The 72,089-nt window shown below is 41.9% G+C and overlaps 1 pseudogene; it reads right to left on the bottom strand.

Annotated features, from left to right (window-relative positions):
- Positions 1 to 25,974: 25,974 nt before the first annotated feature.
- Positions 25,975 to 55,064, bottom strand: LOC142498088 (nicotinamide N-methyltransferase-like; annotated as a pseudogene).
- Between the last annotated feature and the right edge of the window lie 17,025 nt (positions 55,065 to 72,089).

The following is a 72,089-nucleotide window of genomic DNA, read 5'->3' as shown; positions in this document are numbered from 1 at the left end:
CGCACGCACTTCAGGCTTGGCTGCACTAACTGTTTGCGCATGCGCAAAACAAAGCGTACGTTGTGCGTTCAATACAGGTTGAAAATATGATTAAACATACAATCTTTATTTCAAATACAATGAATACGAAACTACATTCGTTCTAAACGAGTACATCTGTATTCTTTTTAAACAGACGTGTTTGGACAGAAAGGACGGCCGATAACACAATGCGCAAATGCAATACGTGTGACGTCATGTTAAACCAGCGTGAAACGCACGCTAACACTCCTCCCACTCAATTAACATTCGGCTAACGCCCAGTTGACGCCCCCACTGTATGACACACTGCAGTTACCGTTACTATAACAAAACATGACAGCCAATAGGCTTTGAGGCGCGCACGTCGCTTGGGGGCGGGACTTACATCCGTAATCCTTTTTAAGGACGCCTTGGGCCATGACAAGGGTCCCACGTCATACGTGGTGGACCCGCTTTTAAATGTTGTAGATGTAGCATGATAACAAAACAGGTATGTGTTAGAGTTATGGTAAAATTTTGCTAATATGTTTAAAGTGATAGGAAAGTACGTATATTTATTCCGTCAGCAATGTGTACTACTCTTTCAGGTTCTACTATATTGTATTCGGAAACAATTTATTTGTGATCGCTACATGTTATGCAGTCTGCTATGTTACGCTGTATCCACGCATTGAAAGGGAAAATGGTGGTTAGACAAAAAAAAAAAATGTAAACGCAGAGTTAACGCATAACGATTGTTATATTTACCATTCTTCTAGAATTAACTCTTCGTCTGCCTGCAACTGGTCACTCCAGAAATGCAAGGCATTTTCATCCACGCTTGACCCAAACGCTGAATCCAGTATGAAACACATCTCCTCCATGAAGCGCTCATAGGAATCGCCACTGCTTTCTTCAAACAATTGGTCGGGAGGTAGGTTCATTTCTTCGGGTACCCATTCCAATGCATTTTCAGCTGAAAGGCTTGGTACAGAATCATAGTAGTTATGTTCATGTACAATGTGGGTTTCAGGAATGGAGGGTGCAGATATTGCAGCAGCTATCGATTCACACGGAACAGTAGTAGTGGATCCATTGCTATTGGCATTAGGAATAAATATGCCTTTAACCACAATATATGTGCCTTCTTTCACGGTGAAATGTTTTTCTTTGGCAATCTTCCAGAAACCATAGTTGTGTTCTAGCTTATCCTGCACACGTTCAAAAAAGTCATTTGTTGATAAAGTGAATCTTATTGATGAATTAAAATTGCGCGCATGCCGACGGTTTTGGTAATAAGGATATTTTGCTCGAATCAAATCATAGATTTGGCGTGTGCTTGCTTGATGTCCGCAAGTTAATAAAATAGCTTCTGAAATCATGTATTTATAACCTAAATTCGGATTCATAATTGTCACCAATTCATCAGCCATTGCAGAGTAGCACAAAAGATGTGTGCAGGTATCTGTTCTTTGCTCATCAAAATGAAACTGCTCAGTGGCTAACAAATTGCTGTGTTTCCTTTTCAAGGTCAACAAAAGTATAAACTGTAACTCCTTATTTCAAACGCCAATTGGATTTCTAGTTATAATTGCTTGAACATTTGTGGTTAGTGATAGCCGCATGTGGGACAAACATGTATCCTTTTTTTATCTCGTTTTTGAAAACATTAGTACACTTTTCATTCAGTAACATTGAGTTTTCTTGCAAAATAACAATGAGCACTGTGTGAAAATAGTGCTTAGACAGCCATATCAGTAAATACACACACCTGCAAAATGAAATGTTTTTTTCCCACATTTCTGTGTGTATTTGAAAGTCTGGTTAAGTCCCTGTCTGCATGAGTTTAAATACGTGTGTATCTATATATATATATAAATATATCTATCTCATAAATATATATATATATATAAAGTGTATATTGTACTATATGTATATTGTGTGTATGTGTATGTGTATGTGTATGTGTATATGTATATATATATATATATTATATATAAAAAAAAATATTATTATTTTTTTTTATATATATATATATATTATATATATATATAAAAAGTAATATTTTTTTTTTTTTTAAATATTGCTGGAGTACACACAACATATTGATGGCAGTAAGTAGGCCTTGTATGAAACCTATTTAAATGGTGATAAACATGAGTGAATTAAGTAATAAACATTTGTTTGCGCCCAATAATGTTAGAGGCTCACACTTAGTATACTTTTCAAACATTAGGCCTGTATTATTAAAATACTGTGTTTTCACAAGGAAGCATGAAGTGTATGTTTCTTGTAAATACATCTATACCAGTTTATATAGCACTATATATACACACACACACACACACACACACACAGTGTGTGTCTGTGTGTGTGTGTGTGTGTGTGTGTGTGTGTGCATATATCAATACATACTACATATATATTAGTATCAATTCAGAGATGTTCTTGAAACAAGAACACATAAATGATTAAAGGACAACATTACAATGGGCAGCAAAGGTAAGTAATATGTAACACAAAATCCTGCTGTACACGTACAAGAAAGATGTTTGCAGTTAAATAGGTGCTTTTATAATTGCATGAAAATAATATGCACATGCAATGATTACATCAATTAACACACCCAAATGCAATGTTTTGCTGCAAAGTCAATAGCAGCTTCTCTAAACTTAGCAACTGGCTCCTGGTGGACCATTACTGAACAGACGATTAAAACATAAATATTTAGAACACTATTCATTAATTAGGAGTGTAAACATTTCCAAAACTTCACGTGTACAAGAACATACTTGAAAGTTTGGAAACAACACAGTCTTCAGCATACATACAATAGTAATTAGATAATGTGAAGTCAACAAAACAAGGCCAAAGACATATTTTCTGAATTATAACATTTATTTTTTTTGTTCCTTTTGCGAGCGAGTAACAGGCCTGCTTGTTGTCTCTTGAATTTTCCTTTTTCTTTTGCCACCAACTTTAGGCACAGCAGAGCCACTTTGAGTGGCCTCTGGCACTTCACGGGCAGGGCTTGTGGGCAGTGACTCACCTACAGGGCTTTTGGGCAGTGACTGTTCACCTACGGGGCTTGTGGCCAGTGACTCACCTACAGGGCTTGTGGCCAGTGATTCACCTACAGGGCTTTTGGGCAGTGATTCACCTACAGGGCTTTTGGGCAGTGATTCACCTACAGGGCTTTTGGGTAGTGACTGTGAGCAAGTTGGTAGACACTGCACAAGTGATGGTTGGTCTGTTTCATGTGTGTCTTTTGTTGTTTTTGACCAAAAACTGGTCAGTAGTAACTGCTTGTATTTTGTTTTTGTGGGCTCCTTTGTAGGTGTCAGCTGCTGATTTTGTACAGATGGCAGTGGTAGTATGTCGTCAGGAACCTGCACAGCAATCTCTGCTACTTGACCGGTAACATTTGGGCCTGGTGAATGAATATCAGATGAATGTGGTGAAAACTGACCTGCATGAACAGATCCTGGCTGGGAGGTGTTGAATTGTGGTACATTAGTCATTCTCCAGTAATTAGCTTGTGTTTGCTGAACAACTAATGCTTCGAATGAGGTGTTGATTTTTTGCAACTGTTTCGGCACTTCAATGAAGACTCTGTGGAGATGTGCCAATTGTGAAACTGTTTCTTCCTGCAGTGCAATCATCCTTTCCAGCACTGTCATGAAGTCAGAATGGCGACGATTTTCTGCTTCCACAATTTTTCCCTCAGAAGCTACAATTGCATCGTATGTCGTATTTGCTGGACGATTTGCCGGTAAAACAGTTTCAATTGGAACGTCTTCATGGTCACTTGCTTCTATTTGTGTGTGTATGGCGGTGGCGTCATCATCATCATCATCATAATCCTCTTCATCATGTTCTACAAATAAATGTACAAATTATTAAATGTCATGTTAATCTCTGCTGTGTTACTATGTAATTGTACTGTGTCATAAGTAACAACTAACATGTTTCCATACGTTTTATAACCTCACATTAAAAACTACCTTGACTTAAGAATAATGTTTGGACTCAGAATGAAATATGAGTGAATGAAAACTTGCTGTAAACTCACAACTCCTACATGATAGTTAAAATCACTAACACAATACAAGTTGCCTTACAGAAGAACAATGTTCAAATATAGTGCTCAAGTGACATGCTCTGTAATTAACAATGATTTCTTGATTGAAGGAAATAGGCTGGGTATAAGGTATATGATTGAGTGAGGTATATATGGGTGCGTGTGTAGTCTGTGACCTGAATAAATGTCCTGGTGAGTGTGGGTGATGGAGATATATGAGCCCCACCCCCTCACTGCCAATGTGGACTGGTACTGACACTTATATAAACACACCAATAAAATACCTCTATGTACTGTTTGAAGGTACAACTCACGTGACCTTGCCCATTGTGCCTTCTGGAAAGCGTGCTCCTGCTTGTAGAAATTATTCGGGTAGCCACAGATGTAGAGGTGCAGCGCACAGCGATAAACTGGATCCACGGGACAGCAGCAGTATAATGAAAATAAAAGTTCTTTATTGAGAAGTCATGGTGCAGACAGGTATGGGTGCAGGAAAAAACCTCTGTCTCTAACGCGTTTCACGCCTTGCTGGCGCTTCGTCGGAGAGTACAGTGTAGTGTGCTGTGGTTGCCCTCTTATAGAGATCCCAATTATCATAATTTGAGACCTCCGTGTAAAATTTGTAAACCGGAAGTGACGCGACTCACTTGGTATACCGGAAGTGACGTATCGCGATATGCGAGTCACTGTTATTTGCCGGCTGGGTATGGTATTAAATAGCGCGTCTTCTAGCCTCATGGGGAGGGGTTATCTGGGAGTGTGGAGGTAAAGCAAAGCCAAATCTATCCGTATTTAGGTGTATACTAAACCGGAAATGACGTGTCGCTATGGCACATACTTTTAAACCGGAAATGACATATCGCTATGATGCCCATGACAATGATTTGTTTACATAATAAATATGTGGTCATGGCAACCCGTGGATTAACCCTGGGGTGAAGACTTTATGCAAATGAGGGAAAGCACAGCACAGATATCTTTGCTGAATAGTTAATAACTCATTTCAAGCAAGATATATTAAAAACAATAGTCAACATTTACAATCCTATCAGAGGACATCAATAGATATTAATGAGAATAAAATGCAGTAATTATGATACTTGGTATGACACAGAACTAGATTAGAGAGGGAACGATATATAGTACATTCTATTGGTCAAGTTCAGAGAGATACAAAGAGATAACCATATAACTTGTGATACACAGAGTTATAAAAATATGTATAATATAATATATACATGACCTGATATTAATAATAACAATAATTTTATTGCAAAAAATGTTTCAATTCCCAATCGGTATTTATACCCCCGGGTGCAAGAGACCCGAGGGTATAAATCCAAAACATTTCTCTCTGATTCAGAGTCAATTCTCTATTGCCTCCCCTAATGTGTTTGGGGATATGTTCCAATGCATGGAATGTGAAAGTTTCTAACGAGCCTTGTGGGCATTCATGAAAATGTTTTGCTACCGGTAATTCTATATGATTCTTTTTAATAGAGCGTATGTGCTCAGAAATTCTAATCTTTAACGGACGAATTGTCCTTCCGATGTACACTTTACCACATTGACAATTTATTTTATACACCACATAATTTGTATTACATGTCATGAAATGATTAATTTTATATTTCTGTCCTGTATGTTTATTGGTAATTTCTGACAAAGGGGTGACATACTTACAGTATACACAATTCCCACATTTATGGAAACCTTTGGGTAATTTTGTGTCTCTGGATTCTAGGGCAAATAAACTCGGTGATAGGTGATAACCTATAGTTTTCGCCTTTTTATAGACAAATCTTGGTGTACTAGACACATATTTATTAAGGTCTTTGTCTAATTGTAGAACCTTCCAATGTTTGTCTACAATTTGCTTAATACATTTTGCCTGATTACTGTATGTTGTGATAAAGAGTGGTGTTCCTGAATCTCGTTCCTGTGGTCTATTGTGTTTGTGTTTGTCTGGAAATTTCTTTAGTAGATGTTCTCGCTCTGTGTTAAGCGCTCTGTTGAACGCAGATTGAATATGTTCCTCAGGGTAGCCTCGGTTTCTAAATCTCTCACTCAATATCTCAGATTCTTCCAAGAAGGTTTCCTCAGTAGAGCAAATCCTTCTTAGTCTGAGATATTGTCCGATTGGTATACCGCGTAAAAGTGGTTTCGGATGACTGCTATTGGCCCTGAGGAGAGAATTGCGGGCATTGGTTTTGCGAAACAGGTTTGTCTGTACCGTGCAATCAGTATCAACATATAAATTGATGTCTAAATAATTGATATGATTGATATGAATTGATGATGTAAATTTTAAATTATATGTATTGTTATTCAGATAAAGAATAAATTCCTGTAGTGTAGAGTAGTCTCCCCTCCATATCAAAATAAGGTCGTCAATGTACCGACGATAGAAAATAATATTGTTACGAAACGGGTTGGTGACACCAAAAATGTGAATGTTTTCCCAAAATCCCATGTATAAGTTCGCGTAGGAAGGTGCAAAGGAGGTCCCCATAGCCGTGCCTTGTTTTTGAAGAAAAAAGTGGTGATTGAACAAAAAATAATTGTGTTGTAGAAGGAAGATAATACAATCTAATAAAAATGTGATTTGGGGCGTGTGTAAATTGGAAGTGTTAAGAAAGTGAGTGACTGCTTGGATACCTAATTCGTGTCTAATAATTGTGTATAAAGATGTCACGTCTAATGTGACCCAAAAATAATTGTGACACCACGTGATTTCATTTAACATTGTGATCAGGTGAGTGGAATCTCTGAGATAGGAGGGGAGTGCTCTCACTAGAGGTTGTAAAAAAAAAACATCAACATATCTCGATATACCATCTCCCAAAGATCCAATGCTGGAGATAATTGGTCTCCCTGGTGGATTATCCAGAGATTTGTGGATCTTTGGGAGATGGTGAAATATCGGTATGGTTGGAGAGCGATTGCACAAATACTGACATTCCTGAGTCGTTAATACCCGCAATTCTTTGCCTAGATCAATAAGGGTATTCAATTCAGATAGATACATAGTGGTGGGATCCTTCTCCAACTTAAGGTAACAGACCCTATCATTGAGTTGCCTCATGGCTTCTTTCAAGTATTGGTCTTTGGACATCACTACAATAGCTCCGCCTTTATCGGCGTTTTTTATAATAATCTCATTATTGGTTTTTAGTTTTTGTAGTGTGTTTCGTTCATTTTTAGTGAGGTTGTCAGGTCTTATGTTTGAGAAGGTGTATCCCTTAGCTAATACTTGTAAGTCACGTTCTACTAGTTTTTGAAAAGTTTCCAAAAATGGTCCTTTGTTATATGTTGGGCAGAAAAGTGATTTGTTTCTTAACCCTGAATGTTTACTATGTGTTAAGAATGTGGTAATGTCTTCTTCTTGTTCCTCCTCATGTTCTGCAAGCAGATCTGTTAGGTCTTGTATACTGGTGTATTCTTTGAAAGACAATTGATCTTGCAACATTGTGTCCATCAGGGGCTCTCTATTGGATGTTGGAGCCTCTGGTGGAGACAAGGTGTCAAGATTAGCATTTTTATTGTTAAACCATTTCTTTAAAGACAATTTTCTAATAAATCTCTGCACATCAATAACCGTAGAAAAAAGGTCGAAGTTGTCATTTAGGGCAAAATTCAAGCCTTTGTTAAGTAATTGCATTTCTTCATTGTTTAAAGGTATACCAGAAATATTAATGACGTTGTTATTGTCAACATTTAATTGTCCATCTTTCTCTTTTTGTCTCTTTTTTCTTTTGGCCGAGCGCCTTGTTTTTCTGAACCGTTTTTTGGGGCTTTGGATTCATATGATGAAGAAGACTCATATCTCCGTGTGTATGATGTTGATGCTCTGTTATCTTGTTCCCCCTGGTCACGGGAGTGTCTTTCTGCGTCTGGGCCTCTTGAAAAGGAGACTGATGGTGTACGTGTTTCAATGTCTGATGTGTCTGATATACTAGAAAGTTCTGATCTATTCTTTAGAATGGATTTGTTTGGTGTAGATTTTGTTTGATTCTCTCTCTCTCTGTGTTGATTTCTCTTCTGATTCTTATTTTTATTAGCATTTCTATGTGATATTGGTTTTTGCCACATATACACCTGATTAAAAACATAATCCATCTTGTCTCTCTCATACTTCTTTTGTTTCTGTGTCATAAGTTCTTGTTCCATAGTTTTAATATGTTTACTTAGTTTGTCATCACAGTCATCAAATTCATCCATATCAATTAAGTTTTTCAAATTCAATTGTAGGTCTTTCACTGTATTTGATGTGAGTTTTTTCTCTTCTATCTTATGTTCTATTATTATATCGATCAATCTAAAGGAACATTCATCTAATAGTTTGATCCATTTGGATTCAAATTCTTTCGATGGGAATCCAAAAGATGGCGTTTTTGTTATTCTTAAGCCTCTTGGTATTCGCTTCATCATTCTATAGTTCTCTAGTGTGGTGATGTCCCACCACAACCGTATGTCGGTAGCTAGGGCTTTTTCAAATTTGTTAAAGAACATAGGAAGATCTATATCATCATCATCAATTAACAGCGTGGACCCCTCAAACACCTGAGCTGCTTGTTTGCTTCGTTTGGTGTTATCAGTGCATTTGTGTGCATAGGATGTGGATTTATTTTGGCTGGTATCTGAGTCCTCTGATAAGCACTCCATCCTGTCTGTCTCTCACCATGTATTTGTAATATATATTGATAAACAGCTTTCAAAAGAACTGTACTACTTTCCTCGTGTCCCAAGTGGTGGATTATATCTTCAGTGGTCACGAGCTACTATGGATATGTTGAGGTGCCAAGTAGAAGAACAATGTTCAAATATAGTGCTCAAGTGACATGCTCTGTAATTAACAATGATTTCTTGATTGAAGGAAATAGGCTGGGTATAAGGTATATGATTGAGTGAGGTATATATGGGTGCGTGTGTAGTCTGTGACCTGAATAAATGTCCTGGTGAGTGTGGGTGATGGAGATATATGAGCCCCACCCCCTCACTGCCAATGTGGACTGGTACTGACACTTATATAAACACACCAATAAAATACCTCTATGTACTGTTTGAAGGTACAACTCACGTGACCTTGCCCATTGTGCCTTCTGGAAAGCGTGCTCCTGCTTGTAGAAATTATTCGGGTAGCCACAGATGTAGAGGTGCAGCGCACAGCGATAAACTGGATCCACGGGACAGCAGCAGTATAATGAAAATAAAAGTTCTTTATTGAGAAGTCATGGTGCAGACAGGTATGGGTGCAGGAAAAAACCTCTGTCTCTAACGCGTTTCACGCCTTGCTGGCGCTTCGTCGGAGAGTACAGTGTAGTGTGCTGTGGTTGCCCTCTTATAGAGATCCCAATTATCATAATTTGAGACCTCCGTGTAAAATTTGTAAACCGGAAGTGACGCGACTCACTTGGTATACCGGAAGTGACGTATCGCGATATGCGAGTCACTGTTATTTGCCGGCTGGGTATGGTATTAAATAGCGCGTCTTCTAGCCTCATGGGGAGGGGTTATCTGGGAGTGTGGAGGTAAAGCAAAGCCAAATCTATCCGTATTTAGGTGTATACTAAACCGGAAATGACGTGTCGCTATGGCACATACTTTTAAACCGGAAATGACATATCGCTATGATGCCCATGACAATGATTTGTTTACATAATAAATATGTGGTCATGGCAACCCGTGGATTAACCCTGGGGTGAAGACTTTATGCAAATGAGGGAAAGCACAGCACAGATATCTTTGCTGAATAGTTAATAACTCATTTCAAGCAAGATATATTAAAAACAATAGTCAACATTTACAATCCTATCAGAGGACATCAATAGATATTAATGAGAATAAAATGCAGTAATTATGATACTTGGTATGACACAGAACTAGATTAGAGAGGGAACGATATATAGTACATTCTATTGGTCAAGTTCAGAGAGATACAAAGAGATAACCATATAACTTGTGATACACAGAGTTATAAAAATATGTATAATATAATATATACATGACCTGATATTAATAATAACAATAATTTTATTGCAAAAAATGTTTCAATTCCCAATCGGTATTTATACCCCCGGGTGCAAGAGACCCGAGGGTATAAATCCAAAACATTTCTCTCTGATTCAGAGTCAATTCTCTATTGCCTCCCCTAATGTGTTTGGGGATATGTTCCAATGCATGGAATGTGAAAGTTTCTAACGAGCCTTGTGGGCATTCATGAAAATGTTTTGCTACCGGTAATTCTATATGATTCTTTTTAATAGAGCGTATGTGCTCAGAAATTCTAATCTTTAACGGACGAATTGTCCTTCCGATGTACACTTTACCACATTGACAATTTATTTTATACACCACATAATTTGTATTACATGTCATGAAATGATTAATTTTATATTTCTGTCCTGTATGTTTATTGGTAATTTCTGACAAAGGGGTGACATACTTACAGTATACACAATTCCCACATTTATGGAAACCTTTGGGTAATTTTGTGTCTCTGGATTCTAGGGCAAATAAACTCGGTGATAGGTGATAACCTATAGTTTTCGCCTTTTTATAGACAAATCTTGGTGTACTAGACACATATTTATTAAGGTCTTTGTCTAATTGTAGAACCTTCCAATGTTTGTCTACAATTTGCTTAATACATTTTGCCTGATTACTGTATGTTGTGATAAAGAGTGGTGTTCCTGAATCTCGTTCCTGTGGTCTATTGTGTTTGTGTTTGTCTGGAAATTTCTTTAGTAGATGTTCTCGCTCTGTGTTAAGCGCTCTGTTGAACGCAGATTGAATATGTTCCTCAGGGTAGCCTCGGTTTCTAAATCTCTCACTCAATATCTCAGATTCTTCCAAGAAGGTTTCCTCAGTAGAGCAAATCCTTCTTAGTCTGAGATATTGTCCGATTGGTATACCGCGTAAAAGTGGTTTCGGATGACTGCTATTGGCCCTGAGGAGAGAATTGCGGGCATTGGTTTTGCGAAACAGGTTTGTCTGTACCGTGCAATCAGTATCAACATATAAATTGATGTCTAAATAATTGATATGATTGATATGAATTGATGATGTAAATTTTAAATTATATGTATTGTTATTCAGATAAAGAATAAATTCCTGTAGTGTAGAGTAGTCTCCCCTCCATATCAAAATAAGGTCGTCAATGTACCGACGATAGAAAATAATATTGTTACGAAACGGGTTGGTGACACCAAAAATGTGAATGTTTTCCCAAAATCCCATGTATAAGTTCGCGTAGGAAGGTGCAAAGGAGGTCCCCATAGCCGTGCCTTGTTTTTGAAGAAAAAAGTGGTGATTGAACAAAAAATAATTGTGTTGTAGAAGGAAGATAATACAATCTAATAAAAATGTGATTTGGGGCGTGTGTAAATTGGAAGTGTTAAGAAAGTGAGTGACTGCTTGGATACCTAATTCGTGTCTAATAATTGTGTATAAAGATGTCACGTCTAATGTGACCCAAAAATAATTGTGACACCACGTGATTTCATTTAACATTGTGATCAGGTGAGTGGAATCTCTGAGATAGGAGGGGAGTGCTCTCACTAGAGGTTGTAAAAAAAAAACATCAACATATCTCGATATACCATCTCCCAAAGATCCAATGCTGGAGATAATTGGTCTCCCTGGTGGATTATCCAGAGATTTGTGGATCTTTGGGAGATGGTGAAATATCGGTATGGTTGGAGAGCGATTGCACAAATACTGACATTCCTGAGTCGTTAATACCCGCAATTCTTTGCCTAGATCAATAAGGGTATTCAATTCAGATAGATACATAGTGGTGGGATCCTTCTCCAACTTAAGGTAACAGACCCTATCATTGAGTTGCCTCATGGCTTCTTTCAAGTATTGGTCTTTGGACATCACTACAATAGCTCCGCCTTTATCGGCGTTTTTTATAATAATCTCATTATTGGTTTTTAGTTTTTGTAGTGTGTTTCGTTCATTTTTAGTGAGGTTGTCAGGTCTTATGTTTGAGAAGGTGTATCCCTTAGCTAATACTTGTAAGTCACGTTCTACTAGTTTTTGAAAAGTTTCCAAAAATGGTCCTTTGTTATATGTTGGGCAGAAAAGTGATTTGTTTCTTAACCCTGAATGTTTACTATGTGTTAAGAATGTGGTAATGTCTTCTTCTTGTTCCTCCTCATGTTCTGCAAGCAGATCTGTTAGGTCTTGTATACTGGTGTATTCTTTGAAAGACAATTGATCTTGCAACATTGTGTCCATCAGGGGCTCTCTATTGGATGTTGGAGCCTCTGGTGGAGACAAGGTGTCAAGATTAGCATTTTTATTGTTAAACCATTTCTTTAAAGACAATTTTCTAATAAATCTCTGCACATCAATAACCGTAGAAAAAAGGTCGAAGTTGTCATTTAGGGCAAAATTCAAGCCTTTGTTAAGTAATTGCATTTCTTCATTGTTTAAAGGTATACCAGAAATATTAATGACGTTGTTATTGTCAACATTTAATTGTCCATCTTTCTCTTTTTGTCTCTTTTTTCTTTTGGCCGAGCGCCTTGTTTTTCTGAACCGTTTTTTGGGGCTTTGGATTCATATGATGAAGAAGACTCATATCTCCGTGTGTATGATGTTGATGCTCTGTTATCTTGTTCCCCCTGGTCACGGGAGTGTCTTTCTGCGTCTGGGCCTCTTGAAAAGGAGACTGATGGTGTACGTGTTTCAATGTCTGATGTGTCTGATATACTAGAAAGTTCTGATCTATTCTTTAGAATGGATTTGTTTGGTGTAGATTTTGTTTGATTCTCTCTCTCTCTGTGTTGATTTCTCTTCTGATTCTTATTTTTATTAGCATTTCTATGTGATATTGGTTTTTGCCACATATACACCTGATTAAAAACATAATCCATCTTGTCTCTCTCATACTTCTTTTGTTTCTGTGTCATAAGTTCTTGTTCCATAGTTTTAATATGTTTACTTAGTTTGTCATCACAGTCATCAAATTCATCCATATCAATTAAGTTTTTCAAATTCAATTGTAGGTCTTTCACTGTATTTGATGTGAGTTTTTTCTCTTCTATCTTATGTTCTATTATTATATCGATCAATCTAAAGGAACATTCATCTAATAGTTTGATCCATTTGGATTCAAATTCTTTCGATGGGAATCCAAAAGATGGCGTTTTTGTTATTCTTAAGCCTCTTGGTATTCGCTTCATCATTCTATAGTTCTCTAGTGTGGTGATGTCCCACCACAACCGTATGTCGGTAGCTAGGGCTTTTTCAAATTTGTTAAAGAACATAGGAAGATCTATATCATCATCATCAATTAACAGCGTGGACCCCTCAAACACCTGAGCTGCTTGTTTGCTTCGTTTGGTGTTATCAGTGCATTTGTGTGCATAGGATGTGGATTTATTTTGGCTGGTATCTGAGTCCTCTGATAAGCACTCCATCCTGTCTGTCTCTCACCATGTATTTGTAATATATATTGATAAACAGCTTTCAAAAGAACTGTACTACTTTCCTCGTGTCCCAAGTGGTGGATTATATCTTCAGTGGTCACGAGCTACTATGGATATGTTGAGGTGCCAAGTAGAAGAACAATGTTCAAATATAGTGCTCAAGTGACATGCTCTGTAATTAACAATGATTTCTTGATTGAAGGAAATAGGCTGGGTATAAGGTATATGATTGAGTGAGGTATATATGGGTGCGTGTGTAGTCTGTGACCTGAATAAATGTCCTGGTGAGTGTGGGTGATGGAGATATATGAGCCCCACCCCCTCACTGCCAATGTGGACTGGTACTGACACTTATATAAACACACCAATAAAATACCTCTATGTACTGTTTGAAGGTACAACTCACGTGACCTTGCCCATTGTGCCTTCTGGAAAGCGTGCTCCTGCTTGTAGAAATTATTCGGGTAGCCACAGATGTAGAGGTGCAGCGCACAGCGATAAACTGGATCCACGGGACAGCAGCAGTATAATGAAAATAAAAGTTCTTTATTGAGAAGTCATGGTGCCGACAGGTATGGGTGCAGGAAAAAACCTCTGTCTCTAACGCGTTTCACGCCTTGCTGGCGCTTCGTCGGAGAGTACAGTGTAGTGTGCTGTGGTTGCCCTCTTATAGAGATCCCAATTATCATAACTTGAGACCTCCGTGTAAAATTTGTAAACCGGAAGTGACGCGACTCACTTGGTATACCGGAAGTGACGTATCGCGATATGCGAGTCACTGTTATTTGCCGGCTGGGTATGGTATTAAATAGCGCGTCTTCTAGCCTCATGGGGAGGGGTTATCTGGGAGTGTGGAGGTAAAGCAAAGCCAAATCTATCCGTATTTAGGTGTATACTAAACCGGAAATGACGTGTCGCTATGGCACATACTTTTAAACCGGAAATGACATATCGCTATGATGCCCATGACAATGATTTGTTTACATAATAAATATGTGGTCATGGCAACCCGTGGATTAACCCTGGGGTGAAGACTTTATGCAAATGAGGGAAAGCACAGCACAGATATCTTTGCTGAATAGTTAATAACTCATTTCAAGCAAGATATATTAAAAACAATAGTCAACATTTACAATCCTATCAGAGGACATCAATAGATATTAATGAGAATAAAATGCAGTAATTATGATACTTGGTATGACACAGAACTAGATTAGAGAGGGAACGATATATAGTACATTCTATTGGTCAAGTTCAGAGAGATACAAAGAGATAACCATATTACTTGTGATACACAGAGTTATAAAAATATGTATAATATAATATATACATGACCTGATATTAATAATAACAATAATTTTATTGCAAAAAATGTTTCAATTCCCAATCGGTATTTATACCCCCGGGTGCAAGAGACCCGAGGTATAAATCCAAAACTTTTCTCTCTGATTCTGAGTCAACATATAACAAAGGACCATTTTTGGAAACTTTTCAAAAACTAGTAGAACGTGACTTACAAGTATTAGCTAAGGGATACACCTTCTCAAACATAAGACCTGACAACCTCACTAAAAATGAACGAAACACACTACAAAAACTAAAAACCAATAATGAGATTATTATAAAAAACGCCGATAAAGGCGGAGCTATTGTAGTGATGTCCAAAGACCAATACTTGAAAGAAGCCATGAGGCAACTCAATGATAGGGTCTGTTACCTTAAGTTGGAGAAGGATCCCACCACTATGTATCTATCTGAATTGAATACCCTTATTGATCTAGGCAAAGAATTGCGGGTATTAACGACTCAGGAATGTCAGTATTTGTGCAATCGCTCTCCAACCATACCGATATTTCACCATCTCCCAAAGATCCACAAATCTCTGGATAATCCACCAGGGAGACCAATTATCTCCAGCATTGGATCTTTGGGAGATGGTATATCGAGATATGTTGATGTTTTTTTTTTACAACCTCTAGTGAGAGCACTCCCCTCCTATCTCAGAGATTCCACTCACCTGATCACAATGTTAAATGAAATCACGTGGTGTCACAATTATTTTTGGGTCACATTAGACGTGACATCTTTATACACAATTATTAGACACGAATTAGGTATCCAAGCAGTCACTCACTTTCTTAACACTTCCAATTTACACACGCCCCAAATCACATTTTTATTAGATTGTATTATCTTCCTTCTACAACACAATTATTTTTTGTTCAATCACCACTTTTTTCTTCAAAAACAAGGCACGGCTATGGGGACCTCCTTTGCACCTTCCTACGCGAACTTATACATGGGATTTTGGGAAAACATTCACATTTTTGGTGTCACCAACCCGTTTCGTAACAATATTATTTTCTATCGTCGGTACATTGACGACCTTATTTTGATATGGAGGGGAGACTACTCTACACTACAGGAATTTATTCTTTATCTGAATAACAATACATATAATTTAAAATTTACATCATCAATTCATATCAATCATATCAATTATTTAGACATCAATTTATATGTTGATACTGATTGCACGGTACAGACAAACCTGTTTCGCAAAACCAATGCCCGCAATTCTCTCCTCAGGGCCAATAGCAGTCATCCGAAACCACTTTTACGCGGTATACCAATCGGACAATATCTCAGACTAAGAAGGATTTGCTCTACTGAGGAAACCTTCTTGGAAGAATCTGAGATATTGAGTGAGAGATTTAGAAACCGAGGCTACCCTGAGGAACATATTCAATCTGCGTTCAACAGAGCGCTTAACACAGAGCGAGAACATCTACTAAAGAAATTTCCAGACAAACACAAACACAATAGACCACAGGAACGAGATTCAGGAACACCACTCTTTATCACAACATACAGTAATCAGGCAAAATGTATTAAGCAAATTGTAGACAAACATTGGAAGGTTCTACAATTAGACAAAGACCTTAATAAATATGTGTCTAGTACACCAAGATTTGTCTATAAAAAGGCGAAAACTATAGGTTATCACCTATCACCGAGTTTATTTGCCCTAGAATCCAGAGACACAAAATTACCCAAAGGTTTCCATAAATGTGGGAATTGTGTATACTGTAAGTATGTCACCCCTTTGTCAGAAATTACCAATAAACATACAGGACAGAAATATAAAATTAATCATTTCATGACATGTAATACAAATTATGTGGTGTATAAAATAAATTGTCAATGTGGTAAAGTGTACATCGGAAGGACAATTCGTCCGTTAAAGATTAGAATTTCTGAGCACATACGCTCTATTAAAAAGAATCATATAGAATTACCGGTAGCAAAACATTTTCATGAATGCCCACAAGGCTCGTTAGAAACTTTCACATTCCATGCATTGGAACATATCCCCAAACACATTAGGGGAGGCAATAGAGAATTGACTCTGAATCAGAGAGAAATGTTTTGGATTTATACCCTCGGGTCTCTTGCACCCGGGGGTATAAATACCGATTGGGAATTGAAACATTTTTTGCAATAAAATTATTGTTATTATTAATATCAGGTCATGTATATATTATATTATACATATTTTTATAACTCTGTGTATCACAAGTTATATGGTTATCTCTTTGTATCTCTCTGAACTTGACCAATAGAATGTACTATATATCGTTCCCTCTCTAATCTAGTTCTGTGTCATACCAAGTATCATAATTACTGCATTTTATTCTCATTAATATCTATTGATGTCCTCTGATAGGATTGTAAATGTTGACTATTGTTTTTAATATATCTTGCTTGAAATGAGTTATTAACTATTCAGCAAAGATATCTGTGCTGTGCTTTCCCTCATTTGCATAAAGTCTTCACCCCAGGGTTAATCCACGGGTTGCCATGACCACATATTTATTATGTAAACAAATCATTGTCATGGGCATCATAGCGATATGTCATTTCCGGTTTAAAAGTATGTGCCATAGCGACACGTCATTTCCGGTTTAGTATACACCTAAATACGGATAGATTTGGCTTTGCTTTACCTCCACACTCCCAGATAACCCCTCCCCATGAGGCTAGAAGACGCGCTATTTAATACCATACCCAGCCGGCAAATAACAGTGACTCGCATATCGCGATACGTCACTTCCGGTATACCAAGTGAGTCGCGTCACTTCCGGTTTACAAATTTTACACGGAGGTCTCAAATTATGATAATTGGGATCTCTATAAGAGGGCAACCACAGCACACTACACTGTACTCTCCGACGAAGCGCCAGCAAGGCGTGAAACGCGTTAGAGACAGAGGTTTTTTCCTGCACCCATACCTGTCTGCACCATGACTTCTCAATAAAGAACTTTTATTTTCATTATACTGCTGCTGTCCCGTGGATCCAGTTTATCGCTGTGCGCTGCACCTCTACATCTGTGGCTACCCGAACAAGTTGCCTTACACTTCATTTTCACTGACACTAAGTAATCCTATTTAAAGAAGATGTGCAAAACAAATAATGAACATGACAACATAACATATAGAAGAGCACATATTATATGGCCACCAACTGATACACTCACCTTCTAGGTGTGTTGAGCTGGCTGACCCAGGTGAAGACACTTGTTCAGTCTCAGGTGACACATGTCCTTCAGGGGCAACTATATATAACAATAACATAAGTTTTACATTTACATGTGTAAATATTGAACAAACAGTTATTGTATGTTCTGTATTTATGAGTACCTAACAGCATCATTTCCTTAACCCAAAATGTGTGTGTGAAAGTGAACATAAATAGTTGTAATAACAATGTACATGCCTGTGTACTTAGAAGTTTTGAGTTCCCTAACATACAACATACTATGGTTCTGCAGTAATGCGTGAGGAAAAATACATTAAATTTGTACATAAAAATCATATGTTGTGTAGTGATATCAGTATCATAATGTACATAACTATCATGAGATGACCATTCACAATGGTTATCATGAAGGTGGTCATATTGCAAAAAGTGTTGCTTTTGGTAGAGGATATGTGTGGTACATTAATATAAGATGTGGCACACATGAATGTGGCTGTGACTAAACAAGACAACACATGCAGTGTGTGATAATGTGTCATTGATAGTAGTTCAACTATAGATATGAGTGAACTAATGTGTGACGTACGGTTTGATAAGTAATGAGTTTTTGGGGCATTTAGTAGCTAAAGTGAAGCTTTCAAATGAGTGTGATTAACTTCAGTTGTGCTAGTCAGGTTGTAAGAACGGTATTCCCTTCCCCAAAAAGCCTAATGAGCCACACCTATCAATTACTTGAAACAGGTGAAAATGGTGTGAACTAAGTTGCCCCTAAAATGAGGCTGTAATTAGTGTGTGTGCTGAACCCCACCCCCTCTGTTGAAGTGTATGCTGTGATGAGATATTAATTGCAGCTGCTTTAACACAATGGTAGATGAGCTAAATAGTCGTATGCAGTTTTGAAGTTATGAAAACAATGACATAAAATATGATACGTGTGCCTCATTATGCTGTCTGTATATGACTTAAAGCAAAAATGGACCTTTTCATAAACAACTATAGATGTGTTAGTGCAAGTGATGTTTGTAGGCCGTTGCATGCAATATATTTGATGCATGCTTAAAATAGGCAGTAATGTCATGTTTGTCGGAGTAAAATAAATAAATACACAATAATATTCTACATATTTCTGTTCTGTACCTGTAGCTAGTAATAATTTCTCATTAACATGTGTTACACATGTGTACTACCCTGTTGTTCCCCATCTTCGCCCACCATCAATTGCTTCCACTGCAGCAATGCATTTTGGGAATTCACATGTAAATGAGCACGCAATGGCACGTGCTATATTAGTTACTGCTTTTAGTAGGACTACAACATATATGTCTATTTAGATATATATATATATACAGAATCAGACATATACATATATAGATGCAGGTATGCTTATATTGTGAAGACAGTATAAAAAGCAGTGTAAGTATGCAAAATAACTGTAAGCAACGACACGCCTAGTACAGTAATATTTCTCACCTGGTGGAAATTGTGAGGGGTAAATTCCTATATCACGGTCACCAGGTAAGCCTTCCACGACGACGGGAAGTAATTTTGCCCGAAGCAGCTCCTCCAATGGACTTAATATGAGACGTTGTGGTGTGGGCCCACCTCCAGTGCCAGTAGCATGCACGCGTTGGTGTTGTATTTTCTTTTTCAATTTGGACCTAATATCATCAAATCTCTTGTGACAATTCCGCTTGTCCCTCACATGATTCCCACACGCATTGACACCAATGACTATTGTGTCCCACATTTCTTTTCTGCTTGCTGAACTTGTCCGCCCTTGAAAAACATATCAAATATATGAGGTAAATTAATAATAATATAAGCACCAGTTTCCTACACTGCTAGCTGTTCCAAGAGATAGCAAACATGCTGTTTTATGTGTAATATGTGAAGCACATGAGCATTCACTACTAAACCTATACATGTAAGCAAGGTTGCATTCATATTGTATGCAGTTATGGCAAATTGACCGCCTGTGTTTAGTTGTCCTTGTAAGGCATGATAAAAAGCTGTGTTTCCAGACTAATTAACATAGAAAGATATTCTGAACCCATATTTGCATATGAACAAAACTCAGATGACCTAGGATCACATGTATTTGAATAATAAATGTAAATGTACACTTACCTAGTAAATGTCCATATATACTGTCATAGTGCTCCAGAATGCCAGTGACAAGAGCTGTATTTTCCTGGTCATTGAAGCGAGGATTACGTGGCTTCTCCACACGTTTCTTCCGAGCAGGTTTAGGGTCAGAGCTTGGCTGGTGCTGACTGGACTCTCCTTCTTCCAATGGAAGAGCCTCCAAAAGCTGCCCACCAGCAAGCACGCCACCACCATCCACCCCATCAGCAACTGCGCCACCAGCAGCACTCCCAGCACCAGCACTCCCACTCCTAGCACCAGCACTCCCACTCCTAGCACCAGCACTCACACTCCTAGCACCATCACTCACACTCCTAGCACCAGCACTCCCAGCACCAGCACTCCCACTCCCAGCAACAGCACTCCCACTCCCAGCACCAGCACTCCCACTCCCAGCAACAGCACTCCCACTCCCAGCAACAGCACTCCCACTCCCAGCAACAGCACTCTCACTCCCAGCAACAGCACTCCCACTCCCAGCAACACCACTCGCAGCACCAGCACTCCCACTCCCTGCAACACCACTCTCACTCTCAGCAACATCACTCCCCTGAACAGTACGTTCACTCCGACGCGTACTCGCACGAGTAGCACTCCCACTCCCACCAGCATCACTCTTCCCACGCTTTGCGGGCATACTTCCAGCACTCACAAAAAACAGACAAGAAATGTACAGGCAATCACACGAAACACTTCCACATATAAAACAAGACAAAGATGTAAACAAAACAACAATGGACAAAGCTCACCCAATACACAACAAGTCTCTCAGTCAATATGCAAATGTTCAAACAGCCAGCTCTGTGCGTCTCTCTCTCTCTCACTCCCAACAACACAGAGAATGAATAGCAGTACACGTTGCCTTTAAATATGGCGCGCAATCCAAAACATGCTTGTTTCGCCTGATTCAGCAAGATTTGTGATTGGGCAACCTAACAGCACCCCGCCACGCACGCCGATACACCTGTGTGTGATCGGCTAATCATCGTGAGAGTGGGCGGATTTGTTTTCGGGTTGATTTTGAATGTATTCGGCACTTACTGCATACGGAGAGGAAAAAACGCCAATAACATGACTAATCGGTAAGATTGCCGATTTCACATAATCGACGCTTACTGCATGAGGCCCTTAGTGTATTAAACACGAAACAAATGGAATCTCTGATAATATAAAGAAAGCTGATACAAGGGTTATTCAGGCAAACGAAATGAGTTTATAACCTCTCAACACCTCTTTATTTGGTTGCTTAACATTAGTGTCCCGTACGGCACATCTCTGAGTACATTACCTACTTATGGGACAAAGGTCAAAATGTTGAACTCTATGGAGCCCACTTTTCACCTTCAGAAAGGTTCCTCAAATGAACAATATCTCCACTCAATCTGTTACAATACACCATCTGTCACAAACAGCACACAAGTGAGCACGTGACTTACTGTAGATATGCAACCAGGGTTAATACACATGGCTACTCTAGCCAACTCACCTATCTTCTCCGCAAGGTACCTTCAATGAGATAATATTAACCCCTTACTCAATTGCAATATATCTCTGACTCCACCAACCAAGAAAAATGCAAAATATGTAATGAATATATATCTGCTAGTGTCTCAAGTCCCTGTTCATGATAGAAAATATGAGCAAAATGTGTCTGAAAATGTAAATTACACTCTACAGAGCATGGACCAGTTTATTCAGAGCCCCAAATCATTACTTATGAAATGTTTTAATAAAAATATCTAGAAGAGATGGGTAGTAGGGTTGTTGTGTTTTTCTTTTAAATTTCTTGGGGGTAAAGGGTTTGGTGAATGCGGTAGTTGCCCCAAGGGTGGGTGGTTAGGCCTCTCGTTTTGGTTGTGGCAGTCATTAACACCTTCATTACCATAGCAGTTTTCACTGTTATGTTAGTGAAGGGGTAAACACCTCCCGCAACATACCTGGAAGACCTAACCACCCACCCTGGGGCAACTACCCCCTTCATTCACTCACTCTGCCCCCAATAAACCGGGTACTCATGTTTAACCCCTTCATTGCATTAGCTACTGTTAATGAAGCTGTTTTTATTTCAATTTGAATACAAGTGTGTAGGAGCAGGGTGTCTCCCGAGCTGAACCACATTGGTTTCAGGTCCGGGGACCCCCTGCTTCACGGTATGGGGTGTCAGTATCCCTCTGCAATGTTTAAATCTCTCCCATCACATGACAAGGACATTTAAATGCATAGGAAATACCGGCACCCCATCGGGAAGCATGGGGTCTCCGGTCCTGAAATTAATGTGATTCAGCTACAGAGACCCCCTGCTCCCGCACACTAGTATTAAAATTTAAATGGGGGATAGTCATCCAGGGGAAGCTGGTTAGGACTCACGGGTGGTTAGCGGGGGAAGGAGGATAACCCCGTAATTACTATAGCGGTTACTAACCACTATGGTGATACAGGGGTTAGTGGCTAGTAGTTCTTTTTTTATTGTAAAGTTGCTGCCCACAGAGGACAAAGAGGAGGCAGAGGAAGTTGAGAATGGCCTTCATCCTATCAGGGATAAGTAGAACTTTAATGTATTTTATGCTGGCTAGCTAATGTTTTATTTTTAATGGGCAAATGAGCTATTATTCTGATCTGGATAATAATTTTTTTGCCCATTATTATACTGTATGTGTGTGGGGTTGAGAAGGGGAGGAGGTGGTATTTTTTTAATCTTATTTCACTGTAATGTTTTTTTTTCAATGGGGAAAACCACTTTTACCCATTCCGGTGTGATGTTGGTGGTACAGGGGTTGGCTGAAGGGGGTGGTTGCCACAGGATGGTGTTTAGGCCTTGCGGGAGGATAGCACGAGGGGTTAACCTCTTAATTACCTTAGCAGTTGTAACCGCTAAGGTAATGAAGGGTTTAACTTTTACTGCAACCCACCTGCAAGACTTAAACCACCACCCGGGGCAACTACCACCTTCACCACAACAAAGCAGACCACAACAAAGCAGTGTCTGCTATTTAACCCCTTCATTACCTTACAAGTTAGCTGCTAAATTAATGAAACTGGCTGTAATTTGTATTACATAGGACTGAATCTTGGGGTCTTCGGAAGTGAAATAAATATGCGTGTCACCTCCGGAGACCCCTGAAGGCCCCTGGAGACCCTCAGAGAACCCAGGAGACTACTGGAGACCCCCGGCTTAAATTTTATGCAGTAAGAAGAAAAGAAACTCCTTCATATCCAAATCGCAATTCTGATCTCGCCACCCTTTGGATTGCGAGAAAAGAATGCAAGGTTTTATAGTACACTATGCATATCGGAGTTTAGTGAATAGTAGTTGCTGGCACAAAATGCGAGTTTGGGCATTTTTTCACTTACTGCACTAAGCACTACTTGTTATAGCCGGAGTGTTTTAGCTCGTTAAAAAGATATTTTAGTGCAATATTGCATGTTATTGAAGTTTATGAATAAGTACGCATGCAATATCAGTTTAAAAAGGCACTTATCATGGAATGATGCACTTATCAATGTTTAGTGAAGCCCCTTAGTGTCATCAACAAAGATAGTGACTTTGCTCTCTAATCCAACCTGAAGGTCATTAATAAACAAGTTAAAAAGCAGGAGTCCCAGTACCGATCCTTGAGGTACTCCACGCAACTATAGCCCAACTTGAAAAGGTTCCATTTATGACAACTCTCTGTAGTATATCCTTTAACTAATTTCCAATCCAGGTGAAAATATTTTTACAGTGTTCAATTTCCTTTATTTTGTACACAAAGCTCATGTGTAGAACCATATCAAACCCCTTTGCAAAATCTAAGTAGATCATATTAATTGCATTACCCTGGTCTAAATTCCTACTTACCTCTGCAAGGAAACTCATAAGGTTAGTTTGGCAAAACGTATCCTTCATAAATCCATGCTGACTATTTCTAATAATTTTGTTTTCCATTAGGTATTTCTGAATATTATCGTGTACTAAATCTTCAAGTAGCTTCCCCACTATTGATGTCAAGCTTACTGCTCTGTAATTCCACAGTTGTGATCTTGCTCCCTTTTTAAATATCGGCACCACATCTGCTTTACGCCAATCTTGTGGTACTGAGCCTGTGGAAATGGAGTCCTTTCAATTGTAAGGGTTTGGCTGAAAAACTCAGCACGCCTTTTTGCCAGAACCCCAGGCGCCATGTAAGGGAGACCTTGTTTTTTATTTCTTAACAGCACATCTCATTTTTAATGTGGGTTCTGGAAAATGGAGTGATGAGTTCAAGGTATCCTCGTGCTAATTTGATGCCATCCATTTTTTGTAACTATTTAATCAATTTGTTAGACAACTTTTTATTTTTTATTTTGGTAAAACTGGTTAAATACCCCTTGGGTGGGATTATCAGATGTGGGGTTTTTTTTGAACAAGGAAAACACCCAGGTTCTGGATCCCAGCAGAGGGGGAAGGTTGTTTGGTTGGGACCTCTGTTTTCGGGACAGTCTTCATTCCTTTTTCCCCACTGCAATAAGGGGCTAAGAGTCAGGATCTGATACAGAAGTAATCTCGGTGATCAATTAATATTGTTGTGCCTTTGACAAAGCTGAAAGACCACCTGAATACCCTAATAAATTCTACCTGTGTGCAAGCCCTGTGTAAGAGTTGAATCACTGAAAAGGAGGGCCAACATTAGGTTCCATCCGTCTTAAAGGGACACCGGCTTATTATTTGTATTAAATAACCATCCAGATACGTTCAGAAACCTGCAAAAGTCAGGATCCTTAAAAAAAAGGCTTTACTGTGGGAGTAAATCATATAGACTTTTATTACTGCTGTGAACCACCATGTACATGAACAGAACTCTGAAAATAAACATATACATACAGTACATACATCACTCTCCCCGCCTGCCAGGGTTTGGCCAATGGGTGGAAGAAGCGTAAAGCAAAGACATTTAGCTACAGTAGCATTATACTCTCACACCATGCAAGCTCTTATCCTACAGGTAAATGATACCCTATCAATAGGGTGTAAAGTAATGTTAATAGCCAGACTTACACCCAGACCTGCCATGTTAATCCCTGCTGCCTTCTGACCAACAATAGCACACAGCAGCACAATGGTTTATTTTCTCACAATCTTTTAAAGGCTAAAGAGCTTTTAATAGTAGGAAGCTGCAGGGAACGTATCTAGCTATTGATTAGCAGTCTTATACGGTTTGTGATGTGAGGACATTCTCAGTACTAATAAATATTCTAACATGCTCATGTTAATGGGAGGCTTTATGAAACACTGTTAAGATGGTGTTAATGCCGCTGAGGGTTCATTTCCATTCAGTAGAATTAATAAATCATTCCAATTTAGGCTAATATTTACTAAGCAGTCTTCTGCCATTAGACACTTTCCTGCACTGCAGTCAATGGACCTGAATAGTCTAAAGGTGCATTTTAGAGACGTGCAAATCTTTGCACTATGCATTTGTATTTTTTGCCAATTTTAATCAAAACTGATTCCTGTCAAAACAGGATAATACTCAGAATAAACAGATACCTGGGAACATTTTTAATTTGGATATTGAAAATATATTCAAAATATTGAAATTTGCATATTTTCTAGGTATCTCAGGTGTGTTGAGTTATGATCACAGGTATCTCACCATATATTTGATAAAACTACATTGACTTAATGCATGGTGATTAGTTCACGACCTCTGCTGTGAATAAGAGAGGGACAATTCCATATGGTTTGTGACCCTGGGGAAAAGCTCTAGTGTTTTAAGACAGAGGAATGCTTAGTAAATATGATGTAAGATTATTGGTTATTAAGCATCCCTTTCCTTGCAAGCCACAAAATACCAATATGTTCATAGTCTAACATGTGAGTATTTAATTTGCTTTTGTATTTCCCAGAACTCTTAAGGATATACCCTGTGTCTCTAAGAGCTTTCTTTGCAAACTCCTCATCATAGGTCAGTGCGGAAAACTTGTGTTGGCCAATCATGTAATATGAAATGTTGAAAAACACAAACAGGATCAGATGCCCTCCCACCTTCATAAATGATGAAATTTTTTTCAGGTTACTGAGATAACTGACATGATCTTTGCTAATAACGTCCAAGTATCAAACACTGATCAGCCCGTCTGCTTGTGGCACCACAACAGGGTCCAATGGGTTGGCTTTGGTGAAATCACATTTTACAACACGTGTGACTGCTCTTCTTACTTTTTTCTCCTCCCATCCCTCACTGAAAAACAATGAATTATTTCTTCAGATAATTTTGTAAAACATATACATTGCAGAATTACGTCTCTAGCCCTCATCCACTTTTATAACTATCATACACTGGCGACATACTTTATCCGAGCTCGGCTAGTCCCACGAATTCGGGTATACCCGGGTTTATTGAGGTTTGTGACTGTTTTCTGCCCGAGTGCATTGAGGTATTTTCCAGGCAGGGATTGAAGCATTTTATTCCCGCTGGCTGCAATACTGCACAGTATATATATATATATACTGCATTACAATTCATGAATTTATGCCATCTGGTAGACACGCGAAGCATTGCAGCCTATTAAATCCTAATCATTATCATTTAACAGATCAGCCGCCCGTCAGTCAGGCATGAACCCAGGCTGGGAAGGCAAACACAACGGGGCTTGTCAGAGGTGAGGAGGGGCGCATTCCAGGTATCTGCCAGGTACATGTAGCAAAGGAGGGGAGAAAACGGAGCACTAGATCCACGAGGCTATGCCAAAAAATGCAAGGATGCGTTCCCACAGTGCAGGCTTATTTAATGGTCAGATACAAAAAAGATACACACCAACGCGTTTCGGACTACAACAAGTCCTTTCTTCACCTTGAGAAAGGACTTGTTGTAGTCCGAAACGCGTTGGTGTGTATCTTTTTTGTATCTGACCATTAAATAAGCCTGCACTGTGGGAACGCATCCTTGCATTTTTTGGCATAGCCTCGTGGATCTAGTGCTCCGTTTTCTCCCCTCCTTTGCTACATTTGCTCTTCAACAGGCGGAGGCACAGTTAACCCGTGGACACCTGGACACCTGAGGACCCACTCTTCATCGTGGACACCTTCCCATGTGAGTCTCTCCAGGATAGTTCTGGACTTTATTCATAATGATTGTTCCTTTATAGATGCTTACTACTCAAACATCCTTACTACCGTGCATTGTGGGATTGTAGTGTTTACATGCATCTTTTGGACATTTCATATTTATATCCGTTATTGGGTTAATCCACTTTTCTACAATCAAGACATGTGTAGTGTTCGCTGTATTCTTTAGAGCACCATACAACGTTTTCATCATTGTATCTGCCAGGTACATACTGGGTATTTGCTTGAATAAAGTGTGTCGGTGCAGTATGTTTAAATTGTCTCTTTGCAACCTGATGCCAACTTAAGCAGGAAAACTGTACAATGTGGAAGGCATTGTATATATATATACAGTCATAGAGCAAGGGAGATTCAACAACAGAAGTGAGTTCCGGAACGCTGTCCCGCCTACTGTGACGTAATTCCGGGCGCGGACGGAAGGCGTCGTGAGAAGCTGCCTGCAGTGATGCCCAAACCGGCATCGATCGGAAGAGGTCCTGCAGTCTTCCACAAGTGGCACGCGTCCACCAACAGCTGCCGCCGGACCACCTTCACTATATACACCTGCCTGTATCCTGTGGACTTCTTGTAAGTAGGATTCCGGTTTTACACACCGGATCCTAGACCTGCTCTTCAACAGTTCTCTGCATTTTATTGTGTTTAATAAATTCTCTGTATATTAGTCAGCCTATCTGTTTATTGTTGTTGTGTGTGTTTGTTTGTCTATGTCTATGTGTTATATGTTTAATTCATACCTTGTTACGCTATGATTCTTTCTTCTTGTCTCCCCTGCATCATATATCATTGTTGCTGCTGAGGAGTCTGCTGTCTATTCGACTGGATCACCATTCATTGGACATTGCAACCAATCTCTGGACTTATTCCAATTCAATCCATTTGGACTATAAGGCGCCGGTCTGTATTGTTTTTCTTGTGTTTTCCACTAACTGTGTTTGGGTTAGTTTTTCCTGGCAGTCTTGCCTCATTTAGACATTTATTGTTGATCACATTGTTGTATAATAATAGTATTGCACTCTATCCACATTCATTTTTAGCGCTGTATACACCATCTTTTTCCTTTAGACAATGTGGAAGGCACTTTATGTGTAGAGACTTGGAAGCTAAAACAGACCATACAGCTATAGTAAATTTCTTTGTATTCCCATGTTCAGAGAACCTGTGTCTGTTCTGTCTATGATGCTGAATAGGTTCTATAGAAAATATGATGCATTTAACACATTATTTTTCCCTGTGCCTGTGACCTCAGTGTGATGGTAGGGAGTAGCCAGTCTTCATTATAAAGGTGAAGCCCAACTGGTTACCCCTGAAAACGTGGGTCCCTGACAGCTACTCTACGTAGCACCATAAGCCAGGCACAATGTAATGTAAATGAAATACGAGACCTGTTTGGAGTTATACATGTTCCTTGTCCCCAATAAACATGAAACTTCGGAAGTGGAGTTTTAAGTGCAATGTTTTGGGTCAAAATGTATTTCTTTTTTGTACTGTAGGAGTTTGGGGAACAAAGTTCGGGGGACAAAGTCCCGTAATTCTCTCCGACGTGCAGGCATGATTTTTGGGTATGCAAGGTGAATAACACAGGGGCTACACTGTGTCCCCCAGAATCCTGGTTTTCATACCCAAGTATCCCAGACCCATTTCCCACACAGGTATAATGTCCCCCAAGATATAAAAGTTTATTAAAACAGTGTTTTAGTATTTAATACAAACTGTATTAATGTCTATACAGTCAGCCTGGGCATCTACATAGGCGCTGGGTTTTCTGCATAGACATCAGAGTTCAAAGGAGAGAGGACGTCCAGAGGTGAAAAAAATATTTGGTGAGCGGGGAAGGGCGATATGCCAGGTCCAGAGAATAAATGGCACCCCGTTGGAACACGTTTTGGACTGCCAGACCTGGTGGAGCCTGCCCAGCGGGTGACAGTGGGTTGGCTTGGGGAAGATTATGCTCATAGGCGCGTTTCCCATTGGCCAATTCATATTTCCCACTCACCCGGCTTTTTGAGCCGGCTTGGCACGCCCCCTCCTCTGACGTCAGCAGCCAGACGAGCCCCTATTTCGATTGGCTGCTGGGGAAATTTGTCATGCTCTGACTGGTCGCCACTCCTACTTCCATGTTAAGGATAGCTTAGTGGAGGGTATGTAAGGAGACGGGGAGGTAGAGAACAAGACATTCTATGACTTGAGCCGATGATGCAAAGGTGGGCTTTTCAAAGTTGCTCTGTTTTGAATAGTAGAGCAGCCGGCTTCATTTTTGGAACTAAGAAAGCCTGCCCAGCTGAGGCTTAGTCACATGCGAAGTCCAAGTTCAATTTCTCTGAGCATTGCACGGTCTGACCTAAGGATGAATTTGCTGGGATGTCCACTCCTGGAAAGATTGGCAGCTGTCTTGAATGTTTTCCCCTTTTGAATAATCTTTCTCACTGTAGAATGATAGACTTTAAATTGTTTGGAAATGGCCTTAAAACCCTTCCCAGATTGATGGGCAGCAACAATTGCTACTGTAAGATCTTTACTGATGTCTTTCCTTCTTGGCATTGTGTTAACACACAGCTGAATGCTCCAGACCAGGAAACTGCTAAAACTTCGGCTTTTATAGAGGTGGTCACACTTGCTGATGATCAATAAAATAAAGGGCATTTGATTAGCAGCACCTGTCTGCTACTTAGCCTCTTAATTCCTATGGAAGCAGTAAGGGTGTACTTAGTTTTTCACACATAGCTTCTCCATTTTGGCTTTATTTTGTTAAATAAATCATGACATGGTGTAATATGTCATGTGTTGTTGTTCATCTGAGGTTGTATTTACCTAATTTTAAGGCCTGCTAAGGAACAGATGATTGTTATGATGTCCTGATACGTAAAACCATCGAATTCTAAGAGGGTGTACTTTCTTTTTCACACAACTGTATGTACTGTATATATTTATATACGTCACCTTTTCCCCTCAAGCTCACAGACAAACATAGCTGCATGAGAGCGATCCACAGGCTCCTGGCTCCTTTTTTAACCATTTTTCTATTTCTCTTATGCTGACATCAGATGATTCTAACATAATGATCTCTTTGATGTAATCACTGGCTGTCAGCAGCTGAGAAATTGAGGTACCAATGGTGAGATCTATCAGAGTGTCTCCTCTCACACAACCTGCAGAAAAAGGAAAACAATTATACACAAGCCTAGCAAGTGGAGAGAGCAGTATATAAACAATGCGTGTTTGTAGGAACCTTAAGGTCAGCCATGAGAATCTGTATTCTAAAGCAGTTGTGCACAATCTGGGGGGGGGGGGGGGGAGATTAACTGCGGGGTGCATGGGGTTTACAGAGGCCCCGCAAAAGTCCCGAAGGCACTTAAATTAAGTGCCGGGGAAGCGGCAAAGGACTCTGTAAACCTTTCTTACCGTGGTTCAGTCGGCATCTAGAGACGCGTCGCCATGGCAAAGCAGGATCAAATAATGCTTTGGGATCATGTGATGTCACGTTGCTATGGAAACGTGACGTCATGCGCCCAGATGCCGGGAACCAAAGTAAGGAGGAGGTGGGGTGCACAGAGAGGAGGACAGCCGGCAGGGGGGCAAAGGGGAAAAAGATTGTGCTCCCCTGTTCTAAAGTATACTGGCCCAGGTGCAGTAAGCTCTGTTATATCAGGGCAAATATAGTTAGGGTACCAACATTACTAACGGACGTTATTTCCCCTGAGTTTAACGCATACACTGGCGACACACTTTATTCGAGCTCGGCTAGTCCCACGAATTCGGGTATACCCGGGTGTATTGAGGTTTGTGACTGTTTTCTGCCCGAGTGCATTGAGTTATTTTCCAGGCAGGGATTGAAGCATTTTATTCCCGCGGGCTGCAATACTGCACAGTATATATATATATATATATACTGCATTACAATTCATGAATTTATGCCATCTGGTAGACACGCGAAGCATTGCAGCCTATTAAATCCTAATCATTATCATTTAACAGATCAGCCGCCCTCAGCCAGGCATGAACCCAGGCTGGGAAGGCAAACGCAACGGGGCTTGTCAGAGGTGAGGAGCGGCGCATTCCAGGTATCTGCCAGGTACATACTGGGTATTTGCTCGAATAAAGTGTGTCCCCTATTTTTCCCGCACTTGGCCCCCCTTATTGCCTTCCGCTGAGGGGACAAGTCAACTATTTTTGTCACCGCCTGGCCTTGCACGGGGCCGGGCGTGCACTCGTGCACACCTTTTTGTGTTTGTACATCTGAGCACCTCCTGCACTGCATCACACAGAGCACTGGAGCACTCGCACCATGGATTTTGTTTCGGTTTCGTGTTGGGTTATCGTCACCCCTCTCTCCGGAGAGCAAAGACTGAGTGCTGGCTAGTAGTCGCCATCCCTTCGGTGGAAGATTACGGTGGGTTAGTAGGCGTCAGCCGAACACCCTAAAGACTTGGACCCTCCTGCGGCACCTGCTGCACTAGGAGGGAACGAGAAGGACGTCGGACTCTTCGGAGGAAGACGTCATGTAACAGCAGGACTCCCAGGCTTCGGCTGAAGAGGACTGTCTATGGCACGGACTGGCCTACTCTCTGTAGCGGACTTTGTCACAAGTTTTGAGCACCTGGTCTCACTGGACCATGAGCACGGTTTTTGAGGTGGAATCACTTTTTTCACCACCCGGGCTACAAAAAAAAAAAAAAAAAAAAAAGCTGTCTGTGGGTGGTTTTCTTGGTATGCACCTTAACCCTGGCTGTGCTCAAAGCTGTGACCATGCAGCAAGCTTAAGCCTATAGGGAACCATGTTAAAAATGGTTTTTGAGGCAAAAAGTGACACTGTGTGCTCATTTGCATGTCATTTCCCAGAATCCCTTGCTGCAGTGGAAGTGCTGTATGCTGGGTGATAATGGGGAAAGGCGGGATTGCAGACCTGCCTAAGACATGCAGATGAGCATACAGTTGTATTTGCATATTTGCTTTCCTGTGGAGGGTTTTTGTCACTTTTTTTACTCACCATAACTTATACTGATACTGGTACTGATACCTCTACATATATATATATACATATACATATATACATATATACATATACATATACATATACATATACATATATACATATACATATATACATATACATATACATATAAACATTTACATATACATATATACATATACACATATATATATATGTGTAGAGGTATCAGTAAAAATTATTTCATCTTTGAAGATCACTAATGTTGGTCCCATGAAGGGATTACAATCTACAAGGAATTCACAGAAAAGATATTTCAACCACAGTATTAAATAAAGATTAGCAGGGTGACCACGGTTTGCTAACCACTATGCATCGTGAGAACATGTTGGTGACAAGCAATACTTATTATAGATTCAATTTATTTATGATATGTTGGAATGTCTAGTGTGTCCAAAGGTGAACTAGTGTTAAATGTAAAATATGTCTCTTTCTCTATTAGGTCTTGTGAACTAACCTACATTTAATCAATAACTTTCATCATCGTACAGCACTAACAACCAAGATGTTTTTAAATTTGTTATCCTCACATTTTGATAAGATGGAGTAAACGTATTAGCCCAGCTGAAGTTGTGCAAAATTAAGACAGCACTGCAGTTGTAGGTAATACCAATGTTATGTTGGGTTGCAGAATATATATATATATATATATATATATATATATATATATATATATATATATATATATATATAGACACAGAAGAAAAAGAAACCTCTAAAGTAGCACTCAGACAAAAATTTGCAAAAATAAGAAGGGTACTTTAATTAAATCCAAAAGATAAAAGAAATACAAACAACTGACTGATGAGCCTGCCTGTCTGAAAATAAATTGGTGGACACAAGAAAAAACAAAAAATAATCAAAAACACAGTATAATAAACCCAGAAAAAATAAAACTAAAAAATTGATGCCCTAAGAAAAACCTTGCTTACTGAGGGAAAAGATAATTTCCCGCAGTGAAGCAGTACAGACCGGCCGGTCACCAGAGATGTTAATGACTAATAGACATCATAAATCAAAAAATTCTAAACTGAGAGAATATACACAGAGAGAAACATATGTGCTGTACTGATAGCAGTGAGAATGTCAAATACACAGTGATAAGCCTAATACAATTGTATAATGTTATAACAAGGAATATATGTAGAGTAGTTCATTTAGTGACCCAAATGCACAAATATAAACAGATGGGAAAAACAAAGGGAGAGATGGGTGAACAGAGATACTCAGCTCCTTGAGAATGAAACACTGCAGACATCAGTCAGCACAGCACAGTCCACAGATAAAGTCCAGGATGTTGGACAATGTTGATGGTCCCAAATAAGACTGGAGGCAGGCAGGGTCAGCAACAGCAAAAATTAAAATTAGCCCACTTATATATATATATATATAGAGGTATCAGTACCGTGTTAGCCGAGCTTCAATAATCAAACAATAAATAGATGATACCGTTCTGTGGCTAACGAAATGCTTTTATTTGTGCGAGCTTTCGAGATACACTGATCTCTTCTTCTGGCGATGTTTCAATGAATGAAGTAAGAAAAAGCTATACTATAAACATTCCAATAGACATTGTTTATAGTATAGCTTTTGCTTGCTTCATTCATTGTAACATCGCCGGAAGAGGAGATCAGTGTATCTCGAAAGCTCGCACAAATAAAAGCATTTCGTTAGCCACAGAAAAGTATCATCTATTTATTTTTTGATTTTATATATATATATATATATATATATATATATATATATATATATATATATATATATAGTTAAGTTATGGTGAGTAAAAATTGACAAAAACCCTCCACAGGAAAGCAAATATGCAAATATAGCTGTATGCTCATCTGCATGTCTTAGGCAGGTCTGCAACCCCGCCTTTCCCCATTATCACCCAGCATACAGCACTTCCACTGCAGCAAGGGATTCTGGGAAATGACATGCAAATGAGCACACAGTGTCACTTTTTGCCTCAATAACCATTTTTAACATGGTTCCCTATAGGCTTAAGCTTGCTGCATGGTCACAGCTTCGAGCACAGCGAGGGTTAAGGTGCATAATGGTTATTGAGGCAAAAAGTTACACTGTGTGCTCATTTGCATGTCATTTCCCAGAATCCCTTGCTGCAGTGGAAGTGCTGTATGCTGGGTGATAATGGGGAAAGGCGGGGTTGCAGACCTGCCTAAGACATGCAGATGAGCATACAGCTATATTTGCATATATATATATATATATATATATATATATATATATATATATATCAAGCGTATGAGGGGAACTGGGGGATATTTTGTGCCACAGACTTTTTGGAGACAGGCGGGAGACAAAAATATAAAGAAAATAAGATTAGCAAATATTACAATTATTAAATGCTAACGTGAGACTTCTCATGACAAATACTTTGAGCTATGTGACTTTACCATCCCTACTCTGATTGGCTCTAGTACCAAGTGACAGGTTTTCATTGACGTCACATCCTTTCTCCCCCAAGCCTCTGTCACATGGTATACTAGAGCCAATCAGAGTAGGGATGGAGTTCCCACGCTCTGATTGGCTACCGTATCATGTGTGGACGGCCATGTTTCTTTTAATGACGTCATCTTAAAGGCAAATGAAGCAAAGCCATTCTGATTGGCTGTGCTGTCATTGCCTTTAAGTGACGTCATCATTTTTATCGGCCAAAACACATGGTTTTCACGGCCCAATCAAGACCGTGGGAACCATGACGAAAATGTGACGTCATAGGCCTTTAAAAGCCTATGTCGTCTCATTTTGAAGCAAGACGCCGAGGAGGAAGGACCTCCTATGAAAAAAAAGACAAGGGCGTGGCCGAAGGCGGGAAGAAGACCCCGCCCAGAAAAGATAGAATAAAGAAGAATACAGATGAAGATGTATTACAAGTAGAAGACCCGAGGATTGATTTGGATTTTTAGTGTAATGTTTATTTTTTTATGGTTTATTATTTTATGGGTTCCTGTGCCTGGTGGATTGGTTCGTGAGTAAGCCGTGCAACGGGAGTCGGTGGGGCCAAGTAATGGTAAGTGAACTAAAGAAATGTATTTTATTTAACTTGTTAATTTTTTAAAAAGCTTTTTTAACATGTGTATTTTTTTTGTGGTATATCATTTCTTGCCACTGTATGTATGTATGTATATATGTCTATAGAGATAAATACATACAGGGTAAGAAATTATGTTGTTTTAAAAGCTTGATTTGATGTGTTTTAAATTAATTTGTCTATGCTGCTATGCTTTATTGTGTGTTTAAAGTATTTTAAAATTAGATAGATGTAATTCTTGATATTGTATGGTGTTCAGGATTAGCCTTGGTTTTAAAGTTTGTATTCTGGTTGGTACTTATATTTTTTCACATGCTAAATTGTTCTGCTCCAGTCATGAATTTGTTAATTGTTTCATTTTTCGGGATGGACTGTCAATTGTTTAGGGATGTAAATAATGATTGCTAATTGATTTTTGTTTACTTGATTGGTTAAAATATTTTACTTGTTTGGAGGTATTTGTATTTTGCTTGCAATGATATTGTTAACATTCATTTGCAGAATGTATATGGTGCATAGATTTTATGCATCATTTATTCAATGTAAATGCAATGTAATGATTGGAATGTGAGGTTTTTCATTGGCATTTGATGATTTAGATTGTAAGATCAGTTAGGATTATTAAAGGAAATTCATTGTAATGTAGTGTGTCTGTATGGAGAAGTATTATATGTAGGACAGTATGGTTTTGATAACCCTTCTACATTTATTTGTATATTGGTTCATCATGTGTGTGTGTATATATATATATATATATATATATATATATATATATATATATATATATATATATATATATATATATATATATATATATATATATGTATATATGTATATGTAAATGTTTATATGTATATGTATATGTATATATGTATATATGTATATGTAAATGTTTATATGTATATGTATATGTATATGTATATATGTATATGTATATGTATATGTATATGTATATGTATATGTATATGTATATGTATATGTATATGTAAATGTATATGTATATATGTATATATGTATATATGTATATATGTATATATGTATATGTATATATATATATGTAGAGGTATCAGTACCAGTATCAGTATAAGTTATGGTGAGTAAAAAAAGTGACAAAAACCCTCCACAGGAAAGCAAATATGCAAATACAACTGTATGCTCATCTGCATGTCTTAGGCAGGTCTGCAATCCCGCCTTTCCCCATTATCACCCAGCATACAGCACTTCCACTGCAGCAAGGGATTCTGGGAAATGACATGCAAATGAGCACACAGTGTCACTTTTTGCCTCAATAACCATTTTTAACATGGTTCCCTATAGGCTTAAGCTTGCTGCATGGTCACAGCTTCGAGCACAGCCAGGGTTAAGGTGCATAATGGTTATTGAGGCAAAAAGTTACACTGTGTGCTCATTTGCATGTCATTTCCCAGAATCCCTTGCTGCAGTGGAAGTGCTGTATGCTGGGTGATAATGGGGAAAGGCGGGGTTGCAGACCTGCCTAAGACATGCAGATGAGCATACAGCTATATTTGCATATATATATATATATATATATATATATATATATATATATATATATATATATATATATATATATATATATATATATATCAAGAGTATGAGGGGAACTGGGGGATATTTTGTGCCACAGACTTTTTGGAGACAAGTGGGAGACAAAAATATAAAGAAAATAAGATTAGCAAATATTACAATTATTAAATGCTAACGTGAGACTTCTCATGACAAATACTTTGAGCTATGTGACTTTACCATCCCTACTCTGATTGGCTCTAGTACCAAGTGACAGGTTTTCATTGACGTCACATCCTTTCTCCCCCAAGCCTCTGTCACATGGTATACTAGAGCCAATCAGAGTAGGGATGGAGTTCCCACGCTCTGATTGGCTACCGTATCATGTGTGGACGGCCATGTTTCTTTTAATGACGTCATCTTAAAGGCAAATGAAGCAAAGCCATTCTGATTGGCTGTGCTGTCATTGCCTTTAAGTGACGTCATCATTTTTATCGGCCAAAACACATGGTTTTCACGGCCCAATCAAGACCGTGGGAACCATGACGAAAATGTGACGTCATAGGCCTTTAAAAGCCTATGTCGTCTCATTTTGAAGCAAGACGCCGAGGAGGAAGGACCTCCTATGAAAAAAAAGACAAGGGCGTGGCCGAAGGCGGGAAGAAGACCCCGCCCAGAAAAGATAGAAGAAAGAAGAATACAGATGAAGATGGATTACAAGTAGAAGACCCGAGGATTGATTTGGATTTTTAGTGTAATGTTTATTTTTTTATGGTTTATTATTTTATGGGTTCCTGTGCCTGGTGGATTGGTTCGTGAGTAAGCCGCGCAACGGGAGTCGGTGGGGTGTATTTTTTTTGTGGTATATCATTTCTTGCCACTGTATGTATGTATGTATATATGTCTATAGAGATAAATACATACAGGGTAAGAAATGATGTTGTTTTAAAAGCTTGATTTGATGTGTTTTAAATTAATTTGTCTATGCTGCTATGCTTTATTGTGTGTTTAAAGTATTTTAAAATTAGATAGATGTAATTCTTGATATTGTATGGTGTTCAGGATTAGCCTTGGTTTTAAAGTTTGTATTCTGGTTGGTACTTATATTTTTTCACATGCTAAATTGTTCTGCTCCAGTCATGAATTTGTTAATTGTTTCATTTTTCGGGATGGACTGTCAATTGTTTAGGGATGTAAATAATGATTGCTAATTGATTTTTGTTTACTTGATTGGTTAAAATATTTTACTTGTTTGGAGGTATTTGTATTTTGCTTGCAATGATATTGTTAACATTCATTTGCAGAATGTATATGGTGCATAGATTTTATGCATCATTTATTCAATGTAAATGCAATGTAATGATTGGAATGTGAGGTTTTTCATTGGCATTTGATGATTTAGATTGTAAGATCAGTTAGGATTATTAAAGGAAATTCATTGTAATGTTGTGTGTCTGTATGGAGAAGTATTATTTGTAGGACAGTATGGTTTTGATAACCCTTCTACATTTATTTGTATATTGGTTCATCATGTGTGTGTATATACTATATATATATATATATATATATATATATATATATATATATATATATATATATATATATATATATATATATATATATATATATATATATATATATCTATATATATCTATATCTATATATATATATAGATATATATATATATATATGATACGAACCAATCCAAAGACCAGTAAAGAGACAGCACACCGCACGGGGTTAATCCAAAAATCTATATTCACAACATGAAATACACGTAAGCCAACGTTTCGGTCCCACAGAGAGACCTTCCTGCACGGCCCTGAGGAAGGTCTCTCTGTGGGACCGAAACGTTGGCTTACGTGTATTTCATGTTGTGAATATAGATTTTTGGATTAACCCCGTGCGGTGTGCTGTCTCTTTACTGGTCTTTGGATTGGTTCGTATCATACTTATTTTCTATGGGACTAGCATCTGCTATTATAACCTTTTCTACTGCAGTGTGCTGACTGACCTTCATGTGTATATATATATATATATATATATATCTCTCTCTGTGTATATATATATATATATATATATATATATATATATATATATATATATGTGTATATATATATATATATATATATATATATATATATATATATATATATATATATACTGGCGACACACTTTATTCGAGCTCGGCTAGTCCCACGAATTCGGGTATACTCGGGTGTATTGAGGTTTGTGACTGTTTTCTGCCTGAGTGCATTGCGTTATTTTCCAGGCAGGGATTGAAGCATTTTATTCCCGCTGGCTGCAATACTGCACAGTATATATATATATACTGCATTACAATTCATGAATTTATGCCATCTGGTAGACACGCGAAGCATTGCAGCCTATTAAATCCTAATCATTATCATTTAACAGATCAGCCGCCCGTCAGCCAGGCATGAACCATGGCTGGGAAGGCAAACGCAACGGGGCTTGTCAGAGGTGAGGAGCGGCGCATTCCAGGTATCTGCCAGGTACATACTGCACCGACACACTTTATTCGAGCAAATACCCGGTATGTACCTGGCAGATACCTGGAATGCGCCACTCCTAACCTCTGACAAGCCCCGTTGCATTTGCCTTCCCAGCCTGGGTTCATGCCTGGCTGATGGGCGGCTGATCTGTTAAATGATAATGATTAGGATTTAATAGGCTGCAATGCTTCGCGTGTCTACCAGATGGCATAAATTCATGAATTGTAATGCAGTTTATATATATATACTGTGCAGTATTGCAGCCAGCGGGAATAAAATGCTTCAATCCCTGCTTGGAAAATAACTCAATGTACTCGGGCAGAAAACAGTCACAAACCTCAATACACCCGGGTATACCCGAATTCGTGGCACTAGCCAAGCTCGAATAAAGTGTGTCGCCAGTGTACTGGGTATTTGCTCGAATAAAGTGTGTCGCAGCAGTATATATATACTGTATATACAGTTGCATGATGAAGCCACTGTACAAATTCATGGGTGAAGGGTGGGTATCGGGCCAGTGTGGCTTAACACCTTAATTACCTTTGCGGTTATTATCTGATAAGGTGTTTAAGGGGTTAATTGATATCTGAATGTACTTGCAATGTATTGGCTTTGTATTTGCTATGTATTTTGTGGGCAAGACAAGGATGTCGCTGGCGACGGAGACTTCTTATTGATGAGGTCAGTAGTACTTTATTTATTTGAATATGCTAGTTAATGTTTTTAATAATGGGCAATTAATCTATTATCCCTAGTTATTTTGCATATTATTGTACTGTAGGTGTTGGGGTGGGGGTGTTTGTATTGAATGTGTAGGTCAGGTTTATTTTTTTTACATTCAGGGTTTGTTCCGTGGTTCTGCGTGGGACCTCTGGAGACCACCTGTGGGTCTCCTCGGGTATCCCACGGGTATCAGGCTGGTGGTTCCACAGGTGACACATGCGGGAATGAAGCAGTGGCCTCACATCTGTGGGGGCACCGTGGACCCGTAGTCTGCGGGGATGAAGCGGTGGCCTCACATCTGTGGCGGCACCGCCGACCCATAGGTGCGGGATGATGATGTGTGGTCCCACTTCTGTGGGGGCACCGCGGACCCGTAGTGAGCACTCGTGAGTTCCCCAGACCCCTGTGGGAACCACTCGAGGCCCCGCAGACACCTGTGGGTCTGACCCGGGGCTCCCAGACATCCGCGGGCCTACCGCGGGACCCAATTGTGGCCCACGGTTACCCAAGGAGACCACCTGGGGGCCATGGTGCTGGCGGGACCCACCAGCAGGCCTCCAGAACCTGTTTGAAAAGGGCTGCTGGTACCCTGTAGGTCTGTCAGGTGCCCCGCCAGCCCACCGGGGACTCGCATGGGGCTGCGTTATGAACCCTGTTTGTAAAAGGATAAATCTTGTATTTATGGGGGGGCACAGGGGGTGGGTAATGTATTTAATAAATATAATGATGTTTATTGAGGGTCACTGTATTGTTTTTATTGTGGGTGCTGGGGGTGGGGGGGTATGTGGGTAGACCTCCCTCGTGGGTAGTGGGTGAAGGTGGTTAGGCCTCACGGGGTGGGGGGTTAGTGTGGGAGGATATGTAGGCATCCCGAGTGGTGGGTGAGGGTGGGTTAACCCCTTAATGACTGTAGCGGTTAATAACCGCTATGGAGATTGAGGGGTTAGGGGGCATTACTTTGGATGTTTTAATTTTTGTCTCTGTTTTGCAGCAGCAGAGGGGTCATGGGCAGATGGGTAGTGGGTAGTGGGTGTGGCTGGTTAGGCCTCACGGGGTGGGCCATTGGCAGCGAGGCGCTGCATTATATTTACACGGGATCCCCCTCCCCACATTTACATACACTGCACTCACAGAAACACAGGCAGGGAGATTTAACCGACACAATAAGGGGAGGGGGCTTTACACAGATTAGTCAAGGCAGGGAAGCTTAACAGACACAATAGGGGGAGAGGGCTTTACATAGATTACAGTCAATGCAGGGAGGTTTAACACACACATTAAAAATATGTACTTAATGTATTTATTGTTTATGTATTTTAAATACACAGGGGGTGTACTGTATTTTGTTTATTGCAATGTTTATTGGGGCAAATGTCCCCAATAAACATGCTATTCTGCCTTAAACCTTCATTGCCTTAGCGGCTATCAGCTATGGTAATGAAGCAGCATTTCTGTATTTTTAATAATATTGTGCAGGAGCAGGGGGTCCCCTGAGCTTTGATTTCTGGCTCAGGGAACCCCCTGCTCACTCTACAATATTATTAAAAATACAGAAATGCTGCTTCGTTACCATAGCACATAGCCGCAAAGGTAAGGAACGAGTGTTTATTTATACATGTGTTTTATTCATAGTGTAGATGTGCTGAGGGTCTCCGGAGCTGAACCACTGTGGTTTTAGGTCTGGGGAACCCCTTCTCCCCGAGATACAGGCCCCTTTAGGGGGTGCCAGTATCCCTCTGCTTTGTTTACATTCCGCGGTCACGTGATCGGGACATTTAAATGCACAGGGATACCGGTACCTCATAAAGGGGCCTGTATCTCGGGAAGCAGAGGGTCCCCGGACCTGAAACCAACGCGGTTCAGCTCCGGAGACTCCCTGCACATCTACACTATGAATAAAAATGTATTTTAAATCATTTTTAATGTGCCGATATTTGTGCAGAGAGAGCAGCGGATCTCTCTCTGCTGCAAACACATCTCGCCCCCGCCGGCCCATAGTATCATTGATGTGCATATACAGTACTGTATGTGTACAGTATGTTAGGGGTTATAGGGGTTGTTGTTATACAGTATATATATATATATATATATATATATATATATATATATATATATATACTGCATTACAATTCATGAATTTATGCCATCTGGCGGACACGCGAAGCATTGCAGCCTATTAAATCCTGAACCATTATCAATTAACACATCAACCGCGCGTCAGCCGGGCATGACCCGTGGCTGGGAACGCAAAAGGAATGCGGCATGCTCCAGGTGAACAGCGTCGCATTCCAGGAACAAGCTAGGAACAAACCTGTGATTTGTTAGAATAAAGTCTGCCGCAGCAGTAGATGTACAGGACGTGTGCTTTGTGATGCAGACTTTTTGTTTAGCAGACTGAAGTCCTGTATTGTGCTCAATTCTGGTGTATAGGGATTCCACATCTAGGATAACAAGAAGTGCATCTTTGAGTATTGTAATTCCAGTAGGATGTCTTTAGTCTCCCTAACATAGGATGGCTAAGATGTCACAAAATGTTTTAGCGCTTGTTCAATATACTAACTCATATTTTCTGTTATTTACCTTTTCCTGAGATAGGGCACTGTGGGCGGACGCTCCCAGAGGTATGCAAGGGAGACTGATTAGGGTGAAATTAAATAAGCCTTTTTATTGCGCCTTTTCCTTAACATCAGGAAACCATCCAAACAAGAATAAACAAAGCTTCTATTCACTTTGGAGTATTTCTAGTGAAATACTATGCAGTTCACAACTCCATTAGATAAGCATGTCTCCCAGCCACAAAATACAGTAGAGGCAACGTTTATTCTAACATTTGCCGTAAACTAGCCGGGTTACATTCTGGGTATGTGCTGGCTATGTTCTGGGCTAGTTTGAGGCACGTTTAAGGCATTTCTGCATTGACTAACGACCCATAGGATTAACACAGCAGGGATCCCTGGCAGTCCAATTCAGTTTGAATGGGACTGCCAGGGACCCCCGCTGTTAATCTGATAGGCCATTAATCAATGCAGAAATGCTGGGGCTAGTTTAAGGAAAGTTTAAGGCATGTATTCAGAATGTACCTGGGTGTTTCCTGGGTTTTTTGGGGAATTGCCACTGTTTTTTGTTCGAATAAGAGTTGCCTCTACTGTATATAGCATGAAATAAGCAGATATAAGAAGTCTCTTAAATGAAAGTCTTATCTGTTCCTTGTGGTTTAGAGGGAAACTCTTCTCTGTCCCTGGTTCAGCTCCCTTTTCCTCAGGGTGTGTCAGCATTCAGGTTTAGAAGTTTTCCCTGTGTCTTGAAAGCAGCTATGCTGTGTCTTCTGGCAGGGCTCAAGACACGTTGTGAGAGTCAAAGACAATCTCTGCTCTGTCTCCAAGTTCAGCTCAGATATGAGCTAAGGAGTATCACTTCCTGTCTCAAAAGACAGGCTTTTGTAAGCAATCTAATCAGGCAGGTGGTGTTTGTTAATTGACTACCAGCAGTTAACCACCACACTGCTGGATTAGAGGCACATTACTTGAACAGGGATAACTCCCCTGTTACTGCACCGACACACTTTATTCGAGCAAATACCCAGTATGTACCTGGCAGATACCTGGAATGCGCCGCTCCTCACCTCTGACAAGCCCCGTTGCGTTTGCCTTCCCAGCCTGGGTTCATGCCTGGCTGACGGGCGGCTGATCTGTTAAATGATAATGATTAGGATTTAATAGGCTGCAATGCTTCGCGTGTCTACCAGATGGCATAAATTCATGAATTGTAATGCAGTATATATATATATACTGTGCAGTATTGCAGCCTGCGGGAATAAAATGCTTCAATCCCTGCTTGGAAAATACCTCAATGCACTCGGGCAGAAAACAGTCACAAACCTCAATACACCCGGGTATACCCGAATTCGTGGGACTAGCCGAGCTCGAATAAAGTGTGTCGCCAGTGTACATACCTCCCCTGTTTGTTTGAAGCTCAAGCTTGCCACGGCCAAAGCCCATCCTTCCACTCTCACTCTAGATATCTCTGTGACTTGAATGAGAGTGGATGGAGGAAGAGAACCCTCAGTCCTGCTGGGATTGGAGACCTTTCTCCAGTTTATTTGTGTCTCCTCCTGAAGGTGCTTGAGATCAGCACCCCTCAGTCGCTTCTAGAGGACTTTTTCTAAGTATAGTCTTTTTTCTACGTGCGCGGTCCTGAGATTTCCCTCGCGTCGGGTGCTCGTCTTATTGTAGGCATACTGTTTGGCAGCAGTTGCAGAGCATTTCAAAACAGCCTTTTGAGTTTTCCGCTCTTGAAGCTGTCTCTCTGCCCTTTTCCCACTTAATGGGTTTGCTAGTTCAGCCTCTTTGAGGTTAAGTTGCAATTTCACACCCACTTCCAGAGAATGTCCCATCTTTTCAGCTTCATCAGCTAAGGATTCTTCTGGTTTTGATTCAGCACGTGTACCTTCTTTTGTTGCCTGTTGGGTGGCTGAAGGTTTTGCTAGTGCTTGTTTAGGTGGTTCAAATTTTGCAACCTTGTCCTTCAGACGTGCGGTATTCCCAGCTCTCACTGTACCCTTGTCTTCATGGGTTTTTGTGGCTTTGGGATACTGACGCTTAGTCAGGGTCAATACTTGTCCTTGTAGGACTGTAATCTCATCAGCGAGAGATCCCTGTTTTTTGAGTGCGTCTTGCAAGTCTCTTCTCAGGGAACTTATCTGCACGCTTTGCTTTCTCTGAGCTTGCCTCCACATTTTTATTGCATTGTGAAGCACTATCAATTTCTTTGCTCGGGCCACAGTTACTTGTTTTAGTTTCTGGACCTTCTTGTGCTCCCTTTTGTGCCGGGTCACCTGGGTTCTAAGCTTGGCCTCTAGCGATGCTTTGGTGATGCTCAAGGTAGCCTTCAGTTTCTCATGCTGCTTTGTGGGGACATACTCGGTCAACAGACATTCCTGCAGCACTTGAATTTCTTTAACAGCCTGCAGATTGTCTTCCTGCAGAGTTCGCTGCTTCTCCTCTGCCTTCTCAAGGTGCGTACGCAGACCTTGCAGTTGGTTCTGCAGTCGGTGCTCTGCTTCACACTTCTCACCTTCCAAAAGTCTATTTATTTCTTTAAACTCGTGCAGCTTTTCATTTTTTTCCTTGACGTCGTTTGTCAAATTAAAATTTTCTTCTTTGAGTTTTAAGTTTTTTCTTTGTAATCTTAAATGTTCTCCTTTTTCAGTCTCTGTACGAATCAGGGCCTCTTTCAGGTCCTCATTCCATTTACGCACATCTGCTTTGGGAATGACAGTTTCCTGGCGTGAGACATCCTTCTCTAGGTTGAGGGTCTGAAGCTCTTTCTGGGAGATTTGGAGATTTGTATTAATTTTGACAATCGTTTCTTTAGAAATGTCCAGCTCCTCAGTGAGACTGTGTAGTTCCTTTCTGAAAACTTCCAGGTCTGTGCGGCAGCTGTTGGTCTGATGATGTGAGGCATCCAGTGCTCTGCGGAGTGTCTGAACCTCTTTCTGAGATACGTCCACCTCTATTCGGACACTGTTGACCTCCTGTTGTGAGGCATTCAGCCAAATGCGAAGAGTGTGAACCTCTTGATGGAAGACTGTCATCTGCTTCAGTGTCTCCTCATACTTCCGCTTTAGCGTAGCCACCATTTTATCAGATTGGCTCTGCTTTTCATCCATGGCGGAAATAGTAGCATTTGCAGTATCTAGCTCAGTCTTGAGATCGTCCAATTCTGTCCTGTCTAAAGAGTACATTGCGAGCCCATATTCCTGTAGCTTCACGTTATTTTTCTGTAGCTCTGTGTAACCATCTTCCTTTTGTTTAATTTGTTCACGGAGCATATCACTGTCATGCCTGGCATTTTTCAGGGCATCTTCAGGGCTGGTCAAGGGATCGTCACTCACTGGTTCCGGCTCCACTTCCCTGGGATGGTTGGTTGAGGGTTCCTCACTTTTGGCACCGGACAGACACTTCTTTGGGGTACACTACTTCTGCCTTGGGCCCTCTGGATATTCGGTTAACCGCGGGACGAATTCTCCATTTTCTCTAGGCTGCAGGGCAACTCGGTCCCCCTTTTCCTCCACAGGATCTGCGGACGTGTCTGTTCCTTCCACAGTAAGTGAAGAACCGCTTTTCTTTTTCTTTTTCCAACTTTTTGTTTTGGATGACTCCGTCCCATCAGGAATACTGGGGTCTCCTATATTTGAAATTTTAGCAGCGTCACTGGATCCACCCGGCTTTTCTTGCAACTGTAATAGCTGACGGAAATATTCGGTGATCCACTGCTCCCGCTCTTTCTCCTGCTGTTTATATTCGTCATCAATGGGAGCGGTCTTTTCTGTTCGTGCCGAGTTCAGGCACCCCCACCATTCTTGGGGTGTTTTGTGGGTGTGACTCGGTTCAGGTTCCCCCGTAAGAGATGTCTTCCTCTTTATTGGACTGGAAGGGCCACTTTTCCGTGGGGTAGGGTTCATTACGGGAACGCTGCATCTTGTCCTCCATTTTTAGGCTATCAGGTGTTATTTTCTTCCTGACCTCAGGAGGCGCTATTGCAGCTGTTGCCACTGTATTTGCTAGAACTCCAATTGTGGTAGTCCTACAGGTGGGCATATTTTGCTTGTAGAGGTCGTAGCTTTCACAGGCATCTCTGTAGAATTTTTCTTTCTTGGATAAGTTTTACAATATCAGCAGTACTGTGCATGCATTTTCTCTCATCGGGTATACAAGATGTGCAGTTGCTAGGTAAAAAAGTCTATTTGCTTTACATATTTACTTGCTAGGTATAATCTCTCATTAGGTATGCTGAATGTGTAGTTGCTAGGTAAAAACTTCTGTTTGCTTAACACCATTTACTTGCTAGGGCCAATCTCTCTGCTTCAACCAAATAATGTGGTTTTCTGTTTGAGTTCAGTAATTTTCAGTCTCATCTTTGCGTATTATAGCATTCCCACTCCACACTTCGGGTGTCTGTTTTGCTCCCAAGATACATAAGCAAACTTTTTTACTTGCAGAAAAAAAAACATTCTTTGCAATGGAATATTTCTTTCACTCCCGGCAGGGTAACTCAACACTCAGCAATTGGCTTTGGAATACCTTTTACACAGTTCAGCAATCCCTTTTTCCCCTGTAGGGCAATTTTACACTTAGCATTTCTTTGCTAAAAATTCCCCTGCTTCAGCACAGTTTTGCATCAATTTTCAAACTTTTCTGCATATACTCCATTCACAGCTGGTAGTCCTATGCGGTGTGGCCACCTTTATTTGCAAAATCAGTACCGCTCGTGGGTCTTCACTGCTTCAGCGAAACTTTTGAAAACAACAAACACCTATCCCTTTTTAAGGGCTGACTCACTTCTTGAACGCTGACTATGGCTAGAAGGCAAAACCCCTATTTCAATGACCATATTAAACTTTGTGATAGGCAAATAAAGGTTTACCTGCTTCAGCAGTCTCTCTCTCTCCACTTGGGATTGGGGAAAAAAGTCCATCTGGGGGTTTTGTAAGTTTCAGTGGTGTGTATCACTTTAACTCTGATCTCTGCTGCATGAGATTTTTTTTTTTTTTAAGTTGCTCAGACTGTTTGTAGGCAAAAAGCATAAAAAAAAATTCACATAAAAAATTTCCGGTCCTTTTTAACTTCAAAGACACCTCTCGTCCAACTTCGGACACCATATGTGGGCGGACGCTCACAGAGGTATGCAAGGGAGACTGATTATGGTGAAATTAAATAAGCCTTTTTATTTTGCCTTTTCCTTAACATCAGGAAAACATCCAAACAAGGAATTAACAAAGCTTCTATTCACTTTGGAGTATTTCTAGTGAAATATTATGCAGTTCACAACTCCCTTAGATAAGCATGTCTCCCAGCCCCAAAACATATAGCATGAAATAAGCAGATATAAGAAGTCTCCTAAATGAAAGTCTTATCTGTTCCTTGTGGTTTGGAGGGAAAATCGTCTCTGTCCCTGGTTCAGCTCCCTTTTCCTCAGGGTGTGTCAGCATTCAGGTTTAGAAGTTTTCCCTGTGTCTTGAAAGCAGCTATGCTGTGTCTTCTGGCAGGGCTCAAGACAAGTTGTGAGAGTCAAAGACAATCTCTGCTCTGTCTCCAAGTTCAGCTCAGGTATGAGCTAAGAAGTCTCACTTCCTGTCTCAAAAGACAGGCTTTTGTAAGCAATCTAATCAGGCAGGTGGTGTTTGTTAATTGACTACCAGCAGTTAACCACCACACTGCTGGATTAGAGGCACATTACTTGAACAGGGATAACTCTTCTGTTACAGGCACCCAGGTGTTTGACTGCATTTTTGTGTACTTTTGGGATGCTATAAAATGTGGTCATAGTGGGGTTCAAATCCATCATTTAACATTTTATTTAGTTTTTGCATACATGCTATGGTTGGGCCTTTTGGTTAGAGGAGAGCACCTGAGGTACCCTGGGTGATATGCTAATGGCTTTGCAAACTATTTTTAAATTGTTCTCATCTCCCACACTTCCTAAAATAATTTCCATACCAACTGTATTGAGTTGATAATCCTAAAGCACCAAGTAACTGGAATAGAGTACTGGTGGCAGAACCAACAGAACTAGAACCCACAACCACTACTTTTCTAGGCAGGCACTGAGTTTGAAGCAGGGGAACCTAGTTAAATTCCCGGTGTCGGATCCTTGTGACCTTTATCTCCCTGTGCCTTAGGCACCAAAACATAGATTGTAAGCTCCAAGGGGCAAAGACCTGTGCCTGCAAAATGTCTGTAAAGCCCTACGTAAAACTAGCAGCGCTATACAAGAACATATTATTATTATTATTATTATTATTATTATTAATATTAAGAGCTCTAGTAGTGTCAGCTAAACCAGCTGATGGGTAGCATCACTGTCACATCCTACTTTTGGTCTGCTCCAGATTAAACTGTCAACCATGAATTGGAATGGGGTTGCTTTTATAGGAAGTCGGAGGAGGGAGCTACTACAGGTATATGCACTTTTTGGTGCTACATGAAGGATATGCACAAAGGTGGCTATGGTATAACAGAACAGGGACAAACATATTCACTGCAGCATCTGCCATAGTGAAAGACACATACTGAATTGAAATACATTATTTATTATTTTAAACTGCATACAGTGATTCCGCTTGCTTTCCACAGTTTTATTGGGTTGACAAGTCTAAGGCACCTCATGAAGAATAGGATATGGTTGCAGGACAAGTCTATTAAGGCCATTTCCTCCACTGCAGAGGTCAATTAGAATTTTCACAGGTGGTGTTAGGACCTGCATACTGTTCATGCCGTGACGTGACTGCTTGCTTATAACGCTCTGGCCAAAGGGTTTAACTAAATTACCCTTTTTCATGAGAATACTAACATTAAAGTATTTAACTACAGATGAAGTCTCCGTTTCGGGTTGAGCCTCTAGGGACACTCCATGCGCTGTCAGCTGGCTCCCCACTGGGGAATTTGTGACTACCCATTGTTCGCTGACACCAACAATTGCTTTCAAAAAGCCAGGCAAATCATGTGTGTGCCTCTTGTGTGTGCAGTGTGGGTGGTGGGGGGGGGGGGGGGGGTTTCCCAAGCCGGAGCTACAAGGACGACATGCCAGAACCGGAGATCTCATCTGTATGTATTTTATCCCATTGGATGTAGCATTGGGTATCTTTGTTTTTTGTTGTATACATTATATATATATATATATATAAAGAATATATAAAGAAACATATAAAGTAGCGACAATGTGATAAATGGTATTAACCAAATTAATTTAGAATGGTGACGGTGAAGTGAATGTAGTAAAAATAGTGAAAATTAATTGATAAAATATTATTAATTACACACAGTGCTAGTATTCTATATACAAACAGTGATAAATACATGAAATTATAAGAACCAGTCCTTATAGAAAGTCCGATAAACAATGTAGGAAAGAACCCCAGTTGAGCACTCATACACTGTGTTTAGATGATGGTGTAAATTTAAAACTAAACTTTATTAGAATAGTAAAACATAGTAAAACAATGGGGATTAAAATAGGATTAAACTCTGTATCACTACGCTTAATTACCTAAGGGATATGATAGTCCCCAGGTAGATAGTCGTTATTGAAGTGTTGCTTGAGTACACTAGACGTGCACGTTTCGCAAGTAGTGCTTAATCATTGCCAGTGTGGAGGCTTTCAGGACCTTATAGAAAGTCCATCAAGTTATAGACAATTAATTCTGTTGAGGGGGTCTCCGGCAGCTCTCAAAAGGATTAACCACATCCGATTATGACCTAGAGGAGAAAGAGAAGAGAGAGCGCACCCCCATAGCCTAAAAAAAATACATTTAATGATGGGAAAGGGGGAAGGGGGAAGAATATCACTCACAAAGGTCAATAAAAAATATGGCATTTGTGAAAAATTATCACCGCCAAACAGGTGACTCCTCGTCCAAAATCCAAAGTCCAGATCTCACTCCGTGGTTTAGGGGAACAGCGGTCTGCTGAGAAACCTTGAGGCACCTTTGGATGTTCACAGATGGTCCCTTTTGAGTTTCAATAAAGTCTCCTGCAGTAGTAAGCCGCAATTCTATTCCGCGATCTGGCCTGATTATGCGTATGCGTAATGACGTAATGTCAGTGCAGGATGCGTGATGATGCTCCCTGACGTGTTTCGGCGCACACGGGTGACTTTCTCAAAGGGTTACTGCCAATAGTATAGGTTCAAATAGATAATTAATCAGCCAATCGGCTCTTTGCTCAGAATGTAAACAAATTGTTCTAGCAACATTGGCAATGTGATTATCAAGAGTATAGAGCTCTATAAAAAAGATAAACTTGTTAGCTAAACTAAAAAATATCTTACTAAAATAAACTGCTAACAAAAATTAAAAATGAGAAGTGGTTAACTCAAATTGAATTTCAATGTTGAAAAAGGAGAACTGGCGCGCAGCCAAAGGATTGGGTCACCAAAAAATAACTGAAGAATGATCCTTAATTTAATCAATAGAACAAGCGGAGATTAGTACCCTCCAAAGCGTTTCGTGTACGGAAGTACACTTTATCAAGGAGTTGTTTCGTGTGCGGAAGTACACTTGATAAAGTGTACTTCCGTACACGAAACGCGTAGGAGGGTGCTAACCTCCGCTTGTTCTATGGATTAAATTAAGGATCATTCTTCAGTTATTGCTTGGTGACCCAATCCTTTGGCTGTGCGCCAGTTATGCTTTTTCAACATTGAAATTCAATTTGAGTTAACCAATTCTCATTTTCCCTGTGCAAGGTCTAAAGTGGCCTATATTATCGCCCTGCTGACCAGTGACGCCTTGACCTGGGCCTCCCTCGTTTGGGAACAAAGACCAGAGATCACTCAGGACTAATCCCACTTTATAAAAGAATTTAAGCAGGTTTTTGATACCCCGTGTCGCAAGATCACTGTGGCCTCCTCTCTTTTCCATATTTCTCAAGGTCTCTGGCCAGTCGCTAAATACGCCCCTGAGTTCAGGACTATCGCAGCAGAGACAAACTGAAATATTGAGGTTTTGTCTGCGGCCTTCTAGCAGGGTCTAGCCGAACCCCTCAAGGATCAATTGGCCACCCAAAAAAGACCTACCAAATTGGAGGATCTCATTGCGGTATGTATCCGTGTTGACCAGCGTCTCCAGAAGAAAAAGGTTGAACGCTCTAATTCCCGGCCTCTTCCGGCCAGACCTTCTATCCATTGTTCCTTTAGATTCTTCTCTAACTGACGATCCTGAACCTATGTAGCTGGGAGGCCACCAATTATCTCCCACTGAGAAACAACGCTGGTGGGACAGCGGCCTTTGTCACTATTGCGGTCATCAGCTAGCCCGTTGTCCACTCAAGCCGCGTAATGCTAACGCTCAAACGAGATATAAGTGGATCACCTTGGGTACTATCTCACTTTCCCCTTCTATCCAGGAAATCCTGCTAACTCGGATCATACACCCTATTTCTCTTGAGGGCCCTGGCTTCAAAACCTCCGCTTCATCCTTCATTAACTCTGGGTCTGGAGGAAATTTTGTGGATCAGGACTTCGCAGTAAGGAACAACATTCCCCCCTTGCAAAAATCTGTACCGTCAGGTTGGAGGCCATAGATGGACATCCTCTCCAGCCAGCCTTCATCTCCTCGCAAGTAGAAATGGAGAGATAAGATCCGGTGCAACAGCAAACAGCCAATATGACGTCAGTTCCGAGATTTGAACAAAAGTAACTTTATTGATGTACTGTAGACACACACTTGTAAAACAGCAGGCTGCAGCACAGCCTCCTCCTCTGCACTTTTCACGCTCTGCTAGCGCTTCGCCTTTTCATCTCCTCGCAAACCTGTGTAATTTCCCATTGCACTAAAGATGGCCACAAGGAGGAGATCTTTGGACGTGATCCACTCACCTTCCGTGGAGGTAATCTTTGGTCTCCCCTGGCTCCAATGACATAATCCACACCTAGATTGGACTGACAAAAACCCTATAAAATGGGGTCTTCCTTGTACCAATTCTGATGTCCCTCTCATACAACACTGTGACGGTTCAGGGGATTCCTTCCTCTCCATGTGTCCCCGGCACCGTGCTTTCCCCTGCCACTGATCTTCCTCCCTTGCCTCCTCGTTCGGTTCTCCCTTCCTCCTCCCGCATCCGTCCTGCTGCGGCATTCCCTTATGCGCTCCCGGCGTCTGCGCGCGTTCCCCGCAGGGCGCGCACATATTCCCAAACACCCGAGCCCCTCCATGGTACTCCGTGCTTGCGACCTCCCTCTGTCTTCCCTCCGGTCACATTACCTTCTACAGTCACTCCTCCGGTTCTCTCTCCTCCCTTCGGCGGGTGCCCCCGTGGCGCGGCGCTCCGCGCACTTTCTGACGCAGCCTGTGCACATGCACCCCAACCTTACAGAGGCCGCACACACACGCTCCTCTTGTAAACTTCCCCAGACCTCTGGCTCCGCCCCCCATGCTGTGCAAGCTATCTCCCTCTCTGATTTACCAGTCTCCTCCCTCTCTCCTTCTCACCTATCCCTGCTGCCTCTCACTTCACCCTCTACTCCTCCTCTCTCTCCCATTGGTGTTCCCTCCTTTATAACCCCTGTCTGTCCTCTAGCGCATTGCTCTGCATAGCTTCTTGTTACCCCTGTGTGTGCAGTCCTATGCTTGGCTCTCCTGTGTCTTTCAGCGTTTGTTCCTGCTCCTGCTTACCTCCGGATCTCCCTGGCTTGAACTCTGCTTTGTACTGGATTACCCTGCTCTCTCCTGCCCTTGAATCCTGCATACGGATACGACTTCGCTACCTTTAGTTATCCCTGGACTCTGGCTTACGGACATCACTATCCTGCTCTCTATTGCCCTAGACTCTGGCACACGGACATCACTATCCGAACTCTGAATCCGAAGGCGTTGCAAGTATACCTTAACCTTCTTTCTTCAGGCCCGGCAACGCACTACCACACTCCGGGCACGCCCTCACTGCTGTGGGTGCGTGTTATAACCCTACACACCTCAGTACTGGGGACTGGCCAGGTCTGCGGGCATACAGGCGTTACATTATGCAGAGCCCAATAAATGCAGACCCCCCTGAGGTGGGTCAAGGTGTTTCCTTGGAACATTTACAATTTGTGAGCAACCAGCTGACCACTGTTTCGCAGCAACTTGCTAATCTGTCTCCAGCAAACTCCAGTGGCTCCGTCACCCACTGTCTCTATGACATATGGTAATGCTGTACAACGTATTCCACTTCCCAACCGGTATGATGGGGAACCTCTCGCTTGTCGCGGATTACAAAACCAATGCGAGGTGCAATTCAAAATGTCTCTCTCTCGGTTTCCTACCGGCCGTTCTAAGGTGGCTTACATTTACACGTTACTCACCGGCGACGCTCTCGCTTGGGCTTCTCCCTTCTGGGAACATAAAACTGAATTAACCCAAGATTACCCTAAGTTTAGGCGTGAATTCCAGCAAGTGTTTAACAATCCCGCACGCCGGGTTGACGGCCGCTTTTTCTCTCTTTCATATCTCGCAGGCTCGAAGATCTGCTGCAAAGTACGCGATCGAATTCCGTACCCTCGCTGCGGAGACTCAATGGAATGATGAGGCACTTGCCGCCGCATACTGGCACGGTCTCTCTGACACCTTGAAGGATGATCTCGCAACTCACGCCCGGCCTTCTTCCCTGGACAAACTGATTACTCACAGAATACGAATGGACCAACGCACCCAGGAACGACGTCATGAGCGACACTGTTCCCGTTCTCTTTCTTCCCCGGTTGTCTCTCACAGGTCGCCCTCTTCGCCCTTCCTGGCATTGGACGTCCCAGAGCCGATGCAAATCGGTAGACAAACAACCTCGGGCTGCGGAGAGAATGCGACGTCGTCAGAATTGACTCTGTTTCTACTGTGGTTCTTCAGAACATCGTCTCCAGAACTGTTCCCTGAAGCCGGGAAAAGGGAATAACCAGTAAAGGTAGAGGGGCTTCTACTGGGTACTATCTCTTCTTGCCCCTCTCTCCCTAAGAATCTCCCAAAGAAATTCATGCTTCCTGTTATGCTAGTGGGCCCTGACCTCCTATTGGAAGTAAAAGCTTTCATTGACTCTGGATCTGGCGGTAACTTCTTGGATCATACCTTCGCCTCTGAGAACCAAATCCCTCTGGTCAAGAGAAAAGCACCCATTGGCCTCGAGGCTATTGATGTTCGCCCGCTTCAGCCAGCCTTCATCATCTGGGAGTCCATTCCTGTCACTTTGACCTTGGCCAACGGTCATAAGGAGGTAATAGTTTTTGATATCTTCCATTCTCCTACCGTTCAGGTTATTTTAGGATTGCCTTGGCTGCAACTCCACAATCCGCGCATTGATTGGACCGGTGCCTTACCTATCCAGTAGCCTTCCTCAGATGAGCCAGTCTCTACTTCTCCTCCTGCTGCTGTGCTCGACGGTTTGGAGTCCGTTCCTTCCAATCTGTCGATTCTTCCGACCATGTATCATGAGTTCCTGGATGTGTTTAACAAAGTACAGGCTGAAGTATTGCCTCCCCATCGTCCCTACGATTGTCCTATTGATTTAATTCCAGGAACCATCCTCCCGAAGTCGAAATCATACCCCTTATCCATTCCAGAAACTGAGGCTATGATGTCTTACATCCAAGAAAATTTGGAGAAAGGATTCATCCGCAATTCTACCTCCCCCGCTGGGGCAAACTTCTTCGTGAAGAAGAAGGATGGATCGCTAAGACCCTGTATCGACTATCACGGACTCAACAAAATCACGGTGAAAAATCGTTATCCCCTCCCCTAATCTCTGAACTTTTCGACCACCTCCAAGGAGCCTTTATCGTCTCCAAGCTCGATTTAAGAGGGGCCTATAACCTCATTCGTATAAAGGAAGGGGACGAATGGAAAACCGCATTTAATACGCGATCTGGACATTATGAGTATCTAGTGATGGCGTTTGGGTTATGCAATGCTCCTGCCGTTTTCCAAGAGTTCATGAACGACATCTTACGGGATGTATTGGGAACATTTGTTATCGTATACTGGGATGACATTCTCATTTTTTCTAAAAACTTAGATGAACACATTCACCATACCAAATTGGTGCTTTCTAGGCTCCGTGCTAATCGCCTATATGCCAAGATGGAGAAGTGTTTGTTCCACCAGACGTCTACTGCCTTCTTAGGCTATATTATCTCTAACCAAGGTTTTTCTATGGACCCAGAGAAATTGAAGTCTGTTCTCGACTGGCCGCTGCCAAATTCTCTCAAGGCCGTGCAGCGTTTTCTCGGCTTTGCCAATTATTACAGGAAATTCATCCGTAATTTTTCTTCCATTGCTCTCCCCATCACCGCCTTGACCAAAAAAGGTGCCGACCCCACGTCTTGGCCTCCCGAAGCCATTGACGCCTTCGAGTTTCTCAAAAAAGCCTTCGCCTCTGCACCCATCCTTCGGCATCCTGATACCTCACTTCCCTTCACATTAGAAGTTGACGCCTCGGATGTGGGAGCCGGTGCAGTACTCTCTCAGAGATTCTCTCCCCAAGAAAAACTCCATCCCTGTGGTTTTTTTTCTCGGAAATTCTCGTCTGCCGAGAGAAATTATGATGTTGGTAATCGTGAGCTATTGGCCATTAAATTAGCTCTTCAGGAGTGGAGGCATCTTCTCGAAGGCACCAAGGAGCCTATTGCCATCCTCACAAATTACAAAAATGTACTGTATATCGAGGGGGCTCGACGATTAGGATCTCGTCAGGCCCGTTGATCTCTTTTTTTTCCCGTTTCAACTATACCATTTCATATATTCTGGGTACCAAAAATATCAAAGCAGATACTCTCTCTCGTCAGTTCGCCACGGATAACGAATCCAATGAGTCCACGGAACCTATTCTTCCCACCAAGTGCATAATCTCTGCCAATAATTTTGATGTGTTGGATGAAATCAACAAAGCCCAGGTTCACATTCCCAGGAGATTCAGGGTACCAGAGGGACGCTTATAAGCAGCTCCACGATTTCGCCACAAAATCTTACTTTGGGTACATTCATCTAGATCGGCCGGTCATCCAGGCTTCAAGAGGACAGCGGATCTTATTAAACGGACCTTTTGGTGGCCTAAGATGAACAAGGACATTTTTGATTTCACCAGTGCTTGTATGTGCCCAGAGTAAATCTGCCCATCACAAACCTTCGGGCCTTTTCATGCCTCTTCTCATTCCGGAGCAACCTTGGAAACACATCTCTATGGACTTCATTGTCGAACTTCCCAATTCTAAAGGAATGAATACCATTCTTGTTGTTGTAGACAGATTTTCTAAACACTCACACTTTATTCCCCTCAAGGGTCTTCCTAATTCTGCTACTATGGCCGATATTTTTTCTAAGGAAATTTTCAGATTGCACGGTGTTCCTATTTCGATTGTTTCTGACAGAGGTTCTCAATTCCTCTCTAAGTTCTGGCGTGCCTTTTCCCAGAGACTTGGGATTTCTCTTTTTTCTTCTGGATATCACCCTCAGACCAATGGTCAGACTGAAAGAATGAATCAGACCTTAGAGCAGTATCTCAGATGTTTCGTCTCCGGATCTCAAGACAACTTGGTGAATCTGCTACCGTGGGCTGAATTTGCTATCAACTCTCTTAAAAATGAATCTACGCAAGAGTCCCCTTTCTTCATTAATTTTGGATTCCACCCTAGCAGTCTTCCCCTCTCCTCCCTCCCTTCTGGTGTTCCCGAAACGGATTCTCATGTTTCAACCCTTCAGAATTCTTGGAGGAAGATCCTTAAAACCCTACAAACTGCTGTCTAAAGACAAAAAACAAAAGCAGATCGACGTCGTCAACCGGGCCCTTTGTTCAAACCCGGAGACAGAGTGTGGTTGTCCTCAAAAAATATAAGGCTCATGACCCCGTCTCCAAAGTTGTCCCCGAGATTTTTGGGCCCCTTCAAGATATTAGAGAGGATCAATCCGGTCGCATACCGTTTGGCACTTCCTCCTAACTTGAGGATTTCTTCTGTGTTCCATGTATCCTTACTCAAACTATTTATCCAGAGCTCTCACTTCCCGGAACGTTCCCGAAAACCCAACCCGGTGACCATCCACGGGCAGCAAGAATACGAAGTTCACTCCATAATTTACTCCCGTTGGTCCAGAAATAACCTACAATTCCTCATCCATTGGAAGGGGTATGGCCCAGAAGAGCATTCATGGATTCCGTCACGTCACATCCACGCTCCCAAACTCCACTGGCAATTCCATTGGAAATTCCCCAAGAAACCATGGCAAGATCGCCCGGAGATCGATCCTCAAAGGGGGGATACTGTGACGGTTCAGGGGATTCCTTCCTCTCCATGTGTCCCTGGCACCATGCTTTCCCCTGCCTCTGATCTTCCTCCCTTGCCTCCTCGTTCAGTTCTCCCTTCCTCCTCCCACATCCATCTCTCTGCGGCATGCCCTGACGCGCTCCCGGCATCTGCACGTGTTCCCCGCAGGGCGCGCGCATATTCCCAAACACCCAAGCCCCTCCACGGTACTCTCTGCTCGCGGCCTCCCTCTGTCTTCCCTCCGGTCCCATTACCTTCTACAGCCACTCCTCTGGTTCTCTCTCCTCCCTTGGTGGGTGCCGCCGCAGCGTGGCGCTCCGCTCGCTTTCTGACGCAGCCTGTGAGCACGCACCCCAACCTTACAGAGGGAGCGCACACACGCTCCTCTTGTAAACTTCCCCAGACCTCTGGCTCCGCCCCCCATGCTGTACAAGCTATCTCCCTCTCCTATTTACCGGTCTCCACCCTCTCTTCTTCTCACCTATCCCTGCTGCCTCTCACTTCACCCTCTACTCCTCCTCTCTCTCCCATTGGTGTTCCATCCTTTATAACCCATGTCTGTCCTCTAGCTCATTGCTCTGCATAGCTTCTTGTTACCCCTGTGTGTGCAGTCCTATTCTTAGCTCTCCTGTGTCTTTCAGCATTTGTTCCTGCTCCTGCTTACCTCTGGATCTCCCTGGCTTGAACTCTGCTTTGTACTGGATTACCCTGTTCTCTCCTACCCTTGAACCCTGCATACGGATACGACTTCGCTAACTTCTGTTATCCCTGGACTCTGGCTTACGGACATCACTATCCTGCTCTCTATTGCCCTAGGCTCTGGCACACGGACATCACTATCCGAACTCTGAATCCCAAGGCATTGCAAGTATACCTTAACCTTCTTTCTACAGGCCTGGCAACGCACTACCACACTCTGGGCATGCCCTCACTGCTGTGGATGAGTGTTATAACCCTACCCACCTCAATACTGGGGACTGGCCAGGTATACGGGCATACAGGTGTTACAAACACATTTGTGGCTTAGAGGTTCCCAAAACTGACAAACCTGTCCTTCCTGAGATTTATGCTGAGTTTCTAGACGTTTTTGACAAAGTCCGCTCTGAGGTTCTTCCCCCTCATTGTCCCTTTGATTGCCCCATTGATCTGTTGCCCAGAGCTTTTCTTCCCAAATCTAGGTCTTACCCTCTATCTCTTCCTGAAACTAAAGCAATGTCTGAGTACATCCAAGAGAACCTAAAGAAAGGGTTCATTAGAAATACTTCTTTCCCAGCTGGGGATGGTTTCTTTTTTGTAAAAAAAAAAAGGACGGTTCTCTTCGCCCCTGTATAGATTACAGAGGGCTTAACAAGATCACCCTGAAGAACCGATACCCTTTTCCACTTATTTCAGAGCTTTTTGATCCTTTACAAGGTTCTGCGATTTTTAAAAAACTTGATCTTAGAGGGGCCTACAATCTGATACGCATACGTCATGGGGATGAATGGAAGACAGCCTTCAACACGCGATGGCCACTACGAATATTTAGTTATGCCTTTTGGATTATGTAATGCTTCAGCTGTTTTCCGAGAATTCGTGAACACAATTTTTCGAGACGTTCTCAACATTTTTGTCATTGTCTATCTGGATGGTATTTTCATCTTTTCTAAATCCCTCTATGAGCATATCCATCATACCACGCTGGTCCTGTCTTGCCTTCGTGAGGATGGAGAAGTGTCTGTTTCATCAAACGTCTACATCATTCCTGGGTTATATTATCTCAGACTCTGGGTTTTTCCATGGACCCTGACAAACTCAAGGCGGTATTAGAGTGGCTACAACCTACCTCTCTCAAGGCAATTTAGCGTTTCTTAGGGTTTGCCAACTATTACCATAAATTCATTCGTAATTTTTCTTCTACTGTTGCTCCTATTACTGCTCTGACTAAGAAGGGTGTGAATACGTCATCCTGGCCTCCTGAGGCACTTCAAGCCTTCGACTCACTCAAGAAAGCTTTCATTTCTGCCCCATCTTATGCCATCCTGACCCTACAATTCCCTTTTCTCTGGAAGTAGATGCTTCTAATGTTGGGGCTGGCGCTATCCTCTCTCAGAGACAAACACCTCAAGACAAAATACATCCATGTGGGTTTTTCTCTAAACAAGTTTCTTCTGCAGAGCAAAACTATGATGTCGGCAACCGGGAGCTTCTAGCCATTAAGCTTGCACTTCAGGAGTGGAGACATATTCTGGAAGGTACCGAGAATCCCATCTCTATCCTCATGGATCATAAAAATCTCCTTTACATTGACGGGGCTCGCCGCTTTACATTGAAGGGGCTCGCCGCCTCGGCTCCCGTCAGACTCACTGATCTCTCTTCTTTTCTAGATTTAATTATATAATCTCCTACACTCCCGAATCAAAGAACGTGAATGCTGATGCCCTATCTCGCCAATTTGACATGGAAGACAAGACTAAGGACATTTCTTAAACTATTCTTCCTTCTAAGTTCATTATTTCTGCCAACTCATTTGACGTTCTGGACAAGATTCTAGCTATGCAAACTCATATTCCTATGGGTCTAGGGGCCGGAGGGTTGTTTATATGCTGCACCACAGTTCTGAAGAAACATTTGAGAGTGGGGTCATTCTTCTAGGTCTGCCGGTGACCCTGGTACCATAAGAACATCAGACCTCATCAGATGTACTTTTTGTTGACCTAATATGCTTAAAGACATCGAAGAGTTCATCAAATCTTACTCCATTTACACCCAAAATAAAACCAACCGCAGCAAACCTTTCGGTCTTCTACATCCTTTGCCCATACCGGATCATCCCTGGAGCCATCTACTGCACCGACACACTTTATTCGAGCAAATACCCAGTATGTACCTGGCAGATACCTGGAATGCGCCACTCCTCACCTCTGACAAGCCCCGTTGCGTTTGCCTTCCCAGCCTGGGTTCATGCCTGGCTGACGGGCGGCTGATCTGTTAAATGATAATGATTAGGATTTAATAGGCTGCAATGCTTCGCGTGTCTACCAGATGGCATAAATTCATGAATTGTAATGCAGTATATATATATATACTGTGCAGTATTGCAGCCAGCGGGAATAAAATGCTTCAATCCCTGCCTGGAAAATAACCCAATGCACTCGGGCAGAAAACACTCACAAACCTCAATACACCCGGGTATACCCGAATTCGTGGGACTAGCCGAGCTCGAATAAAGTGTGTCGCCAGTGTATCAATGGACTTTATTGTGGAACTGCCTATCTCCAGACGAATGAACACTATCCTTGTGATCGTTGATAGATTTTCTAAACAGGCACATTTTTTACCTCTCAAAAGTTTTCCCAACTCTGCCACTTTGGCAGATATTTTTGTTAAGGATATCTGTCGGATTCACAGAGTACCGATGTATATAGTGTCCGACCACGGATCGCAGTTCATTTCTAAATTTTGGCGTGCCTTTGCTCCAAGGATGGATATTACACTTCACTTTTCTTCAGGGAATCATCCTCAAACCAATGGATAAACCGAGAGGACGAACCAGTCCCTAGAAAAGTATCTCAGATGCTTTATCTCTGATGCACAAGACGACTGGGTAGAGCTCCTTCCAAGGGCAGAATTTGCCCATAATTTATTAAGAAACGAGTCCACCCAAGAGTTGCCGTTAATTACGGGTTTCACCCGACACGTCTTCCTATCTCTTCTTTATCTTCCGGAGTTCCAGCAGCAGATCTAAGGGTAAATTCTTTGCAAGATTCTTGGGAAAGGATCCAGAAAACTCTCAATGAGGCTGTCTAATATCTTGTTCATTGGAAAGGGTTTGGACCAGAAGAAAGGTCCTGGATACCCCATCACCAGGTACATGCTCCCAGCTTGTTGAGGCGGTTCCATGCCAGGTATCCGCACAAGCCTTTTTGGAGTCGTCCTGAGGCCGCTCCTCAAAGGGGGGGGTACTGTAAGGAATCGGGGAACACGTCCCCTGCGACATGTCCACTCCTTAACTATTGCTCCACATGCCTCCGCGCCCCTTACAGTGTGGGCGCACACACAGAGGCTCTCTCAGAACATCACAGAGCTTGGCTCCGCCTCCCACTCGCGTCACGTACGCGTGGCGCGCTCACGTGACTTTCTTGCACCACTCCCCAGCTGTGTGACAACATTCCTAATAATGCTAACAATGCTCACCTGTCTCCTGCATCCTCTGTCCAATCCCTGCTCCCGCAGGGGCCGCACTTCAGCTCCGCCTCTCGCACTCATTGTTCCAGCCTTGCTATTAAAACCCTGCATGCTCAGTCACCCATTGCTGAGCATAAACCCTTGCAGTCTTGTGTTCCTGCATTCCTGCTTTGCTGTGCCTTGCCTTGTGCTTTGCTATTCTTGCTTCCAGTTGATCTCACGTGTACCGACACGGCTTGACTTTTGGACCCTCTATGGATAATGACCCCGGCTTGTCTCTGACTACCCGCATATCTCCATCTCTGACCACGCTATTGGACACTTTACTATTCCACTGGCTCCAACCTCTGTCCATGGCACAATGGACAACAGCTATGCTGCTGGCTCTGCCCCATGACCTTGGCAAGTATCTGGACTAACCCACTTTCTCCAACCCAAACCCGACTATGCCGACAACCCATTTTCCAGGCATGCCTCCGCTGCTGTGGGTGTGCAGTTCTGTACTTTCCCACCTCAGTACCGGGGTCCCACCTTGTTTGTGGTGAGCACAAGCGTTACACTGTTATAGAGAAGGGACATTTAGAGAAGAATAGGATGTGTGAGGTCAAAGTAGATGAGGTACCTGTAAGTGCAATGCTTCATACTGGCAGTACAGTTACGTTGGTCGCTGCACATCTGGTTAAGTCTAGGTTTCTGCCAGGAATCATCTTACAGGTAACCTGTATCCATGGGGATAATCGCACTTACCCTGCTGAATGCGTACTTAGAAAACCCCATCGGCCCAGTACATCATCAGGTCAGGGTAGGGCTGAATCTGATGTATGAGGTATTAGTGGGTCAGGATTTCCCGTGGTTTTGGGAATTGTGGGAAAGAAAGTCTGATTGTGTCGAGGATGTACCCTTAGAGTCTGAGGTCCCCGATCCTGTAGACCCTGGCTCTCTGTTAAAGGGTATGGCAGGCAAAGGACCTGCAGTTGAGGACACCCCAGAACTAGATTTTCAGGACTTACAGGTTGCCTCTGCCCAACTAGACGATTTGACACTAGTAAATGCCAAGGCCACAGTAGTGAGCATAAATGAGGTATCAGTTAACCCCAATGTTATGCCGTCACCACCCTACTTTGTCTACAATAATTACTTATTGTATAGGGTAGAATGAGAAGACCCCAATAGGTTAGAGCAACTTCTGGTGCCAAAATCCTTTACAAGTCAGGTGTTGGACCTGACCCATAGCCATCTCTTGAGGGGACACCTGGGGGTAAAAAAAACCACTGATAGAATAAAGGCGCAATTTTACTGGTCGGGTCAACACAAAGAGGTAGAACGTTATTGTGAGACGTGTCCAGAGTGTCAAATTACCTCACCAGTAAAATCATTCCGTAGTCCGTTAGTACCCTTGCCCATTATTGAAGTTCCTTTTGAACTTATTGGAATGGATCTGGTAGGCCCGTTACCTAAGGCAGCATGGGGTCATCAACACATTCTAGTCATTGTAGAAAATTACAAAAAGGGAAAGTGCGCAGCTACTGCACCGACACACTTTATTCGAGCAAATACCCAGTATGTACCTGGCAGATACCTGGAATGCGCCGCTCCTCACCTCTGACAAGCCCCGTTGCGTTTGCCTTCCCAGCCTGGGTTCATGCCTGGCTGACGGGCGGCTGATCTGTTAAATGATAATGATTAGGATTTAATAGGCTGCAATGCTTCGCGTGTCTACCAGATGGCATAAATTCATGAATTGTAATGCAGTATATATATATATACTGTGCAGTATTGCAGCCAGCGGGAATAAAATGCTTCAATCCCTGCTTGGAAAATACCTCAATGCACTCGGGCAGAAAACAGTCACAAACCTCAATACACCCGGGTATACCCGAATTCGTGGGACTAGCCGAGCTCGAATAAAGTGTGTCGCCAGTGTAATACAAAGTGAGACACACACAGTGATTACAATGTGAAATGAACAATATTGTAGACCTTATAGGTGTAGATACACTAATATTGCGTCTGCAGCCTTTCTTGGGGGGTGGCTCGACACCCCTGGAACTGGAGGTTGAACTATGTGCCTTGTGCGCCTTGTTTTCTTGTTTTTCCTCTTGTCATTGTAGACTATGCCACAAAATATCCGGAAGCGGTTACCCTCCGGAATACATCCGCTAAAGGCATAGCCAAAGATTGAATGTTATTGTTTACCCGGGTCGGGATCCCCAAGAAAATATTAACGAACCAAGGAACCCCTTTTATGTCCCAGGTTGCAAACGAGCTATGCAGATTGTTGAATATCAAATATTTACACACCTTAGTCTATCACCCTAAAACCGATGGCCTAGTGGAGCGATTTAACAAGACTCTTAAACATATGCTGCGGAAGGCCATAAACCAAGATGGTAAAAACTGGGATTTCCTCTTATCATATTTATTGTATGCCGTAAGAGAAGTTCATCAGGCCTCTACAGGTTACTCCCCTTTGGAGTTGTTGTATGGGATACACCCACGGGGTATACTTGATATGCTCAAAGAGACCTGGGAAACAGAGTCAACGCCCCCCGTAGCATCATAGAACATATTTTACAGATGCAGGATCGCATTGCAGCAGTGTTGCCAATTGTGCGACAACACATGCAGCAAGCCCAGTGTTCACAGCAGAACTCTTATAACGGAATGCCAGACTTAGGGTGTTTAGGCCGGGAGATTAGTGCTGTACCTACAGTAGAATGTAAGTTTTTGGGCCCCTGGCGGGGACCCTACAAAGTCCTAGAAAGAGTAGGAGAGGTCAATTATAGAGTTAGACAGTCCGGGAGCAGGAAGCCAGTAAATAAACACCCTGTGCACCAAACTCTAAGTTTCCTACCTTTGATATGGGATAAAAGATCATACGCTGTAACGCAGACATCACAATATATATATATATATATATATATATATATATATATATATATATATGATCCTGGCATTGACCTTGTGCACCTGATTAGCAATTAGTAGTCTAATATATTCTGATTTGCTCATCTAACTATAAAACTATGTTCCTCACCTGTGCTGTCACTCCTGATGAAGTCTCTTTTGAGACGAAACGCGTAGAGTGTTTAGTGGAGGTGTACAGTTCCATTTTAATAATTATTCACTCACAAGCTTGCCATAGCACTTGCTGTTTCTTTGGAAACATTTATCTCAGCCGTCCACTAGATACACTTATGTGAACTTGTTCCGGCTGTATCCACTGACGTCACTGAGTTCTCGCGATACCTGGATCTGAGAACTCACTGTGTGACGCCGGATTGAGAGGAAGGTGGCGTCCCTCGTGCTCTCCGGGCTGCGGAGGCGTCCATAGAGGCTGCTGCAGTGTACCTACACCGGACACTGAAGTCATCTGCTACTGGGTTCCTGCGTCTGGCTGAGTTATACTCAAAATTGCTTTTTATTAAGCTATGTTTGTGAGTGTGCATTTTAAATCCTTTACTCCATAAATATTGTTATACCTTTTTACGCTATGAGTGCGCCTGTTTTTTCTGTGTTTCTATAGATATCTTCAAGGAAGTGGTGTTCCCTTCATTCGGGCTCCAGAAACTCTTTTGGATAGCAATTGGAGCATTTTTTAGGATTTGTATACATTTTTTATATATATATATTTTTCTGGACTTTTCATCTGATAATTTAATTTTTATTTTTATTTTTTTGTATTGTGCATGTATTATCTTTCCCCATTTTTGTACAGTATAGGTTTTTTTTCTTCATGTTGATGTGGTTATTCATATAATGGTTTAGGTTGGCGCCGTTTTTTCTTTCTGTTGTGCTATATATATATATATATATATATATATATATATATATATATATATATATATATATATATATATATAGCAACTGTAAATATTCCTGTATATTCATTTGCATGTCTTAGACAGGTCTGCAACCCTGTCTTTCACCATTATCACCCAGCAAACAGCACTTCCACTGCACCAAGGGATTCTGGGAAATGACATGCAAATGAGCACACAGTGCCACTTTTTATCTCATGCTCACATTACATGAGCAACCCTTAGTCAATATATATATATATGTGGTGGGTTCTGATATTAGAGTTTGCTGAAATTGTGTGTTTATTCATTTTCAACTGGTATCCCTTTGTAAGGGCTAACTCAAACTTCCAGTCTCTATCTTCAGGGATGTCCTCAAAGTTTAAAGAGGTGCTGTGTTTGTGTTCTGGGGGTGATCCCTCTGGCAGGTTCCAGGGTCCGCTGTGTCCTGCAAGAGAGGTTCTGGTTCCCTGGGATCTCTCTAACAGCTCACACTTCCTCAGTGCTAGAGAGATCCACTGCAGATTAAGCAGGAGGCTTTACTACCTGTCTGATGAGCCAGGTGGAGACTGGCTAATTGTCTGTAGCTGCAATTAACCAGCTCTCTGCTGGACTTATCAGCCAAATACAGGCTTTCTATTTGAAGCCCTTTTAGACAGAGGATAAGGCCCTGTCACAGTCAGTTTTTGAGAAAAGGCTTCTTATTTAGCCTTAAAACGTGGAACACAAAAAGAGCTGTCTTCTGGGGGAACACCTGTGTTATTATTCTGGTGGCATACTCAACTATCTCCAGAATAAACCTACAGTATGCCGCTTCACAGATTGAGTCCTACCCGTCTCCACCCCTCACAAAGGGGGCTGAGAGGATGGGTAGAGAAATCAATGGGGCAAGCTGGCATTTAGGACGTCTCACATAATATGGCAATATCATTATGCATCCCTGACCAATTGAACCCGGGTGAAATACAGTCAAAGTTGTTATCTCTGCCGAGGTGACCACTCCAGGGAAGAGTATGGGCTAGGTTGAACACGGCTTTAACAAACACCTTAGGGACCAAGATTTGACTGGTGACCTCCCCTGTTTTGATGTGCTTGTTCACCCTTTACAAAAAATCATTTAACAATTCACAACTAGGAGATTCCCTTACACCTTGGGCATTCAAAACATGGTAATTCATTGTAATCACCTTTTCATACTGTCTTTCAAGAACCGGGTCTTCCCTCTGCCTCGGACAAAAATCAATCAAAGACAGTTCAGGTTAATCTCCAGACACTGTCTCTCCCTCCTCCTGACCATTCTCAGTCATTACTACGAGCATTTATTAGTATGAGCACGTAACGTTATTACGGATGACATCCTCCTAGTGGGCGTTAATGAGGAAGTGGTCAATGACACCACGTATGGGGTTAAGCCTGGAGCGTCCGATTATGTGTATTATTAATACAGTCAGTTTCTAATTCTGTTTCGTTCATTGCTACATGGGATCTCCAACCTGATATTTATAATGCACTAGCTGAGAGACCCGGCGTTGCCCGTGAGTTACATTTTGCGCTAGGAAAAGGGGGGGGGGGGAAAAGGAGGGGAAGGGGGGGGAAAGGAGGGGAGGGGGGGGACAGTGGACAAGAGGGGGAGACAGTGGCCGGGGGGAGGGGGGGCAGTGGCCGGGTGGGGGGGGACACAGTGGACAGGAGGGGATGGGAGGGAGGGAGAGTGGACAGGAGGGGGGGGAGAGTGGACAGGGGGGGGGGGGGGAGAGTGGACAGGGGGGGTGACAGTGGAAAGGACAGTGGACAGGAGGGGATGGGAGGGGGGGGAGAGTGTACAGGAGGGGGGAGAGTGGACAGGGGGGGGGAGAGTGGGCAGGAGGGGGGAGAGTGGACAGGAGGGGGGGTGACAGTGGACAGGAGGGGGGGTGACAGTGGACAGGAGGGGGGGGGGTGACAGTGGACAGGAGGGGGGAGAGTGGACAGGAGGGGGGTGACAGTGGACAGGAGGGGGGGGGCAGTGGACAGGTGGGCGGTTGGTTTGCTTTAAATTGACGGGTCCCTCCTCTCCACTCCCCCTTTATCTTTCTCCACTCCATAAGAATCTCCATAAGAATCAGCACTTTGAAAGGAACTTTACTCTTTGACAAAGGGCATTTTTTGCACGAAACGCGTCAGAGGTTCCCTTCAGGATTCTTGTTTTTACTCTGCATGCTGCCGAACTATCAATAAAATCTTTTTTGCTACTGTGATCCAGCATCCGTCAGATTTCCTTTCATTGGAATGCATCACGTATGTTTTGATGCAGTGCACCACCTATACCTCCCCGCTGGGAGGGATTTCCTTTCATGGCCATCGGAATAGGTATGTATGGTTACATTGGATTTATGTGCTTTGTTTTTCAGCCGTGAGCGATGCCGCCGGGCGATTTTAGGTATAATCACGGTCATATACAAGATGGTACACAATACCAATACTCATTGCTATGGACATGACTGCGAAGTTGTCAGAGGTTTTGATAACTCCTCAAACTTGTTTGTAGCAATAATACCCACTACAAACATCCAGTGGGATAACATTAAGATACATTAGTATCCTCCTCTCTATAATGATACACTGAAGGATAGGCACTAGCTGACTTAGGCTGGGGCCATGGTACTGCAGACCATGCGGAGGCTGCCTTAAGGCAGTGTTCGCGTCCATGCGGCGTGCAGGGCGAACCAACTCCATGACATCACTGGCACGCCCCTAGACACACCCACAGGCGCCATGCGTGCCATGGTCGAAAAACGCACCGCTTCAAGCGGGTGACATCATGGCCGCGCACGCCCCGCAAGGGCGAAGGCACTATGGACCTGGCCTAAGTATCCATAAACAACATTGCCTCCGCTTGCAAGCAATCAAATGGAAGTCCATTATAGCACATACACTGAGAGAAGACACTTGACTTGTCTGGGACAATCCAATAAGTGAATACACTAAGCGAGCTAAAGTGGATGAAAACATTGATAGTTACCAAACCTATATCTTATAAAGGAGGCCCATTAACACTATCCCTCATGCTCAGACTGAGGTTTTACTTATAATACTCACCGCTGTTGTGCCTATGCATCTTTGGCCGTTAGTTACATGCAGAGCAGCTCTGTGCTCAGATAGATCTGTGCAGCGGATCACCTCAAACATAGGTTTATAACATCCACTGTTGGAACATTACTTCCCTACTAGACAAAGATGGACGGACGGACGGACAGACGGACAGACGGACGGACGGACGGACGGACAGACGGATCAGTAGGTTAGTTGATCCTTGCAATTTTTAAGTTAGCATTTCATACCCTTTGTTATTTGCCATTATACAGTATGCTCAAATCTATCACATATATTTTAAAGAATTACTGTTAAAGTATTAACTAATTCACTACCCACTCACTGGCACTAACATTTGGGAGTATTTGAGAGCTTGTCCATCTGGGATATTTTCCTCTTTTTGCTACATTATTTGTTATCACTAATCATGTTATAGTAATATGTTTTATAATTCTAGTCACTGTGAAATTTTACCAGTGATTAATTTTTACTAACCCGTAATTTAACTTATTCATCATTTAGTATGTCAAATTTAAAATTTCCCAGAGGTTTTTTAGCTCCGTCTCACGTTATCCTACCCATTGAGGTCAGCTTTGATTGGTGAAATAGAAGAGAAATTAAGAATAACTCAACATTTCAAAAGATAGATAAAATTTGTATTTAAAACAATTAACGCTTGCATGGCCACACTGGTGCCAAGCAGAGGGGATAGGGGCTAGTAGAGTAAGGGAATCAAACACACTTGGGATAGGTAAGGATTTCCTAAGTACGATAGAAAGCCAAACATCAAATCGTGTCTGAGGTTTTATAGCAGATAAGAGAATGCACGGACATGATGGGGCAAGTGATTCCTACAGCGTCTGGCGTCAAATGTTGTGTTTCAATTAAAACTTACACATGTAGTAAGCCTTAATGTCTTCTGTGCCACTGCCACGTGCGGTCATGTGACCGTGGTGGTCGTGGCACCAAATGATTAATGCTGCAGGGGGATACATCTGACTCAAAAAGACTGTTTATGGTTACAAGGTTCAGCAAAGTATCCGGCAGCTCCTCCTTCTCTTACTGTGCATCCGAAAACTGGAACAATCTAACGGAGACTCTCACAGCCACCACCAGTCTAAGTTCTTTCAAAACTGAATCTATCTCACATTTTAATCTGGTCTGTAACTGTTACATATGCCTACAATATATATTATCTCTAACTGTGCATGCTATGTATATAATGTATACCCTGTTCACTTATGTAACTGTATTTCTAACCATGTATTATTTGTCATCTTAACTCTATGCCCAGGACCTACTTAAAAATGAGAGGTACCTATCAATCTACTACTTCCTGGTAAAAATGTAATAAATAAATAAATAAAAAATATACCTGTATATATAGAAATAGGTGATATCCGGCACTCCTGAAGTGATAAAGGAATAAGCTGGTGCTTGTACACTGGCGACACACTTTATTCGAGCTTGGCTAGTCCCACGAATTCGGGTATACCCGGGTGTATTGAGGTTTGTGACTGTTTTCTGCCCGAGTGCATTGAGTTATTTTCCAAGCAGGGATTGAAGCATTTTATTCCCGCTGGCTGCAATACTGCACAGTATATATATATATACTGCATTACAATTCATGAATTTATGCCATCTGGTAGACACGCGAAGCATTGCAGCCTATTAAATCCTAATCATTATCATTTAACAGATCAGCCGCCCATCAGCCAGGCATGAACCCAGGCTGGGAAGGCAAACGCAACGGGGCTTGTCAGAGGTGAGGAGCGGCGCATTCCAGGTATCTGCCAGGTACATACCGGGTATTTGCTCGAATAAAGTGTGTCGGTGCAGTACCATAAAGCAAATAAAGCACACGTTACCAACAGCAAAGGTGGCAAAGAGACAACAGCACTCAGTAGGTGTCCAAAACAACAATTGTATTAGAGATATAAAACATAGAACCAACGTTTCGATCCACACAGGGGGATCTTCTTCAGGGGATTGCAGCGAATAAGTGATAATAGGTGACTGATATATGGGAGAGTGAGTGAATAGGAGGGAGGGGGAGGGAGAGTGTGTGTATGGGAGAGAGAGAGAGTGTGTGTGTGTGTATGGGAGAGAGAGTGTGTGTGTGTGTGCAGGACACCAGACGTACCTCCCCACCCAGTCACCCCAAGTCAATCACCCCTACCAAGTAAACCCACACCCAGTCACCCCCCACTCAGTCACCAAGTCAGTCACCCCCTCCCCACCCAGTAACCCAGTCAGTCACCCCCACACAGTCACCCCTCCCCACCCAGTAACCCAGTTAGTCACCCCCCCAGTCAGTCACCCCCAAAGTCATTCACCCATGCTCTCCCTCTCTCTGTTGCCTGCTCTCTCCCTATCTCTGTCAACCGCTCTCTCCCTCTCACTGTCACCCGCTCTCTCCCTCTCTCTGTCGCCCGCTCTCTCCCTCCCTCTCTCTTTGCCCGCTCTCTCCCTTCCTGTCTCTGTTGCCCGCTCTCCCTCTCTCTCTGTTACCCACGCTCTCCCTCTCTCTGTTGCCCGCTCTCTCCCTCTCTCTGTTGCCCGCTCTCTCCCTCTCTGTAGCCCGCCCTCTCCCTCTCTTTCTCTCTGTCGCCCACTCTCTCCCTCTCTCTCTCTGTCGCCCGCTCTCTCCCTCTCTCTCTGTGTTGCCCGCTCTCTCTCTCTCTCTCTCTCTCTCTCTCTCTCTATTTCTCTCTGTCTGTCACCCACACACTCTCTATTTCTCTATCTGTTAACACACTCTCTCTCTCTGTCACCCACACACTGGATATCTTATTTACCCTATATAGCTTAACTGACCTATACCAACACGAAATAACCTATACTGCTTTCTTACAGATCTGACTCTCAAGCTTCACACGGGAGACATCGGAATCCACCTAGCAATAAGACGGGTAGGGAACACCTCCACTCAAACACATAACATTGCGGGTATGGGTGTACCTGGACATTGAGGGACTGTGGATCAGGTCAGATCCCACTCTGGATTGCTGCATTAGAAAATTGTGAAGCAGGGGCATCCAGACACTAGTTAAGGGGTTCAGGAAACTAGTCATTCATATCTGGCTTTTTTTTCTAGATCCGACTATATATATATATATATATATATATATATATATATATATATATATATACAT

Source organism: Ascaphus truei, chromosome 6, assembly GCF_040206685.1.
Source record: "Ascaphus truei isolate aAscTru1 chromosome 6, aAscTru1.hap1, whole genome shotgun sequence".
Classification (NCBI taxonomy): Eukaryota; Metazoa; Chordata; class Amphibia; order Anura; family Ascaphidae; genus Ascaphus; species Ascaphus truei.
The sequence above is the reverse complement of the archived record's forward strand: the minus strand, read 5'-3'. Positions and strand labels throughout refer to the sequence as shown.